This window comes from Perca fluviatilis, chromosome 17 (genome assembly GCF_010015445.1).
Source record: "Perca fluviatilis chromosome 17, GENO_Pfluv_1.0, whole genome shotgun sequence".
Classification (NCBI taxonomy): domain Eukaryota; kingdom Metazoa; phylum Chordata; class Actinopteri; order Perciformes; family Percidae; genus Perca; species Perca fluviatilis.
The window spans coordinates 22,254,144-22,308,788 of record NC_053128.1 but is presented as its reverse complement, the minus strand read 5'-3'; the positions used below and the strand labels follow the sequence as shown (position 1 = coordinate 22,308,788).

The following is a 54,645-nucleotide window of genomic DNA, read 5'->3' as shown; positions in this document are numbered from 1 at the left end:
TGTCAAATATAACGTGTTAATATGTGAGCTTTACATGTGCTGGTAGGAAGATTTTTTTTTTTTTACATTTGGACAGAGCCAGGCTAGCTGTGTCCCCCTGTCTATTGTCTTTATGCTGAGCTAAGCTAACCGTCTGCTGGCTGTAGCTTCATATTTAATATACAGACACAATGAGAGTGGTATCAATCTTCTCATTTATCTCTCGACAACAACTTTTCCTTAATTACGTAGGATTTTCTTTCCATCAATGGTCCAGCTTTAGGATGATTTTGTTCTTTTGCTGTCAGTTTTATTAAAGGTGCAATATGTAATATTGTATGTAATACTGGCAGCTAGCGGTTAAAATAGTTACTGCACTACCAATTCAAAATACTGGAGAGTCGTTTCCCCCGCCCCCTCCTGCCCAGACTCGGAAGTTCACGGAGGTTGCCAGGCTGAGACCGCAGCATTCACAACAATGTTGCTAGACGCTTTTCTCACATAGCCAGACATTACTCCACAGCACAGCAGAGTAGCTAACGTTAGATGCTAGTCTCACATAGCCAGACATTACTCCACAGCACAGCGGAGTCTTTTCTACATGTCAATGAGCGGAGTAGCTAACGTTATATGCTGGCTATATTGACAGTCATAAAAGCCCGTGCTCACGCGGAGCTCTGTAACCAACTGACAGACACACTTTTTCGGCTTAAAATTACAGTATGAACCGCTAAAAAACACAAACCTCACCTCTCCACCAACCAGTCGGGCGCACTTCCTCGGCTTAGAATTACAATACGAAACGCTAAAAATACCACTACCTTGCCGACTGAACACACTTCATTGGCTTAGAATTACGGCAACAATCGCTAAACACACTGCAAACTCATAGTCCTCTCTTCCCGATTTACAGCCCCCCTCTCGTGGCTTAAAATAACTCACCGTTGTCGGCTCCAGCTGCTGAACTACACGTTGTAAACAGCCATGGGCTGCTTGCCTGGTCCTCCCGGTAACGTTAGCAGTTAGCATGGCGGCGTTAGCCAGGACCAGTCGGGATCACTTTACTGGCTGTGTCTCAATTGTTTTTGCGAGTAACCAACTCGAGTACTCTAGCTATATAATTCAATGTGAGTACACAAATGTTGAAATGACATAAAATGCCCGTCCCTAGTGGCTGTGATAAATTAGCCTGAAGCTATGCTTACCTGTTCAGGAGGAAATAAGCCAATTCTGCGTCCTTTTGGGATCTAAGCTGTCTCCATCTTTCAAATACATCTCCAATATTTACCAGGGGGTTGTTACGTCTCTGGTCACGCAACTGTTGGAAACATGCTGTTTTCTTTTTTTTAGGTCGGGTAGAATCTATCTCCGTTGATCCTGTTCGTTTGTGTGCTGCTTTCATGGCTGTACTAACGTTACATCTGTAGCGTGCTGGGTTTACGTTTTTACAGGTATATCTGGCAACCCGGCCTGGCTGTCAAACTGGGCCGTTGATAACAACACACAGGCCAAAACATAAACATAAATTCCGTCACGGAATGTAAATTTCAAAAAGAAAAAATACTGACATTAGCATTGTTGTCAGAAAAGATAGTATTTCAGTTTAACATGTTTCCTTAATATCTGATGAGGCATTGGTGTCATTTTTGGATTTATTACAGTACAAATATTACATATTGGACCTTTAAGCCTTTGCAAAATACTATTGAAAAATAAATGTTTGTATGAAGTGCCCATGTTTTTAGTTGTGTAGAACATGGGGTTTCATGATGTCAGTATCGGCAGCAGACACCTTGTGATTCTTGATGTGTCTTTATGTGTCAACAATAATCTTTCCACGACACTACAAACCAGAGAGGCCTGAGAGAAGAACACATTTTTAAGAGAAAATGTTCGGTAATTCAGGAGGGGAGGGGTGGGGATCCTCTGCCTTTTATTGTTGATGTTAGGCCAATTATAACTGTATTTACAAAGGCACAAAGCATTCCAATATATACAGCAGTGGCTGAGAAAAGATAATTTGTGTGCTTTGATTGGTTTCACGTGTCCCTGTAAACTGTGAGTGTTGCATTCAGAGGTCATGATAAAGTGCTCCTCGTATTCAGTTGCAATCCAGTCGTGGTTTGAGAGAACATATAAACTGAAATATTGTTCTTTTCATGTCCCGCTACTGCGGAAACCTGTAATGTGAAACATTATATTGCCACAGTGGTCTCGGTCTCTAGATGTGTTCTTAGGAAAACAATAACTTAAAAGCATTACATGACAGTTATTGCTTACACCACCTCATATAGATGATCTGCTTTTGGATCATGTGTCCATATATTTGCAAAGTAGTGAGGGAAACTTTTGATTCTTTAATGCTATAAGATAGAGCATATGTAAATTCCACACATGCTATTGTTGACATAGCAGTGTTTACTGATTAATGCTTTAATAATCTTAATGCCATAATTAGCATAGCTGGTTATGTTTCATTTATCAAGATGATTCTAGCGGGACATAAATCAGCTCAACTTCCTCCTGTTTTAGTTAGTTTGTGCTGACGAGTCAACAAAGCAGCTAAATAAAAACAAAATGATTTCCATCTTCAAATGAAAAACTGCTCAACATGCTTTATGCTAGCAAGTAAAAGTGAGCCTAGGTTGAGTAACTCTCACCATCAGTGTCATGAACATTTGATGAGTTGGTAAGCCTGCCAATGTGACTGTAACCTACACACAAATACCAGCCAAATAATACAGCTCCTGCATTGTGTCTAGCCATCACAATGGCGGTGGTGTGTGTGGTCTGGCTTCAGTAGCCTGGCATATGGCCTGTGACCCCGTAGTCCCTCTGTCTGTGGCATTATGATACCGATAGTGTGGCTGTGAATAGAGCCGGCCAGGACTCAATAGACCGGACTGGGACCATCACATAAAGGCCCTCAGCGTCTGTCTGTCACTGCAGACTGATTACTGGCTGCGTGTGTGCATATACATGCGTGTATGGACAGGAGGAGATAATGAGGTACCCTTGTATTATTGATGCCCTTCTTTTTCTGCCTACCTGCTGTTCGATGGTTTTGTGTTGACTTCAAGTAGATTTGGAGAAAACACTTGAACATCCAGTATTTCCTTTGCAGACACTTCAGAGAGGAGCTCCATATCTTTTTAGATTTTAGTCCGTTTTCAAGCAAAAATGTCAACCATCATCTGATTCTTCTCAGATGGGAGGATTTTTTATTGTTTTAATGTAAACTGAAAATCTTGTTTGGACTGTTTGTTGAATAAAACAAGACATTTCAAGAGGTAACTTTTGGCTGTCAAAAATTCTAAAAATGTTTACTAAATTCACATGGTGTAGACGTAAAAGAGTTTAATAAAATAAGTTTTAAGTAAAATAAAATGTCTATCACAGTTCCCCAGAGCCCAAGTCTTGCTCGTTTCGTCCAAAGATATTTAATTAATTATCAAAGAAGACATAGAAAACACTTAAGTCTTCCCAATTTCAGAATCTGGAACTTTTTCTCATTTTTGCTTAAAATATGAAAACGATTTATCAATGATCAAAATAGTTAATGTCCTGACAATCAACTTGCCTTGGTTCAGCTTTAAAATTTGTATATTTAACATATTGAGTATGTACAACAGTACAGGCCACATCCACGTGTGTTTGTTGTCTCTTTTTTCCCGGTGGATTAGCCTCGGACATGGTCAACACAGAGGCCCTGCTGTATGAACCTGATAACCTCTCCCGGTCCAGCTCAGTGAGCGTTTTGTCCATTAACAAGCCATGTCATGACAAGCTGAAGCTTGAAGGGTTGAGTGCCTATTACCAAGTAATCGGGTTACTCAGCACTTCTCCACGGGTCTAAACAATAAGGTCACGATGGCTGACACACTGCTCTGTAAAGTTACACCCCTATGTTTGGTTTCAGTTTACTAGATTTCCTTTTTGTTTGTTCTTTATATATTTACTTGTTGTGTATTGAGGTATATTTTCTCATTTATGATTCTGGGTAGTTTCGGAACTGTAGCTTTCCATATCCAGTCACCTGCTGGGGCCTTGAGGTGACGTTCACACATTAGCCGGCCCTTTTAAAAAGATCAGTGGTCAGACCACTAGGCTGTAAGCAATTTTACCTCACAAGAGATGTCCCTGCGTTGGTCACAGCACTTTATAAATATCGAATGTTGGCGGTGTCGACGTCTCCGGCCATGTTTAGACCAACAATAGCACTGTGTGAAAAACTGCAGCCCTCTCTTTCATTTCAATGAGATGCTGCAGACATTGCATAAAAACCACACACGTTACGACAGAAGATGAAATGTTTGTCACCATGTTAATTTTCCAATTGTGAAATCCTGTCTCGAAGTGGAGCCGCAGTTTCCAGAAGGGTTCTCCCCTATTTTGTGTATTCCCTTTCTTTTTAAAACTCAGTCTACAGTGCTGCTCATGAGTATTGGAACCCCTGCTAAAGTTGACTAAAAAAATCATCTTTTGGAAATTGATCTTAATGCCTTAAATGAAAAAGAAATTAGGAAAAATACAACCTTTGAGAACACCAATTTTCTTTGAGAATGAAGAATGTATCGTAAATAAATCAATGTTCTTCCTTAAAATACAGGGGGCATAAGTATAGACACCCCTATGTTAAATTGCTATAGAGGCAGGCAGATTTTTATTTTTAAAGGCCAGTTATTTCATGGATCCAGGATACTATGCATCCTGATAAAGTTCCCTTGGACTTTGGAATTAAAATAGCCCCCCATCATCACATACCCTTCACCATAACTAGAGATTGGCATGGGGTACTTTCCATAAGATCATCTCTCAATGCAAATCAAACCAACTATTAGGCCAACTTTATACAAACACAAAACTATCTCGGTTGTGTTATCCTACCAATTGTCTTTGTATCTCTTGCTTCTCTTTTTGTGTGAATAGAAGTTTCCGGAGCTCAAGTTTAAGTACGTGGAGGAAGACCAGCCGGAGGATTTCTTCATCCCCTACGTCTGGTCCCTGGTCTTCAACTCTGGAGTCGGACTCCACTGGAGCCCGCATGGCATCGAGCTGTTCAGCATGGACTCTGGCTGAAACAGCTGCTACTTGCGTTTTTTCTTCATTCAGTTCGTTCAGTATAGGGAAAAAAAAAAAAAAGAAGACTGACGGCATGTGTGTTTGTGTTTGGGTGGGTGTGTGCGCATTGCCCATTATAGTATGTGCACGCTGCTTTGAAAGTGCCTCGACCATGTACAGACTGGTATTTCTTTTTATGCAGCACAGCCTCTTTTCTTTCCTCATATCATAATAAATCCTCTGCTTCTACACGAAGCTTCATCTGTACTGGTTAACTGTTCACACAGTAGGGCCCACTTCTGTACAGTCCTGTAGGGAGAACTAATATAACACCTGAGCAGCTTCACCTGGTTCCACAGCAGATGCCAAGTTACATCTCTTCTGTAAAACGTGTTATTGTGAGGGGCTCAGGACACTGGCGATGGATAATCCTTCTGGTTTTTTTTTTTTTTTTCTTGCTTACAAAGAAAAGGTCAATTAAAACCTGTGCGCCTGCGTGTTCATTTACCGCTGCACTGAATGCTAAGAAATAGTACCAACTTCATATTCAAAATTGTCAAGACATACAATATACACATATGAATAACTCATGATATTGAGTTTTAACTATCTCAGAAATTAGCATTTTATTTTGACCTGCACTGTTCTCTGGTTACAATGGGTTTGTATAAAAAGATTTGTGTTTGTGAAATAAACGTTTAAAAAACAAAAAGGTCACCGAAACGGAGAAAGTGATCATTCACAGAAAATCCTCCTGTTTTGTTGTAACATGCATGGTTTTCAGATTTGAGTCCACCAGTGTTTTTTGGTGGCCACCCTCAGTAACCCACATTAAATTACAGTATCATTAATGCTTAATTTCAGTCCCTGGATAATATTAGCGGTCCACATCACTCTTATTGATGGGATTTCATTGTTGCTTCCAGCCCATTTATTTGACTTTACCATGTCTTTGTCATTTTCATTTTTTTCCTGATGGTAACCCAAGGCAAGTACTTAAACTAGGACAAGTCATTAAACCTCCTGTCCTGTTGTGCATAATTACAGTTGTCTCTTTGATTTGTGACTTTATTTGCATGTTTAACTACAGACTTTGTATTAAATTATTTATTTTCATGTGTATTGTTTTTTTTTATATTCAACCACCCCCCCCCCCCCACCCCACAAATGTATAGACTGTATCTACTCAAAAAAAAAAAAAAAAAAAAAAAATCCCAGGTGGGAAACTGGCTTTATATTATTGCATATAATATGACAAAGTGTCATTTTTTTGGCGAATATTACTTTGGAAATAGAAGTTTAAATAAAAATATGAAATCAAAGCAACTGAGGTGTCACACGGTTATTCATGTTTTTCTCCCATCCCGGAATGCTTTGTGGACTAGCCAGACACTCCTCCACAGCGCTGTGGGGGAAGGTCTGGCAAAGCGAGACTACTGTCAGAATTTTTGAAATATTAAATAAATTGGTGTCTCCTGTTTAGCATCTTAGGGTAGCTTTATTTTAATAGAAGTACACAAGCCTATAAAGCAAAATAGACCTTTTTATTATTTGCTTTCTTGCCAAGAGTTCGATAAGGAGGTCAATACTACTCTCATATTGGTCCCTGAAATATGAAGCTACAGCCAGGAGACAGTTAGCTTAGCACAACATGGCTAGCCTGGGTCTGTACAAAGGTATTCAAATTTGCCTAATACCACTAAAGCTCACTAATTGACATGTATCTCATTTGTTTAATCTGTGCAAAAGATAGAAGTGTAAAGAGGTCAAGATTCGGTTTAACAAGTTTACCGTGAAGTTGCCAGGCAACCGGTGGAGACTAGGAAGTCACCTGACAAGAAATAGTCTCGCACAAAACTCTTAGCTCTTACCTACTCTCTTCTTACCTCTGAACAGGGAACAACACAAAAGAAAAATCTGCCTAAAAACCCAACTGTTACAGGCTGTTTATATCTGCAGCACAGAATATCAATAAACGTTAGCACTGCGTGTGTCTCTCGTGTCTCATTGTTGCTTGTTGTGGTCATAGCTGCAGAGGCAGCACAAACAGAGGAATGAAACCATTTTGGGGGGAAAAGTTTATGGCACAATGGCACCCACTGTGTCGCCGGAGCTCCCACTTCCCAAGAGAATTTAATGCCTTTCGTCTCTATTGTATTGATTTTCATGCCTGAAATTCTCTCATTCTCAAGGACAATGTAATGGATGCAATTTGATGCAAAGAATGGCCCATTTTCAACACGGGGTCGTCGGTAGGTCGCAGTGAGGCCGCGTGCTCGAGGACAAGTTATCCAGACTCTTTCTCTCTCTGCACCGACGCTCAACTGCTTCCAGCTCTATTATCGCGGTGCCAGATGGTTGAGGGGAGGTTTTCACAAAGTGACATGGCCCTCCTCTTCCATCTTGGTGTGGGGGTCACCTTACCTAGGCTCCCGTTTCAGGTGACAGCAGGAAGATGGATGGGGCAGGGGATTCTGGGATGGGTAGTTTATTTTACAGGCTGGTACATTTTCCTCAAGGTCTATGTGAGATTATGTTGCAGTCTGGCTCTAGATGCAGAGGTCATGCCCAGATCAGCGTCTATTGAGTGATATAAAAAGTAGGGCACTGGAAACCAGTTTGCTGAAGTGGCACTGTACTAAGAACTGGTTGCCCCTAGTGACACGGAACTCATTAATATGGCAGATTACCATGGTAACAATGGAAGGTCGTTAGGTTTAACGGTTTTAGGATTAGGTCACAGCAAGGGTTAAACTTGTTCACAGCATGAGAAGAGCACTGAGAGTTAGATATAAATATAAAAAATAAACACGGATAACACCTACTGTCACACCTTCCTACAAATCTTCAGTGGAATGAAAACAAAAGTTTCAATGGGCTGGACCTACAATGGAAAATGCACAAAGAGATAAAAAGACGAGACAGGCAAGGCTGTGCAGTGCTCTTGATGTCTGCAAGATACCAGTGGACCTAAGTTTTGTGGTTACAGAAAGTGAACAATGTAGCTTTTCTCATCTTTATATTTTCCACTTATTTCTATTTTTGTTGTCGTTGACCATTTTACATGAAGCTACTTAACATAAAACAATAAAGAAGATGGGCTTAGGCCCTGTTCATTAGCATGCGTCTCTGGTGATCCAATCACAAGTGAACAGCTCTAAGTGCATCAGTTCACACCTGGCATTAGAATGCATCTCCACCCATCCGGTCTCCACATGCATCTTGAATGACCAATTGCTCTACATGAAAATAAACATGTACGTCATTTCCGTTTGCAAAGACCAAATGCGTTGTTTGGAATGCACTTCCTGTGCCTAGTCTCCCAGAAATTCAAAGAAGAAGAACAGACATTCATGTTCCCCAGAGGATTAGTCCTACTGACTGTGGTAACCCCCTGACTTATAGCACCAATAGCAAAATGTTTTAAAACCCTGGATGTAACATGATGAAAATACAAAAGCCCCACAAGCATTCCCAAAAATTCCCATTCCTAAAAAAAAAATTATTTGTAAAGCTTGAACAGTAGTGGGGATATATTATGTATTTTTTACAAAGTTGACATTTTTGCCAGAGGGTGATATAAAAGTAGAGCTTTTAGAAAAGAATCAAGAATGGAAAAGGTTCATCCTCTGGGCAGCATGAATGTACTCATTCAATTTCATGTTAATCTACCAAGTACTTTAGTAAATTTAGATGTTTCTTGTAGATATTTTGGCATGATGGTGAAGCCAGGGGAATATTAAACACTTCACCAGAAACACTGATATCATTCTTTATGGGATCCATGAACATCGAGACCACATTTAAAATCAATCTCAACATTAAGTTTAAGATATCTTGTTCCATCCAATTGGCCTCAGCACTCTTCTATGTAGACCAATTACACGTATACAAATCTTCAAAATCGTTTCACACTAATGGCCTATAAAGAGAAGTGGGTCACTGAGGCCTCCAGCTACTTTGATAAAATGTCACAAATGTAATCCCTGTACAAAAACCAGACCAAAAGAATGTAAAAACTGATCTGTTCTGTACAGCGTCCAACACTGGGTAAAAACATTTAACAAACAACATGTTGATTATAGACCGGAATCCCACATTGAAAAGATGTTTTAACAAAAAACCCTGGAATACAAGAAAACATCACACACAAAACATGAGGTATACAGTATAAATGTTCTTGCAGAGAGGGAGACATAAATAAAACATATTTTAGTGCATAGAGATAGCAGCAAAAGGCCTAAGTGAATGTCAATGTATAACGGGGTTATCTAGGGGCGTAAAAAACTATTGATGCATCGCAATGCATCAGTCTGAGTTTGATCCATGTGAAAAGTTTGGATCGATTAAAAGTGATTAATATTGTATTACAGTGTTTCTTATTATTGATTGACTGCTGTCTGCAGGCTTTAATGTGTTCCTGTTCTGGTTTCCATCTCTCACCTAGTCTCGTATTGCCAGACCTATCTCCACAGCGCTGCAGAGGAAGATCTTTCACCTTACAGAATTACATACTCAACTGTTTTTGGTTGAAGCTGAACTTTTGAACTGGAAGCTTTAATGTGTTTATTAAACACATAAACCGTCCGCTTCAAAAACATAGTAAACCGGAAATTTTTATGCACTCACGTTTAATAATATGTTTTTAAAATATACATCTGTAGAGATGTAATACAATTTGGAAGTATCACAACTGATAAATCTAAATGATTTTTTGGAAAGATGCAGAACTGCTGAAAGAATAAAAAAAGTAATGAAATTGCCGTTGGATGAAATTGCCCCATTGGCAGTGTTTTAAAGTTACAATCTCGTTGTCTTTGGCGATAAGTGATAATAGCCGGTGCGTTCTTTGGATCTCATTTTCACTTGTTTTTGAAGTTTCATCGTCTGTAGTCATCACTCTTACACCGCAGTACAGCACCGCATTGCACACAAGTGAGTTGAAGAGCGAGTCTGTTGCGTTAGCTCCGCCTACCCTCTCTGGCGGACCAACCACTGATGGGTGATAGAAAACTAACTGATTTTCTCCTGGGAATGTTGCCACAGACACCCAGTTATTAATACAGTAAATGCAAGGGCTTTCATCAGTGGACCATATAGGCTAAATTATCATTGCGTTACCTCATTCGGCGATAGATAGCAATATAACAGACATTTAAAATCTTCTTGGAGATTATTATTACTTTAAGTTGCCTTTCTTAAACAGTAAATTAGGCACGCTGTATTTACTTCTTGACTTTTGTGATAAAACCATTAAACTGTTTATGTGTGACTTCATAAAACATAATGTAACTGGAGCACAATTAGAGAAAAGTCATAAAGTCACCCGGTAAGGTCACAGCAAAGCTTTCCTAAAGTTAGTTAGCCAACATAAGCTACTGGCCATACCATACCAAAAGCTCAGCAAGGGTGCATATTTACTTATAAACTCAACAATCTATTTGGAAGAGGAAGTATGTTCTTTTGCATTCAAAAATTACAGTGTAGCTTTAAAAATAGTTTAGAAAAGTCATCAAAGTCATAGTTTCCATATCCAGGTTGGGAGGCTTAGGACACAGACATGTATATACCTTCTTGTGTTTTTTCAAGTATAATTCTAATTTGCCTCAACGAAATTTGCCAGAAAACTAATTGGCAACTATTTTGATAAACGATTAACTGCTAAAATAGCTTTCATCCAAACATTCCTCATTTCCAGCTTCTCAATTGAGAGGATTGTCTGCTTTTATTGTCTTATGTGATAATAAAAAAATATATTTGGGTTTTGGAGTGCTTTTGTAAATTGCAATGGGCATAGTTTTACCATTTTCTGACTTTTTATAGACCAAACGATTAATCGATGATGAAAGACATTGTTTGCTCTATATGCTTTTCTTTTAATGCCCTCCCCCGCTGTTGAGATAATGTCTGTGATTTGCTATCTGTCTCTCTCCCTGCACCCTGAGGCGTAATATCATTGACCAATATTTTCTGGAGCTCTTCTGTTTACTTGACATTGTAATGTTTCTCTTCGTGAAATCATGAGAGCTTTTCTTTAGTGGCAGCTTTGCAGCTCTTTATTATGATGTAGGATTATATAATGGGGGGAGGGGGGGTTCAATAAGACAACATTTTCTGACTTAGAAATAAAACTGATAAACTTCCTTTTAGACAGTTAACCATTCACTGAAATAGTGTAAGGCAGGTAAACCTACAAATGAATTGTAATTCCACAGCATGTTTGAGGACATTACACCACAATCTCTCTCTCTCTCTTTCATTATGGTGGAACAGACATTAATAGATGTTTTTTAAACACAAGAACAGAAGCACATCCTGGCTTCAGGAAACTTTATTTTAATTTTTTTATTATACAGTGACATTTACCAATGTGGGTGTTTTGCACTTTCCTGACAAGATATGAGATGCAAGTGGTAAAAAAAAAAGTTCTCTTCCTCTTTTTAATTAAACTTATTTTTATTGTTCTTATCTTAGCAATGACGAGCTCCCTGTTTGCCATCTTCAGCCTATTCCGAGCACTGTGGTTCAGACAGAATAAGCCTCTTTAATTGCATATGCATGGCCCCTTGTCTGGAGGCAGTCACTGTGTCAATAAATTATAGTAAAGGCCAGGTCTGCTATCTAGAATACTAATCATCCTTCTTACACTATCAGGCTGTTTTACCACATTGCATGCCCTCGTTTCCATCAATTCTTTGGGCATCATGATAGATTATAGCTGGGGCAAATAAACATGAATGCTGGAGCCAAAATTGAACAGTTTTACTCAAAATATTCAAATTCATAGTGTTATTTTTATGTTTTTTTACTGTGTTATCAATATTGTGACACAGTTTAGTAAATTCTCTAGAAAAATTAATTGAGAAATTGAGAAGGACGCATTTTTGGCAAATCCAGGAAATTAAATACCTGACAAGTCGAGGTACTTCATCACATTGATGCAATCATCACATAAAAGACAATGAAGCCATGAAGCCATGTAGCAGTGCTGCTTATTGATTTGCAACATTGCCCATAATGTTCTTCTACAACCAGAGATATTAAAAGGAGAGATACCGTGATACAAACAGGATGAAAACCATAACATTGCCAAATTTATATCATGTTTCAGGATATATTATCATCTCTTCCAGTTTTAAGGCACTGTATGTAAAGTATAAGAAAGGGAGAGTGGGTCAGCACTGCCTCATGGTTTTATTAATAATTTGAAGTTCCATTAAGATAATACAGTTGAAATAAATTGCGGTACATAATTAAAAAGGTTGTACCATTTTAACACTGTCTTGTTATTTTTACATGTTTTGTGAGGGGTGTTTTTCTAAGTCAAGAGGAGGCTTAATAAAAAAAACATTAATAATATTATTATTAATATTTGCAAATTACTATATATATATATATATATATATATATATATATATATATATATATATATATATATATATATCAGGACCCATATTTCATACAGCTGAATGCACCATTCTTGGGTTTCAAATAAGTAAAGACAAGAGTTGTCGTTCAAACATGGTGATGCACAATGTTAACTGTGCTCTGCACCTTTATGCAGACCAGAATGCAGACAGACTCTGACAGCCAGACTGAAATGGAAAATGGTTAGATAAAATTGGCTACTTCCTGGAGTCTGGAGAATAGTCACATACAAACACGTATACACACAAAATGAAGGGCAGGGAAATGTAGAGAGAGAGAGAGAGAGAGAGAGAGAGAGAGGGGAGGGGGGCAATGTGCGGCTACAGCCACTTCCACATCCCTCTGGCAGACCTTTTCCCCTGACTAATTGCTTCCAGAATACCTTAAAAAGCAGCGCAGTCCTCTGAACCGTTGGGCTCTTGCCTTGCGCTCTTGCGCGGCGCCAGTGGGGGATCCTGGGACAATGTGGGGATGAGTTATGAGCCCCCCTCCCCCCTTCAACACGCACACACACCGCACATCTCATCATTATCAGCCATGCACCCCCCTGCCCTGCAGCGACACTGGCTCACTGACACATTAGCATACTGCTGCCTGCACCTCCTCCCCTGGACTACTGTCTGTCTAGAGAACACAATTAGGCTTCGGAGGAGACACACGCATACACATTAGAAAAAAAGACATTCATGCTAATGCAGCTCAGTGTGACAGAGGACTGCTGGAAGTGTCAGAGGTCCTCTTGAGCCACAGATGCGTCTCTTCTGTAACAGAGCTTGGTGTGTTTTATACGGTTCTGGTTCACACAATTCCACATGCATCATTGCTAAAAAAGTTGAATATGAGAACAGTGTAAAGCCATTTATCAAACCGCCTATTTGATTATGGTGTTGTGTAAAAAAAAAAAAAAAAACGGCCAGACTGCACATAACACCATACATTGATAAAATTAAAACCATTGCGCGTGCCACAATAAATGGATTCATCGTATGAAGACAGTACGTGGGCAGATCCTGTTCTATATTTACTGTGTCAGGCATGAAATATCGTTGATCCTCAGCCGATGGACCGTTTTACTGGACAAGAAGGGTGGAAACTGGTGTGTTGATAGTTAAGACAAACTCAAAGGACACTTGTGTTTGTCCCATCTGAAAGATAAACGTCCAGCGGGCGGCAGTAGCGCGCTCTAATCCGTGTTTCGGACATGATTGCGTTTTGTCTTTGCTACCCTAAGTAGAGGCTCGCAGGCACACATTATCTATCGCTTGTTCGCCTCAGGATCAGACATTAATAACACTAAAATGTCCAAAAGCTGAAAACTTTAAGAGTTGTACTTTTGTTTAAATTTCATGTCATTTAAGCTCATTGAATAAAGCTTTAATAAGGCACAGATGGCCCACACTAGATTAGGTATCCTCAATTTTACCATGTATTTAACATTCAGAAGTTTAACAGAAATGTCTTGAATTGAGAGTATTTTTTGGCCCAACTGCTTTTAGTTTCCCAACCTCGTCCTCGTATCCTCAACATTACACTTTGTCAACTTTTCTGGGAAAATGTTAACTTTCCCACTCCTCCCTCTTTGTGTGTGTGTGTGTGTGTGCGTGCGCGTGCGCGCGTGTGCGTGCGTGCGTGCCTGTATGTGTGTGCGCTGTGGGCTCTGCTTGATCTGTTGTTTGCGCAGCACAATCACATTTCTTTTAAGCGACAGGGTGTCTAGACACACACGTGACCGGGCGCGTCAATGCGCACTGGAGACGGAGCAAGGGCACCCAAACCGTTCGCCTCACTTACAGACAGAGAGCCTTCTGCCCCCCTCGAGATCACTCGTTGACTCGCTTTCTTCCACACTCAGACACGGAAACTTCGTGTGAGATACGAGGTTGGATTATTTAATCTTTCGATTCGACTACTAAAATAGGTTACGAGGCTCGGTGCGTGGACGTAACCCGAGGGTATCTCTCTCTCTCTCTCTCTCTCTCTCTCTCTTTCTCTCGGGCTTTCAAACGCAACTCAACTCGGGTTAGAGAATCAGTCCTGGATTTGCTCCCTGACTCTTTGGACGAGGCTCATCCTTGCCAGCAGACCACATCCTCTGCAGACGAGTGGCATATTTAGACGGTAACGGATAAAAAAAAAAGCCTCCCCGAGCCTGCCGGAGAGCCCTACACTCTGCAGTCGGATCAAGGATTTTGTGGATTAATGCTCTTGAAGACACGGCGGCGAGCTCCGGTTTTCATGGGATAATTGTGATAGCGTTTAGGCTTAATTAGGCCCCAGTTTGTCTAATTTCCACTACAGCTAATGCGCAATTCTGACAGTTTTAATGCTGAAAATCGGCACGGAGTGTGTTGTAAAGGGGTCAGTTCACAGCGCTATATGCTGCACATCACCAAGTGAATAATTGTAACACATTCAGGCTACATGCTGCTGTGTTGTAGCAAAGGTGTATTAAACTGCTAGATTCATTATAGGCTAGTCTTAAACGCCGGACGTGATGGTTATTTATCCCCGGAGGGAAAGCTGACTGTGCCGGGAACCTCGACTGCTTTTCGGTGATCAAGTCTGCAGGAGAAGGCAACAGAGACTGGCGTATGCTACAGATTTCCTCTGCTCATCCAGCTCGCAGTTTTTCCACCGTATTTTCTCAGGCTGCTTATCATTGCCTGGACTCGGATCCCGGAATCTTCATGATTTGCGGACACCATGCTCGTTTTTTAGCCGGGGAACCCTCTTTTCGTCCCGCATGTTTAGGACCAAACGATCGGGGCTCGTCCGGCGACTCTGGAGGAGTCGTGCGCCCGTGGAGGGCGACGGGGAGGCGGATAGAGGGACGCATGGCTCCGGGGGCTGCTGCATGGGCAAAACGACAAAGGTGGCCAAGTCCAACGCCGGGACGGAGGCTGAATTGAAGGCGTTGACCCACTCGATACTGAAAAAGATCAAAGAGAAACAATTAGAGGTGCTTTTGCAGGCGGTGGAGTCCAAGGGGGGTGCCCGAAGCCCGTGCTTGCTCCTGCCCAGCAAAGTGGACGCCAAAGTGGGTCAACAGTCTTATTCTCTCCCCATGCTGCTCTACAAAGTGTTCAGGTGGCCGGACCTCAGGCATTCCTCGGAGCTGAAGAGGCTGTCTTGCTGTGAATCCTACGGGAAAATCAATCCAGAGCTCGTTTGCTGCAACCCGCACCACATGAGCAGACTTTGTGAACTCGGTGAGCTTGATTTTTATAATAACCTCATCCTCAAAACAAAAGTTCTGAAATTGCGTTTAAGTCTCTGGTGGTCGGGCCTCATTTTACATCAAGTACAAATTCAGACACCGTGTCATTATGTCAAAGAATTACCAGACTCTTAAAGGGATAATTAGCCTAATTCAAATGACATCACCTCTCTTGGCACAGTTGTCTTCAGTTTCCATAAGGCCAAACTTGACCAATGTTGAAAGCGTGCCAAGTGGTCCTCTTCATCTTTTCGGCGGTGTGGTATCATTGAATTTGGCATCTTACATTGAAACAGTCACATCACAAATAGCCTATCTTTTTTTTTTTCCAGTCAATTGTTATTAAGACGATTTATCGCTTGATTGTGTTTTTTATATGCCAAATATGTTAATTTCTTAATTGGGCTGCATCCCGAATTGTTTGAATTTGTTTTTTGGGCACACACGAGCTGTTTTTTCCACCTTAAATCAGGATATTGTGAACTTCATCAAAGCCCCGCTTTTACAACAAACAGCCCATCTGGTATTTCAACATTTCACAATTGGCATTTCCAAAGTGCAAAGCGACTCATCCAGGGCTTTACAGTCTTTCCACGATGAAGTTTCCAGGGCTTGTGTGTGTGTGTGTGTGTGTGTGTGTGCGTGTGTGTGCGTGTGTGTGTGCTTGCTTGGCGTCCCGGGCCAAAAGAGGCCCGTATCTCAGTTTGTCCTAGACGCTGATAGTGGCCCTCCTGGCGCCAGGCGGCCCCCTGTTTATCTGCCTGCCAATGAAAGGCAATAGCCGCCGGCCTCCCTGCCTGCCTCTTCAGGCTGAGCTGACAGACACAAAACCTTTCCCAGAAGAATGACAACTCTTATCATAAAGTTAAGATCTCTCCCTTGTTTGTTTCTCATGCTCTGCTTCTTTTTTTCACTCCATGCAGAGTCTCCTCCTCCTCCATATTCACGCTATCCCATGGACTATCTTAAACCACCAGGTGAGCTTGATTTACACATACATAAATGCTTATTTTTATTTCCTGCAAAAAATACAAATCTAAAAGGCCATCTTGTATTCATGAATGTTTACATGTTGTCTGACATTACATATGCATATGGTATTACACACTTCCCCTGGTGTGTGTGTGTGTGTGTGTGTGTGTGTGTGTGTTTGTGTAGGAAACAGCTCCTCCATGTTATGTTGTGATTTATGATAGCAGTGGAGAGGCACGCCTGGCTGGCTGGGCAGTTCTAGCATGGCTGGTAGCCAGGGCAAAGCAACACAAAGTTGAGATACCAGCTATAGACTGGCATGTCACCAGGGTGTGTGTGTGTCTGATGGGGGGTTGTATGGGTGTTTGTTTGTGTGTCCATCTATCTATTTTAAATTGCGGCACAGACAGCGGTGCCTTTGGAGCCAGCCTGCCTTTATCAGCTGAATTAATCAGATTACGGTTTAGGACTTGTGTGTGTGTGGGTCTGTGTCACTGCTCCACATCTCTTTTTTGATTTGTATTGGTTTAAGGATTTGGCGTGCATATGTGTATGTGGAATTTCTTCCACTGATTGCCCAACTGTCCTCTCCCCCCCACACCCCCCCAATCAAGCTTCGGTCTTGCTTTATTGTTTTCTCCCTCCACCTGTGCCAGACTCTACATGCTGCTGTGGTTGTCATCCTATTCCCCACTGCCGGAAAGTGGCATCAGGTTGTCATTGTCTATTAAGTCAGTATTGGAGTGTGTTAGATTTCAAGCTATAACCAGAGAAGTGTGAGACTGGGGGATAAAGAGAACAAGAGTCACAGAGAGGGTGACAAAGAGATAAAGTTTTTGGTTTTTCACCCCCTTGCTTATTTGCTCATTTACCTCCGTCTTTCCATCTGTCAGTGCAGGAAAAGCTTAGCGTTGAACAATGACCAGTCGACCAGCCAGCCAGTTAGTCAAGAGAAGGAGAAAGTGGCTTTCAGTGAGTGGAAACAATAGGAAGTCATTGCAGCTGCAGCTGTGGTTCATCAAAGCCCCCCTTCTCTCTGTCTTTATTTACCAGGCTTCCATGATATTGTTTTACCTGAAAAGCACATCCAGAACTTTAAATACAAGCAGAATTGATCTTACATGATCATTAGTGAAATCCCCTTCATAGTCAACCTCCTCCTGACGTGGTGTCTGTCTCCAGGTAGAGCTAGCGTTCAGTTGGAAACATTCCAGTGAAGAAAGGAAACAAGAAGGTAAATAGGAAATGCAAGCTGGATGCCGACAAAGGAAATTATTATGAAACCCATGTTACCACCCTGTTTCGCCTCTTAGAAAAAAACTGCAAAAACTTGGATTGGTTTGACTGTGTGGGAATAAAATGTAGCCAACAAGAACAGAACAAGGCGAGGAAAATATCATCAGGTTGCTGGGCAATATGGGAAAAAAAATCAAATATCACAATATTTTTGACCAAATACATCAATGTCAATAATGCGGCGATATTGTAGGGTTGACTATTGGTACTTTCACAAAATATATATAATCAAAGGAGTGTCTGTGTGTCTGTCTGTATTGGCAAAGGAAGATGTAAGACAACATTTATTAATAGGACAATGGAGCAGACTGGAGAGTAAAGACACACTCAGAGGACAGATGAGTTTATCATGCAGAAAGACCCCCCATGGCCTCGGGGAGCTGTCAATCATCAACTCCTTCTCATTACTGGAGGCTATTACAATTTTCTATACTCCTCTCTGTATTTGCTTTGTATTAGGCTGTGTTAAATCATCATGACATTCAGAAAATCTGCATGGATAACTTCTATAAGTCGATGAGACGTTGTAAAAAATCTGCATAAGGCGGAAGAGCGCTAGATTTTATGATGATGATTTTTATGATTCCAGTGAGCAGGAAGTGTGGGGTTATATGTGTCAGGGTGCCTGTCCGCTCTAGCAGTGGCGGTCAGTATGAAAGCAGCTGAGATGTAAAAAAGCTACCTTGTTCCAGCTCTGGGGAATATAAATCACACACTGTTAGCACGTTCTCTCTGATGCCCCCTCAACCCTGTGGTCAGCTGTGAACTGTTGCCCGGGAGACCAGGGCAAAGGCTGCTGGCAGCCAATGAAAGTGAGGCAGGCTCGGGCTATGCCTGTGCATCTCGTTACTGTGACCACAAGCAGCACGGGCCGCGTCCGGATGGGGCAGGGTGGCGGGGAGGAAGGCTCGCAGTGAAACCGCTCTAGTCGCTGTTTGCTTTATTACTTCTTCGCTGCTGCAACTCTGCTCGATCAAACAGGATGAGCCAATGAGACGATCTGTTAGCAGGAGAGTGGAATTATTAAACAGAAATGCCATCCTCCTCGCATACTGACCCCCTTCTTACTGTATTTCTGTACGTACTTTAATGCAAAAGTAACATGCGTGGCTTGCTGTGAGTGGAGGCGATCCCCACCACATCCATTGGTTCAATGGATGGATAGAAGGTGTAGCGCAGCGTTGACGTGCAGCAAGAATGAATACCAAGCTACCAGCAGCAGCGCTGCAGCAGAGCTAGCCGGCTCCCAGCAGTGTACTGCTGCGCTCAACACACAGCATTTTTTGTTAAAGCCCCATTCATTGGTCATGTTGAAACTAGTCAACATTACAAGTCTTTGTGGGAGTTAAGCATTCAAATGCAAAGAGAGGGAGACAGAGATAATGAGTAGTTTTTCTTCTCTTGTCTGCCTGCTAGTGCGTACATTATGGTGGACAGCTTTCAAGGTCTTTCTCATCTCTGTCTGCCAAGGCAGTAACAAACACATTTATAACTTGATGTAGAAACATTTCTGATACACCTTTGCTGTTGCTGTTAATGCTCATATTGCTCTGTCTTTAGAGAGAAAAGCAGGAGCAGGAATAATATTAAGAGATAAAACCAGTTTGGATTAAAAGATGAGACCCAGAACACATTTGATTATTGAGGTGGGATCAGAAGTCTCCAGCCCGAACCCTCGCCTCAGTCGTTAGCAGAAAAAACACAGCTCCTTTCAGATCAACAGCTCGTCTATGCAGAGATGCAGGGCTAACGTTCCTCCTGAAGCAGTGGATTATGGGTGGATTATCAGGGGGTGTAAGAGACTCTCCTCTGTAAATCTTCTCTGTGTGTGTGAGAGTGTGAGCTTCGTCGTCAGCGTCTTCATACGGCATTGATTTCACCGGAATGATTGACGGTCTCACAGCTGCTGCTTTGCTTCCTCCCCATACACACACACACACACACACACACACACACACACACACACACACACACACAGGAACACACACAGTGCTAATTCAAAGTATCTCTTTCTCTCTTTCCATTAGATTCTCCAGACTCTGGACCTTCATCCAGTGATACTGGGGGAACGACATACTCAGCCCCTGTGGGGCTTTCAGGTAAATATTTCTACAAATAGATTTCCCATCTTTTTCTACTGTCCCTCCTTTTTGAAAGTCATAATATTTCCCTCCTCTGTTTTCTTTACCTTTTCCTGTGCATTCCTCTCAAAACACACGCTTATCTCTCCTCCATACTTGTAATGATGAGGAGTCAGTGATCGTGGGGGCCACTGCTTCCCCTCTGTAATAAAAAAAAAAGCCAGTGAAGAAGGGTGGTGTATTTCTCCACAGAAATTCCTCCCTCCTGGCTTTTTGAACAACACTCTTCTATTCTCCTCTTCCTCTTCATGTTATGTTGTAATGGAAGACAAACACGGCAAACTGTTGTTTGGAGAAGGATATGCTCTTTGCGTGCGGTATTGCGGTATAGCAGCAAAAAGAGGCTTCAACTGACATGAGAGTGTTTGTTTGGGTGTGTTTGTACGTACAGGGGATGTCTTTGTGGACAGTAAACACTCCTCTGGGCTCTGTGTGTGGATAAGAATGAGACACAGGAGCCTTTATTTCTTCCATCTCTCATGCAGGACGTGTTTCGGGCTTCCTCAGCTTTTCTCCCATAATCCCCTTTGGCAGCGTTGCTTTCCTTACCCAGCCCCTGTCCGCAGGCTACAGAGTAAGATGGTGTTCACGAGAGAGAGAGAGAGAGAGAGAGAGAGAGAGAGAGAGTTTGCTCTCCGCTGCCTAAGATTGCTCTGTGCTGTTCTCTGCTTTCCTTTGCCTCAGATGGTTCTCATTACCGGGCCTTTAAAGCCTGTTTTATGTCAGTTGGTGTTCACTGCCCATTTCCCCCCCTCCTTTGTTTGGTGGTAGGGGGGTTGGCTCAGGCCCCCACAAACAGTGTTCAGCCTTTCCGCTGATTTTGTACAGTGGCCACTGGCAGTATTGCAATGAAAAATGGGATTTCACCCATATGTTAGATGGGGGAAGAGATTGGAGCAGTGCTTACAAGAACAACTAAAATTCCATCTCTGCTCTTCTCCTTCCCCTCTTCTCCTCCACACCTTCAGATGGACACTAAAGTCCTCCCTTTGTGCATTAACTAAAGACACATTTTAGACCAAGTTCAAACTGTGAAACCCTAGAACTGGAGTCTTAACAGGCGCCCCCATGCTCCCTCCCTTACTGCGTCCCTCCCTCAGCAAGACGTACCCTCCTCCTCCTCCCCTGTTTTCCTTCCTGGCGAGGATGACATGGCAGCGGCAGCCAGTGCTCCAGTGAATGGGCCTCCTCAGTAAAAGCAGTAGAGGTAGAAAGGCCAGGGCGCGATGGCCGAAGCTCTCTGCCCTCATGATTTCCCTGGCGAGCCAAGAAAAAAAGGCTGCTCCATTCCTCCTGTCCCCACCCCCCTCCCCTCAGACTCGCCCTCTCTCCCTGCTTCCCTCCTTTTGCTCCCTCTCTCTGGGGCCCTGACAAAAGAAACATGGCTCTCCCAGAGGCCCACTGCTGACCTTCTAATTCACTCACTCTGCCATTTTTATGCTCTTCAGACATATTTACAGAGATGAAGAAGGAAGAGAGACGATGGTGGCTTTCAGGGAAGGAGGGGGGCAAAGACTTAAAGACGGCAAGAGTTTTGCTTGTTACTTTTTAGCATTGTAGTGGATTGGTGAACCAGCTTTAGCCCTTCTATGGAGTTATACTTTAGCAAGAGCAAAAAAGTATCCAAAAGAGATCCTAATTCATCTACAAAACACAGCTCAGACAAAGCTGATGATATGAGGTTAGAGATAACATCCTCATCTCCCATCTTTCCTTATTTATTCTCCTTGTTTATCCATGTTGAAATTAAGCCAAGACCGTCCAGACTGGAAGGAGTTAAGTGAGCTGCGACAGCGACAAGCGCAAATTCAAACTAGGCTGCCTGCCAGGCTACCAGCTCCAAAGCTCCTCTTGCTGGCTCACGTCATAAGCTTGGAACAGAGCAGAGAGGAGGGAAGAGTGGAGGGAAGAGGAGTAGGAAGAGGCGGGGCTGGAACTGGGAGTCAGGGTGCTGATCTTGGTTTGAGCTGGCGTGAGGACTTAGCTCAGAGGTTTGGGTTCACTCAGGAACTGAAGAGAGAGAGAGATCAAGAGACAGATTTGGAAATGGGAGATCAGGTCAGGGTTAAGAGGGAGCTGGATTGTTGGTTATGAATCTGTGGAGTTTTAAGTAATATTTAAACTTGTTAGAGATTACCGTAGATTGTTTATGAGCAGCTTTGGTGGCACACACGTAGCCAGACGTCCATGTTGTCAAGTTCAAAGAGGTCTGGAACAAGTTGTCTACAATAAAAGAACTCCGGTAGCTTGACTAGACACAGGTTTTGTGTGACAAAGTGCTAATGTGTGTGTACAAGGCCTGGGTATCATTTTAAAAACATTATATTCTAGTGCTGCTTGAGTTCTGGTACAAATACAGAAATAATACTTTGACAAATTTAGAGAGGTTTCCACTTAACAAAAAAATCCAAATGTTCTTGTGTGTGAATGTTTAATCACAAGCAGATTTTGACTTGAGTCTGGAACAATCTGATCAAAGAGTAAGTAAAGGGTATTATGAATCTGGCCAAATATTCAGTGCTAGCTTTCTATCCTGTTTTTGTTAGTTGTGAGTAGTAGTATTGTAGATCAATTACCAGTGTAAAAACTCTTCTTTAAAGAGCTCATGCCTAGCTCTTATTGGATGTGTAGCATCGGTGTGCGTGTGTATGTCTGTTGGCGTGCTTGTTGGTGCCATCGGGGACTGACCCGAAGTGCCTGTGTGTAAGAAGATCCAGTAAGGCTGCAGTGACGGGCAGATAGAATGACCTGGTGCGAGCCCTGGCGCACGGCCGACTGTCACACAGGCGCTTCCTCCCACTGCAGGTTAAATTTAGGCTGAGTTGTATTCTTATACCACCAGCCAGTCACCTCGCTCGACAGACAGTCGGCCAACCCTTCAGTCTGTCAATTAGTCATCCAGTGAATCGGCTGGAGGTATAACCTTCATCAGGGGCTCTGACAGAGATTAAATTTAGTCTTGGCACCTCAGCTCATTAAATCAAACTAGTTCTGCTGTCATATGGAAGGCCCCGAAGAAACGGCCCATTTTTGGTGAAAACGCAGTGGGAGAAAAGGCCTATGTGTTGTTTTGAATTAGTTTTTTATGAGTTATTTACAGGAAGTTATACCTAAGACACAATCTTAGAATTTTATAGGAAGCTAACTTCCAGCAATCATCAGCTCAAGTCAGAAACAGAGCGCCCTCAGTCTCCCTCCTCGCTCTCGGCATTCCTGTCTTGTTTGGGTTAGCGGGCAAAGGAAAGGGCTGCACAGGATATGACCTCATGTCTTTGAGGAAAAGGGGAGCGGACAGGGAGGCAGCCGAGGCCTCTTCTTGACGGAAAACAAACACTGGAGTGCACCAACCAGAAAGAAGGAGGGAGTAAAACAAAAAAGAAAGAAAGAAATTGATGACAGAAATATAAATGTTGCCTATTACAGCCTGGTAGACTTGCTACAGAAACGAGAACAAGAGAAAGTGAACGTGTACTGTTTCTGCTTATGTTGAATCTTGATTTTCCTTATGCTTGAACAGTAAAAGGAAGGAATGGAGTAAGGAGAGAAGATGGCGGCTTTGGGTGGAGGGAGAGATGGCCGGCAGCTCTGCTCTGTTCTCTGTAATTTGGAGGCTGTGAATTCAGCCAGCGACTTGAGCAGAGCCGGGCCGCTCCGTGCCGGGGCCAGGATCTCTCATTACTCCCCACTTCCTCTCCTTGCGCAGCAGCCAAGCCGCCTCTTGGCAAGGGACTTAATTTTGGTTTTGGCCGTCCTCTGATCCCCACCCTGTGTCATTATGCTGCACAAATCGAAAAAACAGCACGCGGAGACAGTGGAGGATGGAGAGACGGGGGGGGTTGGGGAGAGAAGACAGGAAAGTGTGCCTAGCTTGTTTGGGTTTGTGTTAAAGATTTTCTCAGATTGAGATGCTTCATGCTGCATTGTTCTCAGTGTGGCATCAAGACACCATTTACTGTTGAAAACATTAGCCTACCTTAGCATCAGCCAGTGGATTGAACGGTGGGCTATGCAGATTTGGCTCCGAGCCAGAGCTGGAGGGATGCCCAGAACAAGATGAACACTGTTTTGGTTTGCAGTCACTCTGTGGAAGTGGATTTTGATATTACCTCAATGTATGTACATACGAAAGAGAGACTGAGTGTGAAGGAGAAAGAGGAAGGGAGGGCGAGAACCCCCCTTTAGTAGGATAAAGACGGAAATGGAAATAAGTGGAGACGCATTCCTGTAAACTTGTGTGTGTGTGTGTGTGTGTGTGTTAGATTTCTAGTGTGACACACAGTGCTGCTGTCTCCACCCTCCCGCCTGCTCATTCATGTAGTCAGTTTGTCTTTTGTTGTAGTCAGACTGGAGGGGTGTCTTTATCTCAGTGACAGACTCAGCCCTGTCTGTAGCCACATCTCTATCACAGACCACAGTGCTGGCATAAACACACACACACACACACACACACACATTCACAGACATGCACAATTATTAATAACAGCAACAACACAACAAAAGCTCAGACTGCACACACAACAGGCTCTGCTGGTTGTCTGCCTCTCTGTTTGCGGTGTTTGTATTATTTAGTTCCCACGGTGTTTCAGCACTACAACAATGTGGGTCATTGTTCGGCTTGTCTTTCAATCTGTCCGTAGCAAGTGATCCTCTGACTTGTGTGTTTGCAAAAGTGAGCTGATGACATCTTACAGTCTGCCTGGCACCTTGTGTCCAACTAGCCTTGTGTCTATTTGTCCTGTCACCCTGGGAAAGCTGGGCTGCAGGGGATCGTACCTTCAGTGAACCTTTTTAGTGAAAAAAGCATCATGCTGTAGTTGTATGATAATGTCGATCCAAATGGAAGCTGCTGCCCAATTAATTATGAAACGTTCCTGTGATGAACACTGTGCCGAGCAGCATCAAAATATGTGGATCGTGTAATTATAGCAGAAACTTCCACTCAGAAAAAATTATACTGTAGATGGAGGCTTTAGGAAAACATGCGCCATTTCTTCTCCTTATCTTCTCCCGGTCGTGGCCGGATGGTTCATGTTAGAGATGGCGTGTCTGCAACTCATTCTCTCTATCTGTGTTTCTGCGAGAAGTCAGATCTGTAGATAGTGAAACTGTGCCACTCCCCTGTGTGGTTTTCCTGCCATCAGGGCTTATTTAGGTTTCCTGAAGTAGGGGGGAAGGACTTCACATCTTCTTACGTAACCTGCCACCCTAAAGAGGCACTTCCTCTGTCAGCTACTACCGTCTATCTGTCTGTCTATTAATCTACCGGCTGTGGCTGAATAATGTGTCATTTCATCTTCAGAGTTGTCGCAAAGATGGCAAATTAGGTCCACCTAGTACACTTTTTTAAGAGTTAGAAAGATGTGAACTTACCATACTTCTGCAGCCTCTTTCTTATCTCTGGCCTGAATTTCTATCCACACTGTTGGTGGTTAAGTGACATTTTGGTTACATGTTGCACGCACGACAAGTAACTTCTGCATGACAAGTAACCAATCACAGTCACAAAAGAGTAGGCTGAGTCATTTACCCTTCAACAGTAACAAAAGAAAAACCAGACTGAAAAATTGATGGCTTAAACTTACAAAGCTGTGGTGTTGTACTGATGCAAGGCAAGGACACTGACCTTTCTCTTTCTGAAGGTGTTGTCTCTCATTGAATAAGAATAAAGTGAACACAACAGGCAGAGAGAGTGAAATGCACAGGCTTTTATTACAGGCAGAAACACACACACACACACACACAGTGCTGAACACACACAGCGTGGCAGAGAGAACAAAAGGAATGCCTCCAGGGTGACCCTTGACCTTTTGGAATAGACTTTCCCCAGCTCGAGAGAGGGTGTTGACTTAGAAAATAAGGCACCATGAAGAGCCCTTCCTTCCCCCTAGAGCTGTTTCCTTCATGTCTTCCCCATTCCTCGCCGACGACAGGGTCATTACATGTCTGAGGCAAGCGGCGCGCACACACACACACACACATAGGGCTCTTAGGAATCGATACGAGACTCGTCTCAGGAGCCTCCTCACTATTTACCGATGTTGATAGTGTTGTGTCCAGGAGTGAAGGTTGAAAATTGTGTGTGTGCATGAGGTCATGTGTATGTGTTGAGTATAGTAGCAACCTGGTGTGTGTGTGTATGTGTGTGTGTGTGTGCGCTTGTGTGTGTGTGCGCGCTTGTCTGTGGAGTCAGACAGAGGTAATGATTAACCTTTCCAGACTGGCCCTGAGAGAAGCGCCCAGTCTGGCGTTGCCCCTCCCCACTCTCAGCCATCCCTCCTCCCTTCCACCAAGTCCAATTGTCTCAGCTAGCGTGGTGTCCACTCTTTAAGACCTTGGACCATTAAAATCCACAGGGGAGCGAGCAGTGTGTGTCTATTTGCCGATTGCGCCCTCCCTGTGCTGTGGTTTAAATATTTTGCATTGCACAGTGGGTTGATTTACAAATAACAGATTATATTACACTGCCCCTCCCCACCCACCTCACATACCAACAGCTGCTCATCTACGTTAAATACCTAGAAAACAGAAGTTGTGTTGCTAATGGCTAACATCCACATTAGCTCTCACTAGCTGCTTGTTGAAATTTCTTACAATGCACAAAAAATTTGAACCAGGCCTGTTATCATTTTATTATCCATGTAGCATGATGCAAACCAATCTGCTCCAGTATCTTTCAGCAATGGTCTATCAACATTTTTAGCTCTCTTCTTGCGTCATAGCGGACCAGCAGGGAAAATCTTTTTTTTGGATTTGGTTTATGTGTGGACCCCAAGGGAAAAACCAGACTGGGACAGACTAGCAGCAGACATCTGACTGGAGCAGAGCAGAAAGGACCGGGGTGACAGATGGCCTCAGGCTGCCAGCTAGCCCGCTTATCTCCAGAGAGGAGAAGCCTGAGACACACAGGCTGAAGGGCTGCAGAGAAAACGAGCAGGTGGGGACGGCAGACAGATAGACGGACTAATGCTTCGATAGGCAGACGTCCAGAAAGCAGACAGACATGCAGACAAATGTACAGACAGCTCTGTAAGTGTTCTGAGGCTGGAGCTGACAGAAACACAGCGCTCCAAGGACAGACGAACTCGGTGCAGACACTCTGACGACACCGTCTGACACACATATACACACACACACACACACACACACACACACACATATATATATATATATATATATATATATATAAACACACACATTAATGTGAGTGGCCCTGTATCGACACACCTTGTTCCATGTGCAAGGTTCATTTAACTGAATTTAAATTTTTAACACATACTGTGTTTGTGTGTGTTTGCGTGCAAGGTGCCTGCCGGTCACGCTCCTCATGTTACGGTCTGACACTATTTCAGGTGCTTCGTGTGTGTGTGTGTGTGTGTGTGTGTGTGTGTGTGTGTGTGTGTGTGTGTGTGTGTGTGTGTGTGTGTGTGTGTGTGTGTGTGTGTGTGTGTGTGTGTGTGTGTGTGTGTGTGTGTGTGTGTGTGTTCAGCAGCATTACACATGAAGTGTAAGCTCATCTGCTGTCAGGACAAGCTGTGAACATAGTCTTCACAAGGCTGCACCCCACAGATGGAGGAGTCTGCCAGTCTGGCTTTTCCTCTGCTGATATATTGAACAGAGAAATAGTTTTGTTTACCTGTAAGTATAGTTTGAGCTGGACAAAATACTGTGACCAATATTTTTGAATCATTTGTCTCTCTCTCAATTTAGCTTTCAGTCGGGCTCCTATCCAAACTGTTGCTGTGCTACCTTTTATACTTCTACTCCACTCTACATTTCAAAGGAAAGTACTGTTGTGCTTTTTACTCTTGGTCGGTGAAAACAGTCATATAATGCCCTCTGTGGCTCTTGGAGAAGTCTGAGAAAATAACCCCCTGATGATGTCATAGTGGTCATCATGGTTATCTCAGTTTGGACTTAGCGTTTGAAAAATGTTTAAGATCCAGTGTTTTTTGGAGCTTGACCCATACTAGGGACAGGATATCTCTACGCATTATCGATGTCAACCATTCTTTTTTAATCTATCTCTGGCATTACAGGACTTGTAATGTATTATTTCTACATTGTAGTATTGCAACTTTCACATAAGAATACTTCTTACACCACTTTACTAGCTGACCCTTTGTGTTGCCCTTCATGTTTCCCTGTGTTTTTTTCTGTCTCTCTTCAACCCTTTGATTTGATCTTTCCCTTGCTTTTCTCTCCTCTGTGGTTGCTACCAGTCAGAGTTTCTGAGAGGAGAGGAGACGAAGGAGGGGAAGCGGGGCAGTTAGTGTAGTCCTGAATAGCAGGGTGTTTTCAGGCTGCAATGACAGGCTCAGACAGGCAGCCGCTCTAATGACCTCTGACGCCAGGCCCTGTCTCTCTTAGCAATAACAAACACACACAGAGCCCCACAGGTGAGCTCCACCAGCAGGCCCTCTGTCAGCTGTTAAGAAAGTCCAATGCATCCTTCTCCTCATCAACCGCGGCTGTTCCTGTACGTACATGTAAAACAGACCAGAGAGCAGAGCTCGGCCAGGATCGGAGACTCTGTCATACATCAGACACAAGAGACACTTTCTGTCTTGTATCTCAAAGATAAATGCTTTTCCCCTCTATTTAGTCTAAGGTAGATAGCTGGGTACTTAGTTTCCCCCAGCACCCCATGAGGACGGATTTACGATAAACTACCCGAGGCTCGGCTCCGACTAACTTCAAAGAACACAGCCCCTCTTGTTTTATGGAAGGCATGGTTTCAGTTTTTATTCCCCCTCCCTCCCCTCTCTCTGTTTCTCTCTCTCTTCTCCCAGTGTTGTCTTTTTCTTCCCTTTTTTTTGTCTGCGTCTAATGAGGGCTAATGACAGGCCGCGGTGAGTCTGCTCAGGCCGGCAGAGATTCTGCCGCATTAACGCTGCAGTTTGTCTCAGACGAGACCTTCCAAATTACCGGTTACATTCACAGCCACCGCCAGATGAAACGAGAAAGGGAGGGGGGGGGGGAGTCTGGGAAGGACGGGGGCGACTAAAATGGCTCTGAGAGGGGTTGTGTTAATTTTTTCCCTCACATATATTTCCCCTCTTCAGGCTTTCCTTGAATGTGTCTGTCATCGTGGCTGGATTCTAGTGATTGTGTGTGTGTGTGTGTGTGTGTGTGTGTCTTTAGAGGAGAGGAAGCATAACAGATTGTTGAGCAGTTCATAGGAGTTGCAGCAATTAGGTGATGACCCTAAAAGCACAAGAGATGCTTAAAAAACCAGGAGAGGAAGCAAAGTTGCAAAAGTAACAGTCAAAATATGTGAAAAGCATTCCTTCTCTTCCCCACCCCGCCCCCTCTTTCTTTCCTCTTGCGCTCTCTCTGTCTCCCTCTATTTCCCTTGCGCCTGACTGGCTCCCACTTTTCTAGCAGGGAGTAGCTGGGAGCCAGATTTCTGTGGAATAGAGATATGAAGGGGGAGAGGGACGGCACAGGAGGCACACTAAAGGGAGACGGGAGAGGGAGGGGGCTTGGAAACTGGAGCATGGCCAATGCTACACTTCTTTTACGCTCAGGGGAAACTTTAGACTGGAGAGGCCTAGCTTGTCAACGATTCAGACACCAGGGTTTGAGGGTTAACGGCCTGCCTTGCTCGTCAGCTAAACACCATGTGCTTCACCGTAGACAGGGAATGGTTTATGTGTTTATGTGTAAGTTACTTGTGCTCAGTTGCTGCGGCCTTGTATATTTGAGCATGAATTCAAAGATTTAGTTTATCATTTCCTCCAGCAGGGTGAAGCATGTTGCTGTAGAGAGATGATCAGGACTGTCGGTTGACGTCACTACATTGTTGGCCACGCCGCAACAAAAATACAGCGAGCCAGACAGAAGATAAGCATTTAATGCTTAGACAAATATTGTACTGCGTGTGGACACTTGCCTGCCAGCATCTCTGAGTTCTCTTGTCTGAAGTCCAGAAATTCCAACATGGTTTTCCTGTGTGGTACAAATTAAGTAGGACAGTTTTTTTTCTCTAATTACCAAAACAGGGATAAGGAAGAAGTTTGAAGAAATGGAAATGTTTGAGTCGCCCGGTGTGGCCTTTGTTTATTATTTGAAAGCCTCATCGTTAGTTCCTCCTCTCCTCTCATTTTCTTTACTTCTTGATCTTTGTACTTTTGTACTTTTACTGTCTAATGTTTCAGTGTCTTTTCTTTGCAGCTTCCCACAGGTCTAACCATCTCCTTCGCTCTCTGTTTCCTTCAGATTCCCTAGCGTTGCAGGAGTCTGGCGATCGGGCCCATTGGTGCGTGGTGGCATACTGGGAGGAAAAGACACGTGTCGGGCGCCTCTACTCAGTCCAGGAGCCCTCTCTGGACATCTTCTATGATCTACCTCAGGGGAACGGCTTCTGTCTGGGCCAGCTCTGTTCCGACAACAAGTCCCAGCTGGTGCAGATGGTGCGGGCCAAGATCGGCTATGGCATCCAGCTGACGCGTGAGCCAGACGGGGTGTGGGTCTACAACCGCAGCTGCTACCCCATCTTCATTAAGTCGGCCACACTGGACAACCCGGACTCGCGCACGCTGCTGGTGCACAAGGTGTTCCCTGGTTTCTCCATCAAAGCTTTTGACTATGACAAAGCCGGCAGCCTGCAGAGGCCGAACGACCACGAGTTCACGCAGCAGCCTCGCACAGGCTTCACGGTGCAGATAAGCTTTGTGAAAGGCTGGGGACAGTGCTACACCAGACAGTTCATCAGTAGCTGCCCGTGTTGGTTGGAAGTCATCTTCAACACCCGATAGCAGCAACTTTCCTCTTCCTTTCCTCCACCCTCCACCTTCCCCCCCCCTCACAAACAGACTACACCCACTTTTCCCTTTTTTGTTCCAGAGGTTCAAACAGAGAAAAGAAAGTTTTGAGAGAAGAAGAAAGTATAAAATTCTGACGGACTTTGTTTAATAAATGACTAAGATTTAATTAAATAAAATAAGAAGCGAAAAATGTATTTTATGTTATATATAAATATATTATTAATTGTACATATGAAGACGTTTTATATGCATCATTATTTATGTATTGTGCAATGTGTTGATGAGAAAAAGAAAATAAGATGCACTTTGCTTAATATAAATGCGAAACAAAGAAATGCCAAAATAAAAATAAAAAATACAAATAACATTTTTTGCCCAGTCTGTTGTATCTTGGGGTTTGTGGCGGTTTCATTCAGTTTTTTTTTTTTTTATGTTTTTCTTTTGGTTTTGTGCATAATCCAAAATTAATATCTCTAAAAAACCTTTTGATTTAGTTTTGGTGACGAATATTATCTTTCATTATTACCAAAGTCAACATTGGCTTAGCATTGTGTCATTGAAAGACTTTGATGTCATGTTGTGGTTTGTAAAAGCATTTCCCTCTGAGACAAAATGAGTCAGACTGTGACAGAGTCATAAGTCATTGTCCCTGTCGTTAAAGGCTCATTACGCCTTTTAAAATTGTCAGAGTTATTTTCGGACGAATGTCCCTCTTCCTCTCTGTCATTAACCGACTGATGACATCACAGCCAGGAAGCAGTAATGACAAATTTCAGGAACCAATAAAGTCAACAGAGGGTCCAGCTTCCTGGATGAGCTCTCTTTTTTTAATGTCTGATAAAAACAAAAGAAATGTATCAACACATCAAACAACCACACAAAGAATTTGGTGCCACACGTGACGAGATGAACACATACCGGAATATATACTGGAAGATTACAACTTCATTTTGACATCTTAGATATCAGATGAATGGTCTATGCGATTAGAGACGATGGCCTACTTATGACCTATTGTATTTCTAAAAACAAGACAAAACAAAATACATTTCCTTTTAACAAAACCTTTCTCTGTGTGTGTGTGTATGTGTGTGCATGTGTGTGTGTGCGCGTGTGTGCATGTGTCTGTCTGGGCTGCGTCCTGTTGCTAGTCAGATGGGTGTCTGTGAAGAGGATTATTACTGTAAGCCTGCTTTACCCACACACGCTGTCTCAAAGACCTATATTCACAAGACCCACTCTTTACGCCATCCAACCCCAATCCTCCGCTCTGTTCGACAGAATTTTATTAGGAATATAAGAGACAAAACAACATATTTAGTGACAGTGACTCAGTGGTGGATGCAGGACTCTAATGGAGCATGTATGTATGTGCACTCCCTCCCTGTCCCTTTAACCCTTCTTACGGAAGAGTTAATAGCAATAAATAAATAAATAAAAACATTTTCTTATCCCTGAATTACTGAAAAAAAGACAATATGTAACACTTAAATATCTGTATGGTATTAGCAGACACATACAATATAATGCAGACTTAGAATAATAAACACAAATCCACAGTGATAAATAAGACAGCAAATATTTGTAGCCGACTGTTGAAAGTCTCCCTGTGTAAACGCTTGTCCAAGGATACATATTTATATTCTTTAGCTTTTGTGTTATTATTGACTGTGCCCAGTGCATACATTGTTGTATGTATCACTGTATTCACTATGAAACCTAGAAAGAAAACTTTGTTGAGAAAAAAGTTACTTATACCGAAAACCATTAGAATACAGCCCACCAGGGGGTTACACTCTGTTCCTTGACATCATGCACTTTAAACTTATGGCTATCTGCATGCCCTCACAACATTAATCCCTAACCCTGCTAATACAACTAAAGCGGCTCGAAGCTTTGTGTGTGCGTGTGTGTGTCGCTGTGTGTGTGTGTGTGTGTGTGTGTGTCTGTGTGTGTGTGTATGTGTATGTATATGTGTGTATGAGGGAGAGAAATGGTGTAATACCCATGACTTCCCTCAGACAGGGTGACCCTGATTCTGGCCAGCAATAATTTCATAACTATTACAGATTTCTCTAGTCAGCACAAACATGTATTACACAAGAAAGCAAGAAAGTGAGCAGCTTCTAAGAAAAACACTTGAGTGTTTTATAAGCTTGTCCCAGTGTTACTAGACTCAGTATGTTCAAACTTGACTATATAATAATAAATAAATAAAGGTTCTAGCTTTTCTGGCTGTGCGAAGAAGGCCTTGAAGCATTAGTCTTGACCGTCATTTACAGAAAGTATAATTTAACACTTGGTGAAAATTTTACTTTTATTTCTATAGTCCTGGCTAAAGTCCTTCCAACCCTTACATGCAGTAGTTTTTTCTCTCTGGATCTAAGACTCCTTTATTATTTAAACTAAATATCGTTGTAATTCTCACAAAAAAAACATATATTGATATTCTTATTATTTTGTTGTGGTGTCTTTTAAAGGGATACTTCACCGATTTAGCATTACGCTTTGTATCAGTAGAAACCAGGTAGTATTTTTGAATGACCGTGCTTCCCTCCCTCGATCATGTCCCCCCTGATACGAGAGATAGCTGTATTGTGTATCTGGAAAAAAATCTCCGATGATGCAAAAATCTGTTTTTATTTTTTTATTTATTAATTTATTTTACTTTTTTTTATTTTACTTTTTTTTGGTTGTAGTCTTTTGCCTCTGGCCAAAAAAAAACTCCAAAACGATATCACTCCTATCAGGGGGGGACATGAGGGAGGGAAGCACGGTCATTCGAAAATACTACCGGGTTTCTACTTTTGTACTGATACAAAGCGTAATGATAATCGGTGAAGTATCCCTTTAATTGTGTTTCCACAATTTGGTGAAACAGCGCCCCTCTGGATTGTAGCGGCTGGCACGTGTTATTCAGTTTGTGTGGTGAAAAAGGGGTACGGCACTCTGACGATGTGAAGCAGCCAGGTGAAGTTGGCATCCTTTGATTAAAAACAAAAAGTCAAACAGATCACATGCAGTTACGCCATTAACGTATTTTAATGGACAGGTAGCTGGAAAAGAATGAAATCTCTGAAGCCGCTCTCAGGCCTCATACCAAACTAACGTTAGATTTAGGCTTTAGCAACAGTAGCCTACTTGTCATCATCATTAGCTAACTACTTTTCCAGTGTTAAGGAAAGAAATGAGGAGTTCTCTCAACAACCAAACAAAATGCATCGCAGCAACACGTGCAGTGGATATTGGCCACTTCACATCCAGGAACGACAGGAGAAAGGAGAATGGGCTTCGGCGTCAAGTAAGGAGTCAATTAACCTTACACCCTTCCTGTCTGTCTGTGAGTGTCTGTCGTTGCCTGCCTTGCTGCGGATTAATGCTTAAATGAGTGCACTTAACTACTTGCTGTGTGGCTGCCTTGTTTGTCAGTGGTGTGTCTGTCTAGGCAGCACAGACACCCTTTGAACAGGGAGTTTGCATTTATTGGCTGTTCAGTCACCTGTTGGCTGTATGTGGGGATTTGTAGCCAGTGCAGATGGCCTGGTCCAGTGGTTCCCGAAGTGGGGTCCGGAGACCCCCAGGGGCCCTTGAGGGTGTACCAGGGGGTACCCAGCAAAAGGGAAATCATTTTTTAGCTAAAGTTTTCACTGTAATTCCATCCATAAGTAACACAGTGACAGAATGTATGACTGTTTTGGTGATGGGTTTAATAGACTTTCTGTAACAAAACATCGGTGGTCGATTTTGTGGAATGCCTAGCTACAGTGTTTGTTCATCCTTAAAGGATTTGTTTAGATTTATTCAAGTCTATCTTAATATAGTCTATATGGACAACGTTTAATCTACGGGGTTGTTCCGGTGCCGCCATAGGTTCCAGCGGCTGTCACTCATTTTCAGCCGCATGTCCCCCCACCTTCCGCTTTCTTTGTTTTCGCATTCTAAACTCTGGTCAATTTGGGAAACGTCCTCCAAGCTAGAATCGCCAATCAAATTATATTTACAGTATCTTTTTTTTTTTTTTTTTTTTTGGAGTAAAATTCTCATCACACACTCGACAGCCATTTTAATTCCAGTGCTCGCCTCCCTACATGCACATGTTCCACCAAAACAAGTTCCTTCCCGAGGATATCTTGCAGAGGCACCGTTATGCGTCCGGCGCTTGGCGCTGACCAAGACGATTCTGATTGGTTTGAAGAAATGCCAATAAACCAGAGCATGACAAATATGTTAATTTCAGAAGCAGTGTCCATTGAAATTTTGCTTAAAAATTACTTGGTTATTAAAATTGCTGCAGATTAAGTTAAAGTGGAACAAATAAATGATTTCAGCACTACACATGACCATATGTACACTGAAAGACGTATTTAATGCTGTAATCACACTAGAGTGCGGATCGGGGTGCATTTTTCTGTCCGAGCCCGGCCCGCGTCCGACAGAGCAGTAACCGAACCCGACCCGAGCCCGACACAGTTAAAATCAAATTTTTTTTCTCATACTAATAACACATGTACGTTTGTGCGGAAAGCCCGCTTTTATTAAGCAACTGTAGGAAGGCATTCGGAAATGTCAACAGATGAGTGCATCAGCGCACACGGGGCAACAAGCAGGTGTTAACACAGGCGCGCACAAGAGGCCCAATCATATAGCCAATTGAAATTAAATTAACATAGGCCTACCAAAAATAGCCCAAGCTAACAGAACAAAATCCCCAAAAAAGAGGTTCTGTGGACCTAGGTCTCTTAATTCAAATCAACACGAGTGTCCACAGCAAAGTAAAATGAACTTTAACACAAAAGCAGATTATTGAAATGAAAATCACTCTTACCGTTTTCCTCAAACTGTATAGGCTACTAAACTGCAACATGGGATCTATTTACATAATCCATCCATCAAAGTTTAGGCTAATCCATGTTTTTATGCAGAAAAAGGATTGCATCAACGGTGGATGGCTTTAAGGCTGTCCTCCTCTGCTCGATGGTCCTGCCAGCAGCGCGGAAATTGCGCTCACTGCTACTGCTGCGGCTGGAATGGCAAGAATGCCGTGGGCAAGGTTAAGGTTTTAAATTTTAAATGTTCAATGACTTATTGCGCTGATGTGACCGAGCCCGACCCGAACCTGAACATCATTTCTAAATATCTGTCCGAACCCGGCCCGGCCCGTCGGGTTCCGTCAGGCTCGGGTCGGGTATCCATCCTCTAAATCACACCTCCTATGCCTGTCTATGACTGTGAAATGATCCATTCCTGGCATGACTAGATTTAAGGAGAAGAAGGACAAAATTCCATTTCCTTTTAAAGTTCAGAAATAGCTAAAATGAGGCTTTGGTAGTCGAGTTAGACAAACCAACTTGGTATCTTCCAAAGTTTAGGCCTTGATCTAATCTAAAACAGACAATGTACATATACATATACTTACAAGCATGCTTAGGTGGGGTTAGTGGGGGGTTGCTTTGGCCTGTTCTTTGTGTGTGAATATGCCCTGACCTTTTCACTTCAGGAATAATTTTTTTCTAATGACAGTCATCTGACATTGACTCTGATGTAAACATCCTTTGATTGTTTAAATAATGTGATGTAAACTTGTCTGGAATGTTAGTCATCTTAAACTGCATTATTGTTTGAGACATCCAAATGCAGTATATATAGATCAAAGGGTTTTGTATGCGTTGTCCTTGCATTTGCATGCTGTGTGCCATATATTATTTGCTTGCTTGTGTGTGTGCTCATGTGTATATGTCCATGTATACTGCACATGTGCCTTCATGCATGCATGTAGGGATGCAACACAAAGTCCTTGTCCGTGCCGGTAGACACAAAGCCAGGCCCCCCCCATCCCCCTCTTCCTCTTCCCTGGGGGAGAGATAAGACAGTCTGTCTATCTGGCTGCTCCCAGCAGGAGGGGGGCCGGGGCCCAGGATGAGAGGTTATGGAGGTGGTGGGGTGGGGACAGTCTAGCCGTATTTATTTACTGGCTAGATGTGTCGGTTGGGGGTTTAGAGAAGGGGACAGTCACTTCTGGCATTCTCATGCTTATTTAGCCCCAGCGTGGCCTGCAGCCATTGTTTTTCCTAACCTCAATGAATCACAGAAAAAAAATCAAACACAATATACACACATAATCAGTGGCTGAAACGTATGTGCATACACAAAGTAGGTATGTTAGACGGTCTTTGATCTCTGCTACAAATAATAGGCCCTCTTATTTCAAAGTTATAGGTAGAAGTAGTGGTAAGTTTATAGGTAGTTAGTGAAAACATTGTGGTTAATTAAAACTGTTATATTATCCACTGTCATCAGAATTAGCTGACAGTGGCAAGAACACAGCTCGCTGATTGTCATTAAAAAAATGTTTCAATGAATTTTGAGCCAATATTGATCTTTGGCTTGGAACAGTCACGCACAGTACTGCTTCTCTGTCTGTGCACTCTTTGCAGTTGTAATTAGAGTTTATTTACAGGGCTTCAGACTAACTTTTCCCTTGGTAGCACTGGCACTACCAACTTCCTCAGTTGGTCGCACCAGCACATGATTTGGTCACACCATTTTTTTGGTACAGCATGATGTTATTCAATGACCTTGCATGCTGATGAATATTTGTCTTAATTTGCATACCTTAGTTTTGCATTGATGTAAAGATTGACAGTGACTTGAGACAAAATAGTTCATTCTAAATTTTATCTGAATATTACCCTCATCTAACTGCTGAAAAGAAGTTGGGATGGGCTCACTGTTTCGGGTCGCTGCAGGCTTCATGTTTCTTATGTCGTGCAACTTCAAAGTTTCAAGCTTAAATTTTGTTGAGCTGGTAACAAGGTTAGAGTTGCCGGCAATGGACGGGCCAAACTGCTTGTTTTGTCCAACAGTCCAACCCCCAGAAATATTTAATTGTTATCACTAAAGACAAAGGATAGCAGCAAATCCTCCAAACTGAGAAGCTGGTACTAGAGTGTTGAAAAATGACTAAAACAATCAATTATCCGAATAGTTGCCAGTAGAGCTGGGCAATATATCGATATTATATCGATATCGTGATATGAGACTAGATATCGTCTTAGATTTTAGATATCGTAATATGGCATAAGTGGTGTCTTTTCCTGGTTTTACAGCCTACATTACAGTAAAGTTATGTCATTTTCTGAACTTACCAGACTGTTCTAGCTGTTCTATTATTTCCCTTTTTCCACTTAGTCATTATATCCACATTGCTGATGATTATTTATCAAAAATCTCATTGTGTAAATATTTTGTGAAAGCACCAATAGTCAACTCTACAATACCGCAAAAATAAAAAAAAAAATTGTGATATTTGCTTTTCTCCATATTGCCCAGCCCAAGTTGCCTGTTCTTTTTCTGTCGATCAGTCAACTAATTGTTTCATCTCTTGTCTTTCAGTGGCTTTAAAAAAAAAAGAAAAAGGATTCCATGCATATATTATGCAGCATGTACGTCAGTCAAAAACGGACATACATGTGACAGAATTGCCAAATTAATTAATAAAAGTAGTTGTTTCAGTCTAGACTGTAATGTGGATAATCTATGCCTGTTTAGATTTAGGCACCACAAGCCTTATATATGTCTCTGCTGAAAGAAAGAAGAGATTCTCTTTCTGTCTTCATCAAATGTTAAATGTTTATCAGATATATCACCCCGAGGATGAGACCTCATACAATATCTAATTTTCATTGTTAATTGAAGCAGCTGCAGCATTCACAATATTGACTTTGAAGTCTGTAGAGCTGCTAAAGTCATATGTATTTCATCAGAAGCTGGCTTTTTTTTTTATGGATGAAAGAAAATGAATCTTTATTTCAATAAGGCTGAATATTTTGTTAATCAATAATCCAAATTAAGAAAAAAATACTTTCCCTCTGTAGGTTTTACGGGTTCAAATCTGGCAAGCAGATTTGTCTTTAGATGCATTTTGATAAAAAGATGATGTTTGGATGTCCATATTCTTCCATAGACCCTCTTATTTTATATATTCTACCCTCAACACCCCTCCACACACATCACATCACTTTAAATCATCACAAACAGCTCCCTCTCCGTTGCCCCTTCTCTCTCTGTATATTTATACACACTGTATGTGCGTATTATTACTATGATAAATCAAGAGAAATGTCAGGGAACACACAGAACATACCCTATGAAATATGATTGATAGGTGCAATATCGGCATCAGACAAGCTCAAGATGACTACAATATCCTTTCGCTTTTCTTTTTCAATTACGTTACACAAGAAGAGCCATTTCCTTGCCTTCCTCTTGATTATGAATTCCCAGAGGCCAAAAAACCCACAGAGGAATGATGCTGATGTCAGACTCACTGACAGAGAGCCGACTTAAATAAAGCACTGGGAAATTCATTTTCAAAGGAAGGAAACCGCTTGTGGAGACAACAAGACACAAGGCGGGATGCAACAGAGATACTGTGATTTTATTCACATACATGAGAAAACATATGTGTACAAACGCATAAGTTGGATGCTCTCTGTGAAAATACATAGCGCCCTGTTGCAGTTGCAACATGGGGCCATATGAGCAGCTGATTGGGCGCCTAGTCGGCCGTCTGTAACAGCATTCCTTCCGGCCGGAGGGTAACAGACGAGGTCGAGGGCTAAACCACCACATTACCACTGCTCCCCTCACAGTTTGGTGTGAGGTGACAAACGCCTCCATGTGGATTACAGCATTTCTGGCATTTTACAACCAGGTTAGCACTACAGCGACAACACGTCTTTTAACTCTCAAGTAGGGCTGCACGATATGACCTAAAATCTAAATCACGATCAATTGCACATTTTACCTCGATAGAGATAAATGACAATTTTTTTGTGATTCGTTTTTTTTTTTGTCATCATAGTTTATTGGCACGATTTGTACTGTAAATAGGCTGAAATATTGAAGGGGAGATATTTTTTTCTAATTCAAAAGTATTTATTTTTGTTATTTTAAAATAATTGAAGGAAACACACAAAGCGGGAACTATTATGGCTACTTACTGAAAATGTGTAAAATTGAAATGAAAGCACACATTGGTTGAAATGAAAATGTCTTGTGAAAAAAGTCACATTTTAGTTTTATCGAAATTATCGTCATGGGAAAAATATGTCTAACAGCTTCAGAATTTATATGTCGATAAATTTTCGATTAATCGTCCAACCCCACTTTCAAGTTGTGTTGCATTTTTCGATTGACAAAGAGTTTGTGACAGGGAGAAAAGGAAGAGGAAATGTGAAGAAGTGGGGGCGACAAATGTGGTAATTTGAGATGAATGTTTTGAGTTAAAAGTTGGTTTAACGGATCTGTTTGTTGGTCCCTGTATTTATGTGTGTCTGTGTGTATTTGTTCTGTGTGTAGTGCAGACTTTGTAAGATTCCTGTGTGGATTGGAGTAAATGAGTGCTGTGGAATGTGAGTGGAGGGTAATCATGGCAGACCTACAGGAGTAACCAGATACTGCCAGACTTCAGAGGAGCGGGAATCCCTCCATGCTGACACACCACCTCCTGCAGGAGACACTTTGGCTGGGGCCTTAAAACCTCCCCCCCTCCTTTAACCCAAACCTGGCCCTTAGTGTCCGGCCTCTCACCCTCCCTCCAAAAATCTTTTGTCTGCTTGTCCTTGTTTGTATAGTGTGTTTACTGCCCCTGAAGTGCACATGTGGTTGAATTGATTCTACTCAAATGAACTCTAGACAATGTCTGGAGAATCAGGTCCCGATTGTCCCGAGTTTGCCTTTCTCACATGTAGCACACAACAGGAGACTGTCTGTGTCAGACACGTTCTCACCTACTGGAAATACTCCATTTGGTTTAGGCGAGGGGTGCCACCTGGGTGGAGCGTGCAGGAGGCAGGACATGATGTGGATCACACCGCGGTCTGGTTCGTAAATTGGACATAAACAACCGAGTCTCGTGAATTTGCGATGTGATAATCAGTTCATCTATAAAATAATCAGCAGATTAATTGCTAATGGAAATAATCGTTAGTTGCAGCCCTACATGTTACGACTCATCGGCTTGGTCAGAAAAATGTTTAAAGTAAAAATTAAAGTGTGCTAGTTCGTAACACTTTGTAAGGCTTTCCTACATCACATTTAGACACAGTACCACTTCCTGCTTTATAGATCAGTAATAAGCCTTTTGCAAGAAAAACATTTGGGTTATGATAGAGGAGGACACACACATGCACGTAGCATGCACGCACGCATGCACTAGGGTTGCATGATATTGACAGGATGTGATATTGCGATATCGATTATGAATATTGCGATATTGATATTTTTAAACGTATGTAAAATTACAAAAGTTACGGGAAAACGCATCAAAATAGATTCATAACAAATTAAACAAGTTTTCTTACAACACAAGGTTTATTTCAACTGACGGTCATATTGGACTGGTCCAACATGAATAAATAAATAAATAAGGACCATGTCTACAGAACAGGACATGTTTTACTGGTTGTACAGTATAAAATATATAAACAAAGAGAACAGGACACAACTTTTCTTTCGCTTCTCTGATTCGTTCCGTTTTGTTGTCTCTATCAATTTCTTCACTTACACTGTCACTCTGTTGAAATATGCACACACGTGGTACACTCCTTAGGGTTTGTCATGTAGTGGACCTGTGCGTTAACGTGCACTAACATGTGCAAGTAGCACAGTAACTGGTCAATGAAACATGATCATTATAGCGTTTCAAACACAACTAAGCCACACAGCCAACAGACGGGATGCAGCGCTCGACAAAATATTGCATACTTATTGCGAAACTTTCGATATACTGCGATAACGATATTGAGTCGATATATCTTGCACACACACACACACACACACACACACACACACACACACACACACACACACACACACACACACACACACACACACACACACACACACATGATGCAAAGGAAATGGTTGATCTTTATCATACTTTCTGAATCAGACTGTGACCCTGCTGTCTTCCTCCTCAACATCCTGTCTGACCAGAGAGAGATACAAACAAGATGGGGTGTATGATGTTATTTACACTAGCAAAGAGAGAGACAAAATCTGACCAGAAATAGTACTAACTCTAAATATTGGAGAACATACTGTGCTTGTTTTGCAACTTTCCACGTTTCTACGCATCTCCTCGTTATTCATTTAAAAAAACAAAACAAAAAAAACATTGTACTTTTAATCGACATCCCCGAACGTTAAGTCTCCCAATCCTGAAATGGTATTTATTTAGCCGAGAATAGTCTGTTATAAAATGGTCGGAGTTGAACCCGCGGCTGCTGCATCGAGGAGTGAACCTCCTATATGTGTGCGCCTGCTCTGCCAACTGAGCCAACCAAGCCACGAGTGAGAGTTTAAGGAAACAAAAAACCTTGAAGAATGAATGCCCGAGGGAAAATTTGGTGAGTGTCTGAAACAAGCAAGAAGATATTCAACACATACTTTAAGAGAAGATAGACTTTATTAATCCCACACTGGGGAAATTCCTGTGCTAGAGCAGCGCAAAGAAAAAAATGTACACACATCAGAATAACACAAATGCACATTAAGTAGACACAGGAGAAAACATATACATAAAGTATAGGAAATAGAAAATAGAATTAGTTATAATAATAATAATAATAATAATAATAATGAATGAATAGAAATGACATATTGCACAGTTGAAGGTAACCAAGTAATAAATATATAAATTATGCATAGTGCAGAATATTGTCCAGTGATGGCTCATGTAGCAGAAACAGCTAGCAGTGCTACATTATGATGTTGTATTAAAGAGTCTGACTGCTGCTGGGATGAAGGACCTGCGGTAGCGCTCCTTCCTACACTGAGGGTGCAGCAGTCTGCTGCTCAGGGAACTCCCAGTCTCATGTAGGGGGTGAGAGGTGTTGCCCATGATTGATGCCAGCCTGGCTAACCTCCTCCCCCACCTCCTCTATGGTGTCCAGAAGACAGACCAGAACAGAGCTAGCCCTCTTCACCAGTCTGTTTAGCCTTTTTTCTGTCGCTCTCTATGCTCCCAGCTCTCTAGCAGGCTACTGCATAAAATATTGCAGACGCACCCACAGAGTCATAAAAAGTTTTTAACAGAGTCCTGCACACGCCAAAGGACCTCAGCCTCCTCAGCAGGTGGAGACGGCTTTTTGTACAGGACGTCTGTGTTTTTGGACCAGTCCAGTTTATTGTTGAGGTGAACACCCAGATATTTGTATGTCTCCACCATCTCGATGCCGACACCCTGGATGTTCACCGATGTAGTACCAGGCGGCCTCCTGCGAAAGTCAACCACCATCTCCTTTGTCTTGCTGGCGTTGATGTGAAGGTGGTTTGACTCACACCAGTTGACAAAGTCCCCGATAAGCTCCTGGTATTCCAGATCATTCTCCTCAACAATGGCAGTATCATCAGAGAACTTCTGCATGTGACAACTACTTGTGTTGTGCCTGAAGTCAGCTGTATACAGGGTGAAGAGAAACGGGGCGAGCACTGTACCCTGTGGTGCTCCTGTGCTCCTCCTGCTCCTTTAAGTATGTATACTCATACACATATGTGTGTGCGTGCACAGACACACACTGAAGTTTGAACTTTTTCTACTGTCTAGTAGACCCTGGGGCCTTGTTATGTGAAGAGCAAGATCAAAGCAAGAGTGCTGATCCAGGCAGGAGAAAGAGATAAAGAGGAGATACAAAAAGAGAAAGCGAAAGAATGAACATCCTGAGATTAATGCAGAGACCACTATAACTTCAGCTTTTACTCTAATGATCTCCTCGCTCAATGCCAGAAGAACACAAGTAGCACAGAAACTGCTGTCTATTCATCCTTAACGCTTGACTGAAAGCTTGGTAAAGATCCAGTTTCTCTTGTGCTGCTGACTCATCATCATTATATCGACAATACAGACTTACCTTTATGGTTTCTAGGCATGGGGTAAGCATTCTGCCACCAACTTGTGACAACGGAGAAATTTTCTTTCGAGGCTCTCACATTATTGACACTTAACATTTCAAAAATTCAAAGGCAAAAGAATTTTTCCCAGAAACTGTCCTTGATACTTTAGAAAATCCACAGACCTCGCTGCGAATGGTTTTCAGTGGAACCTTTTTTTTTTTTTTCCTTTTTTTTTCTTTTACTGAAAACAAAGCGTTTTTCTTAGAAAACTGTTTCTGATTTCTGTACATTATCCAAAGTAACAATAACACAGTTTGGGGGCAAAGTGTTTGCTGTTGAATTTTGAAATTATATATTTCAATGCTTTGAGCACCACACTGACATTCCATTCAGCTTATTTGTATTGGGGTGGTGGGAGAAATCTCAGAGACAGATTTATAGCGCGTATTGTCCTGGATAATAACTTGTTATGGAAATTACATATGAAAATATTATATTAAAAGACTAAGACATTTTGCATTCACAACAAGATTTCGCATTTTATTTTTGAATGGAGTATGCAATGCTGGCTCCTATAGTGAGTGTTGCATTATGGGCTATTTGTAGCCTTAATGTTGCTTGGCTTGCGAGTTGCATCAAGTCCGTTTTTATATTGTGCCTTTTAGAGTTAGTCAGCATGGAAGTAGGCCTAGATCGTGTCTCATTTTTTAAAGAGAAAAAACCTCAAGGATGAAGACTCTCTTCTCCTTGGACTTATAGTATATCAGGGAAACATTCCAAACATGGCTACTCTGTGTGTTTTGTATCTTCAAAATGAAAAATGGGTGTTTGAAAAGGGAGGGTCAATCTTATATTCCGTCCAAAGTGGTACATGTTTCTATAATTTCGGTGAACCAACCCTTTTAAGACATTTAGTCACACACATCCACTGTTTGGGTTGTTTCTAAATAGAGTTCAGAGCAATGGATATGGGGCCTAAAGGAGCACTTCAGACACAAAACTAAAATCTTTAAGATGTATAAGTCATCAATGTGCATCACCTCTCAGTCTCCCTCCCGTCTCCTTCACCCCTCTCCTTCACCTCCCCTCCTGTCTCCATTTCTCTCTGAGTGGTCTCTTCCTGTTGCCTTTTTCTAAGCATTAGCCAACAACCCTGACGTACTTCCATGTCGTACTGGGCGGTACTATCCAAACAAACACACTGAGGCCGATAGAGACACACTGGCAGAAAGATGATCAAGATAGCGAGGGAAAAAAATTACCACCAGGCAAAGACTGTTTGTTAAAATGAGATACCAGAGAAAGAAAAAGACAGTTTGATTTAGTTGGGCTGCTACACGTACAGACAGTAGATAGAGATATGGTGGATATTAAACAACAATATCAGCAGAATAAATAGATATGTTCCCCTAAAGTTTCTTATATTAAATCATAGGAGAATAACATGGTTTTCATTCCTGAGAATCTTTTTTAATGTTGTGCGTCTGTATAACTGTACTGTAGCTAAGGCAACCAGTGCTTTACTGCAGGTTTTGCATTGGTAAATTTAGTTTTGATCATTGTCCTCTGTGATTATTGTATATTGTATTATATTATCAAAATAAATGTGGCTCAATCAAAATCATCTGAAGATGCTTTCCAAAAGCTTACATAAAAAGTTGTTTAACAGTCTCAAAGTTTTTTGTATTCTTTTGAACAGCATTTCGACAAACTCCTCACTCTAGATTGCCTTGTTCACACTTGATGGAGCTAATACGTGACCAACTGAGTGCTCTTTCATCTTAAACAATTTTTCTTTCTATTACACATCACTCTTTGGTTTGTGTAGCGATGCCTGATATTAAATGGTAGTGAATGAAACATCAGAGAGAGACTTTTAGCTGAAGTGAGGAAGATGCTGGCTTTCATCCAGTACCTGCCATTCATTCATCTGGGCAACAGGGGTTATTAAGAACAATCACAGATGGAGAGAGAAGTGTGCTGACAAGCTTTATACGTGTGATGATGTGTAGATCGTCTTCTGCAAAGAGCCTGAGAAAATGTTTTTAATTCCAGCTTTCTGCCACCATTACTTACTGCAAGCTCTCACATTACAGGGAAGTAGACATTTTATTGGAAAGCCAAATAAGATAAATGCAGAGATCTACTGTAAAAAGCAAAATCTTAACTGAAGTAATGAAATATCTATAGCATAGGAGAAGGATGTGTAGAGGGATCAAGACCTGGACTGACTGGATCTTTGAGGGAACTTCCCATGGTAGAGCTCCATTTAGGAAGAGTTTTCACATCAACATTCAATGAAATAACTACAGTTGAGTAGAAAATCCACAGAGATGAAAACTGAGCTTCGGAAGGCACGTTTGCTGCTTCGACTCTGAGCTAAGTCTCAGACCTTTTTCTGTCTGAACTGAATGCACAAATATAAAATTGATATTGATCCTCTAGTCTGACTCCAAGTAAAACAGCAAACAAACAGAGCCCTGTCAAAACATTCCTTTAAGAAAAGTTGTTTTACTGATGTAAATCAATAGCTTAATTACTCACTTGACAAATTGGTGAAAATGACGAGTCCAATTACATAGTGCGTTTTGTGATGAACATAATCTTAACATCATTTGGGTCCAGATGTTCAGAGATTGTTTTGAATTTCTGAGTTTTCCTTGTTGACCTAATATGGCAAATCTTTGTTGTCAGAAGTACGTGACAGTGGTCCCTGTTTAGTCTGGGGGTGAAATACAGGAGGAGGTGGATGATGTCCATGTAGTAGCATAAACTGTGGCTGTACACACAAGACACAGTTTCAACTGTCGCCCAAAATGTGTTTGTTGACTTCTAATCATGGAGGTCAATAGTTTTTTATGGAGCGTCTTGTAGAAATGAATAGAAGTTTGCAGGTCATAGTTTTCATATATACAGAGAAATGTCTCAACATTTACCAGATGCATTGGCACAACAGTTTGTAGAGACATTCATGGTTTCCAGATGATGTATCCTAGTGAACCTGACTTTTCCTCCACATTTGTGGTTTTGTGTGAAATGTCTCAACATTTATTTCATAGATTACCATGAAATTTGGTATAAGACGTTCATCTCCCCCTCAGGATGAATTGTAATAACTTTGGTGATGTCCTGTCTTCTCTAGCGGCATCAACACATCGTAATTTCACTTCTTCCTACACTTCTCTGCTGTACTTTGTATTTAGTTTTAGTTAGCAAACATGCTAACAAACATGATTAACATGATAAACATTGTACTTGTTTAGCATCAGCATTGTGAACCATTCTCAACTTCCCTTCATCGTGCCAGTGGGTGACTTTTGAGTCTTTGAGCAGTGGTGGGCGTCACCAGCATGTTTTTTGAGGTTCACTCCACAATGAATGGCATCGTGTAGTGTCTCTGGTGTTTGAGTCTGTATGTCTGGGTTTAGGAGTTCCTCTCTCAAAGGTCCATAGCCACAAACGGACACTTGAGCTTTGGCCATAGAGACAGAATCCAAATAATGATGGGATTGCTTTCATAATTATAACTATCTATAATCCAGTGGAGAGTGAAAAGGGAGAAGACTGTGGACAGAGAACAAAAAAGGTCTGTGTCGATGAAATCTATATGTAACGAAGAAACACTGAGATAGTAAGAGTACAGTATGATGCTAGATGAGAACAAACCTCTGGAGCCGATGACGTCTCAAACACAGTGTATGAAAATTTAAACAGCAGAGGCAGACATGGTGAGATTAGTAAGCGGTGTTGATGAAAATACACTCAATTTACTGGACCACTCCCAGCTCGATTTAGTCCCTCACTCTACACACGGCACACACAGAGCAAATCCTGTTCATATATTGAATTACCCTTTGATCGCAGAGGATTTTGTCAACGGGTCCAAGGTCTATCTAGGCAATGTGAAGCCTTATCAAATATTTGGCAACACACCAGACAGAGCTTCTTTGATTCGTGTGACCAAGATGGAGAGATGAAGGAAAGAAAAAACTGTTGGATGGATATGGGGACGTGCAGGGATCTCCAAACAGAAAATGACCCACAACAGAAAAAAGAGACTCGCAGTCCCGTCGTTCTCAGCCCCCTCCTACATACATAGTCTCTTGTGCACAAACGCAACACCTTTGGGGACTGTAATGTTCAGCAGAAGTTATAGTGATTATTTCTTTATTTGTTTATATACACTACCGGTCAAAAGTTTTAGAACACCCCAATTTTTCTAGTTTGTTATTGAAATTGTAGCAGTTTTAAGGTTAAAAAAAAAAAAAGTAAGGTTACCCAAAACTGAAAAATAATGTACATTTCAGAATTTTACAAAAAGGCCTTTTTCAGGGAACAAGAAATGGGTTAACAACGTAAAGCTGTTCTGCAGCAATGGAGGTTGATCAAGCTTTGAAAGTTGGTGCTACCAATTCCCATAGGTGTTCCAACTTGTCTGGATTACTTACAACCCCCTCTGTTTGTATAAAAGTATTGTTGGAACACACTGTGGTACCGTACCCTCGTGAGCATTATTTGAACAGTATTGTACTGCAGAAAGTAGTGTGTTGCTATTAAAATGGCGGGAAAAAGGCAATTAACAATGGAAGAGAGACAGACCATCATAACACTTAAGAATGTTGGTCTTTCCTACAGAGAAATTGCGAAGAAAGTCAAGGTGTCAGTTAGTACAGTATTCTTCACCATCAAAAGGCACTTAGAAACTGGGGGAAACTCTGACAGGAAGAGGTCTGGCAGACCCAAAGCCACAACAGAATCAGAAGACAAGTTTCTGAGAGTCAACAGCTTGCGTGATAGGCGGCTCACAGGCCAACAGCTTCAAGCACAGCTTAATAGTGGTCGTAATAAGCAAGTCTCAGTTTCAACTGTAAAGAGAAGACTTTGAGCTGCTTGATAGGTCGAGTTGCAGCAAGAAAGCCATTGCTAAGACGTCAGAATAAGAAGAAGAGGCTTGCCTGGGCCAAGAAACACTGCCAATGGACTACTGAAGACTGGAGAAGGTGCTATGGACTGATGAATCAAAATTAGAAATCTTCGGTTCATCACGCAGGATGTATGCCGTCGAGTAGGCGAAAGGATGGTTCCTCAGTGTGTGACATCAACTGTCAAACATGGAGGAGGAAGCGTGATGGTCTGGGGCTGTTTTGCTGGATCCAGGGTCGGTGATTTGTACAGAGTGAAAGGCACCCTGAACCAAAACGGCTACCACAGCATTTTGCAGCGCCATGCAGTACCCTCTGGTATGCGCCTAGTTGATCAGGGGTTCATCCTACAGCAAGATAATGACCCAAAACATAAGTCCAAGCTATGCCAGAACTACCTTAGCAAAAAAGAACAAGATGGTAAGCTTAAAAAATGGAGTGGCCAGCACAGTCACCAGACTTAAACCCCATTGAGCTGGTTTGGGATGAACTGGACAGAAAAGTGAAAGCAAAGCAACCTACAAGTACTACACATTTATGGGAACTTCTGCAACAGAGTTGTGAAGAACTTTCTGAAGAATATTTGATTTCCATTGTAGAAAGAATGCCACGAGTGTGTTCAGCTGTTATATCTGCCATAGGGGCTACTTTGATGAGTCAAAAATTTAGAATACATTTTGGTTTATAAATTGATTCCATGATTTCTTTTTTAACTTAAATTGTTAATTTGTTCTATTATTTCATTTCAGAGTACAATAAGACATTGAACTGCATGAATTTCAATAAAAACCTGGAAAAATTGGGGTGTTCTAAAACTTTTGTCCAGTAGTGTGTATGTATGTGTGTGTGTGTGTATGTGTGTATGTATGTATATGTATGTATGTATGTAGACACAAAGGCACACACACACGTATTCAATAGGTATGAGTCTATGTAATGAGTTAAACAGATATCAGTGTTGTAAAAAAAATTCTTTACACTTGACATGCAGAGTGGTCAGATATTTTCAATACATTTTCATAGCTCAGTATTCTAAGATGTTGTTTATAACCTTTCTTTCCTTCTACAATTCAAACTATTTTGTGTACATGTTCTCCAAGTGTAGCATAAATAAAAAATGAAAAATCATAACAAGAAATTCTTTAATATGAAGTTGTTTATTTGCTTGTCTGAGGCTTCTAAAGTGTATTCACATTAATTATAATTATTTCAGATCCTTAACTTGGGTCTAAGTCAAAGCTGGAATACGCAGAAACTAAGAGGGGGATACAGCTCTTAGCAGTTGCTAAGCAACTGCATGCCTCAAAGTCCGTGGAATTTAAACAGTGGAAGAGATCCAATTTTCCTGGGGACTGATTTCAACGTCGCGCCCATCTCAGAGGTGCCCTGGACATAAGAGCGTAAGCTTGCCTGAACGGTGATGTGTGTGTCAATGTGTAGATGTTTGTGTAAGTGAGAGTGTGTGCATGTAGGTTGTATATAGGGGGAAAGTAAATCTCACTGCAACCTTAAAACGTGAGGGAAAGGAGGCTCAATACATCAAGGCCATGTGTTTGAGTCGGTGTGTGCATGTGTGTTTTATACTGTGTGAACTGTACAAAGAGTAGTGGCCTTGTTACCACTATAACACTCTCCAACTGGCATGGAGGTGAATTAAAAATGGAATACTTGTAGCTGTTGTACCTTTTATTTAAGCCAGCTCCGTTTATCTGTGTTTTAAGCCCCCTTCCAGGAAGCGCTGCCTGGAAGGCACTAGGATTAGGCAGTTCTTATGGTTATGGTTAGGGTTAGGGTTATGGTTAGGGTTAGGGCTCCTCACATAGACACTGAGGGCCTAACACTACACTTAGTAACACACTTACTAACACTAGCGCAGTTTTGCACTGCGTCTGTTTATGCGAGTTCGGTAATAGCGCACGCTATGCTTCCACATTTTGCGTAGTATTTATCAACCCTGACACCCATCAGGCAATCAGCGTCTTTCTCCTCCCACTATACGTAAATTGCGCTGTAGCAAAGCGGTACTTGTGCTATGATATGGCTGAGTGCAGACTGCGATATTCCTACTGCTGATGCTAGGACTGTTTGAAATGATCCTGATGCCAATATTTGTAATGTAGTGAGGAGTTTAACAACTGCTGGAATGGGATGTGAACGCTGAGTGGGAGATTAAATTTCATCTTTGATTTCTTCCAGTAACTCTAATATTGCATGGCTGCTTGATCTGTAACGCTAAATGATGTTGTGTTCACTGACAAAGTGTGATTCTTGTGTTAAAAATATTTTCAGCCTCGCCTATGTCTTCGTCTTGCTCAAATTACTGTTGCCATTTCACCAGCGGCATAAAGGTCTACGAGGAAACTCGACTGCGGCTGGTTTAGACCTGCTTTAAAGAGGCGGAGAATTTCCCCCGCAGAATAGAGGTGCGCTCTTACTGACAGTCTTTGTAAATACCACGGAATATATAATTAGGTGCACTTTGCGCTTATCCTCCCACCTTTTTGGGTGGAACTCCCACTTTCCCCACGACCCTCCCACCAACGCATATTGAAAGCGCAACTTGTCTCTTCTCGCTCATGTGGCGGACAATCTGCGATTTTACCCAAGTGCGCCTTGTTTGTAAATAGCCCGCATCGGTTACGTCCGTCTTTGCGACCAATTAGCGCCTGAAAACAGGCGCAAACGGCTTGATAAATCTAGCCCAGAATGACTGCACTTAGCTGAGTCTCTAGCTGGTTTAGCTTTTAAACTGCTTGTGTGTTGATCTGTTTATTAATGGGCAAACAGGGCCGGAATTTCCTTTTTGTTCATCTGGGTCTTGTATTGCCTCCTGTCCTTCCAGCTGAGCCGCACACAAATCCCCCACCGTTTACTGTGGCATGCTGAACTCTTACTGAACCAGTGTACTGCTAGTGGAGCTGAAAAGCACATCCAGTTCACAACGTTGATTTCACTCACCCAGTCAATTAGCCGGCCAGTCAGTCATCCAGCCTGCCATTCCAGTCATCCAGGCAGCTGGTCTGCCTTTTTGGGAACATTTCAAATGGGTGTTTGGGTGTGAGTGAGCATTAAGGGATGAGATTTGAAGAAGATTACCAAGGACCAGAAAGCTGCCTTGGGGCTTCATGTGCTTTTCAACAGAACTGCCGCTGTCCCTGCTGCATTAGTGTTGGCAAGATATGGTGTCTCTCTCTCTCTCTCTCTCGCTCGCTCGCTCGCTCGCTCGCTCGCTCGCTCTCATTTGCTGTGGTTCAGACATTGAAAAACATGACTGCAAGGGCTTGCAGTGATATCTAGGTCTTCTCTTCCCTTATCTTTGATGATATTTAACCATGGGGCAGTGGTGGCCTAAAGGTTAGAGAAGCGAGCTTGTGACCGGGAGGTCGTTGGTTCAATCCTCCAGACTGACAGGATAAAATCTGGGTGGGGTGAAAGCAGCGCTTGTCCCTCTCTCATTACCACCACTGAGGTGCCCTTGAGCAAGGCCCTTAACCCCAACGGCTCCACTGGAGCTGCTCATTGGCCAGCAGATCAGACTGTGGTTGTACGGGGCACCTTCCAGGTATGACTGTAACTGTGTGAATGTGATCAGGGTGTTCCTGCAAAAGAGAGGCTTCCTCTCAGTGAACCTTTCCCTGAATAAATAAAGGTAATAAAAAATAAAAAAAACATTTGTGGTTTGTGTGGCAATGACATCACATCTGCAACTTTCATTTTTTTGCCTGTGCTTCTCTCTCATGAGAGGACTCTCTCTGTGTTCTGCACTCTGGGGGAAGTAGCTGGGTATTGCTGGCCCAGAACAGGACATCTGGCCTAATTATTCATACTGCTAATACCCTCATCTGGCCAGGGATAGTACAGAAGATTACAGTGGCAAAATGATGTTTCTTGGGGGAGAGGTTGAGTCTGGGTTGACGAGTGTGCTGCAGTTCAAAGGCCTCTGTTTCTTGTCTCTGGCTTATGCTGTGGTGTGAGTTAATAAACATTTGGCATTATGAAGCATGTCATTACTTGCTTGGTTATTGTGATCATAGGTTTGTGTATATGGGTATATGTGTGGCATCTATGATGGAAATGGAGCAATAGCATAGTCTGCTCTTTTTTGGGGTATTGATGTTGATTTGGGCTTCCAATGGTGACAAGTACTCACGGTGGCAAAATAGAATCAAAATGTCTGGGAAAACTTGTCACGTTAGCCATCTAGCCTGCAACTTGACTGTTTTGGTTCACTCTCACAGCTCTAATATACCCTTTTTCCACCCAAATTAGCGTGTACAGTATATGCAGTTTTTTTTTTTTTAAAGTTGAGTAAACCTGCTAAAAATAGCCGATAGACTCCTTTCGCATTGCCAGTAGACGAGTATGCCTGTCTGTTGTTCTTTTTCTGGTATATCACGTTCCACATCACGAACGAGCCAGAAAACAGGTGTCAACTTTTCCTGCTACAGCTTTCCAATACAGTGCGCAAAACTGCAAACTCTGCTGTACATTCAGTTGATATCTTCGCTACTAAACTCCTCTGCTGAGACCATGGATGTATTATAAGAAGGCTCAGACCTTTTTTGGCCAATGGTAAAAAAAGGTAATAGTGTTGTTCTCAGGCCTCAGCAGGCAGCTGTTTTCAGTAAAATAGGTCTAAAAACATTACACGCTCAACACCAAAAGGCAGGCAACGATTAGTGACTAGATGGTGAACAGATGGATATTTTCCTCAGGAGTTGGTAGAGACCAAAAACTGCAATAAAAGAGAGTGATCATTGGACTTAGGGTAAACGTACCCATTAAGCCCACCAAAATCTGAGTTCAGTTATTTTTCCTACATACTGACATAGTTTATTAACATAATCATTTCTTAAAATGTAAGATTAATCTCTCATTTGAAAATAAATTTATTTATTTGTGTATGTTTTATCATATAAAATATATTTTATGAATAAAGTCAAAAGTCTGGCATGGGCTTAATTGGTACCGTGGCACCATTTAAGGCCACATGTGTTTCAAATAAGCCCACAACAAAAATGATTGACAAAATATAAGTAATTATTATTTTATAGTTAGTGAAAACACCAAATATTTATTCAATAATATGTCTTACATTAACAAGTATCTAAAAAAACCATTTCATGTTATGTTTGGCTTGCTTTAGCCATTTTGTCAATTGAACCAATAACGACCATCATCAAACCACAAACATGACTTGAAGAGCAGCTTGTGAAAAAAGATATGACTACAATTATTATTCTGATAAGTTACATTCATAGGTTTTATTTTTTTTTTTTATGTTCATAATATAACAATTTTAAAAGTAGTAAAAACCCTGACACTAAGTCATTAACCTGTCTTACATTAACATTTACGTTACATTATATTAAGTATTTAAAAAAAAGTTTGTTGGCATGCTTTTGCCAACTCATCATCACCTGCACTAATAACATTTTAACATCAGATATCAAACATGACTTGCAAAACAGCTCATAAAGTACAGCATTTTGATTTCTTGGTGGTTTGCCAGGTGAAAAGGGTTAGCCCGGCAAAGTATGAACCTCTGACATGCCTGATGATTTTAGGACAACTGCTGTAATTCTTCCTTTTTGATGTCATTTTTCTCACTGTAAACAAATGATTATGCAAATTAGGTTACATAACAATACTTCTGGCCAGTGTGTGATCTGTGATGTACTCTTGTTAATGACGTCAGTAAGGTAAAAGAACATCAAAGTCACAGGATTACAGTAAAAATGACAAAATTACAAATCTTTACATCAGAAATTCCTATCAAACTCATAATTTCAGGAATTTCCTATTGAAACACATGAGATGGGCTTAAATGGAACATACTGGGCTTAAATGGTTCTACAGTGACTACCGGGGAAATAAAGATGATATGTTAACACCAAAATGAAATAAATTTATAAAGATATGCCTGGAGCCTAAATATGTTGTAAACGTCCCATCATAGTTGTCTC

The 54,645-nt window shown here is 41.9% G+C and overlaps 2 protein-coding genes across 4 annotated transcripts in view; both read left to right on the top strand.

Annotated features, from left to right (window-relative positions):
* The window catches only part of dym (dymeclin), a 61,921-nt gene extending 55,765 nt beyond the window's left edge, over positions 1–6,156 (top strand). For both annotated transcript variants that reach the window (XM_039779262.1, XM_039779260.1), the window contains exon 17: positions 4,909–6,156. In XM_039779262.1, coding sequence (XP_039635196.1) covers positions 4,909–5,058 — 150 coding nt within the window. In that variant the 3' untranslated portion in view covers positions 5,059–6,156. The remainder of the gene's footprint in view (positions 1–4,908) is intronic.
* Positions 6,157–14,167: 8,011 nt separating this feature from the next.
* smad7 (SMAD family member 7) lies at positions 14,168–31,212 on the top strand. Of its 2 annotated transcripts, none has more exons than XM_039779946.1 (4): positions 14,168–15,677; positions 16,609–16,662; positions 19,981–20,052; positions 30,313–31,212. In XM_039779946.1, the coding sequence occupies exons 1-4, from the start codon at positions 15,212–15,214 to the stop codon at positions 30,849–30,851; spliced, it is 1,131 nt and encodes a 376-aa protein (XP_039635880.1). In that variant the 5' UTR covers positions 14,168–15,211; the 3' UTR covers positions 30,852–31,212. The 2 variants fall into 2 exon arrangements, with proteins under 2 accessions (XP_039635880.1, XP_039635881.1); XM_039779947.1 differs by lacking the exon at positions 14,168–15,677 and adding an exon at positions 21,543–21,619 and having other exon boundaries at positions 16,647–16,662.
* The last annotated feature ends 23,433 nt before the right edge of the window (positions 31,213–54,645 follow it).

Bases quoted from the DNA above. Each gene is read 5' to 3' on its own strand.
- smad7 (XM_039779946.1), top strand. From the start codon at position 15,212: ATGTTTAGGACCAAACGATCGGGGCTCGTCCGGCGACTCTGGAGGAGT. The intron at 15,678-16,608 runs GTGAGCTTGATT...CACTCCATGCAG, and splicing joins GAGCAGACTTTGTGAACTCG to AGTCTCCTCCTCCTCCATAT. The intron at 20,053-30,312 runs GTAAATATTTCT...TGTTTCCTTCAG, and splicing joins AGCCCCTGTGGGGCTTTCAG to ATTCCCTAGCGTTGCAGGAG.